The 60,948-nt window shown below is 43.6% G+C and overlaps 2 protein-coding genes across 3 annotated transcripts in view; one reads left to right on the top strand and one right to left on the bottom strand.

Moving 5' to 3' along the window:
• Positions 1–1,607: 1,607 nt before the first annotated feature.
• gc (GC vitamin D binding protein) lies at positions 1,608–29,404 on the top strand. The gene is made up of 12 exons (XM_062543288.1): positions 1,608–1,753; positions 2,067–2,136; positions 3,293–3,425; positions 4,278–4,492; positions 7,588–7,720; positions 10,261–10,349; positions 11,156–11,282; positions 12,192–12,391; positions 15,489–15,621; positions 18,756–18,850; positions 26,050–26,161; positions 28,902–29,404. The coding sequence occupies exons 1-12, from the start codon at positions 1,696–1,698 to the stop codon at positions 28,941–28,943; spliced, it is 1,407 nt and encodes a 468-aa protein (XP_062399272.1). The 5' UTR covers positions 1,608–1,695; the 3' UTR covers positions 28,944–29,404.
• Positions 29,405–31,737: 2,333 nt separating this feature from the next.
• Positions 31,738–60,948, bottom strand: part of slc4a4a (solute carrier family 4 member 4a) — a 58,472-nt gene continuing 29,261 nt past the window's right edge. For both annotated transcript variants that reach the window (XM_062543286.1, XM_062543287.1), the window contains exons 8-27: positions 58,794–58,870; positions 53,107–53,264; positions 52,668–52,755; positions 52,260–52,414; positions 51,090–51,203; positions 50,386–50,560; positions 49,057–49,190; positions 48,183–48,454; positions 44,867–44,937; positions 44,040–44,225; positions 42,940–43,053; positions 42,168–42,329; positions 40,314–40,492; positions 39,658–39,730; positions 39,378–39,446; positions 38,362–38,535; positions 37,684–37,842; positions 36,731–36,818; positions 35,420–35,499; positions 31,738–34,072 (exon numbers count right to left, since the gene is read on the bottom strand). In XM_062543286.1, the coding sequence (XP_062399270.1) occupies positions 35,456–35,499; positions 36,731–36,818; positions 37,684–37,842; positions 38,362–38,535; positions 39,378–39,446; positions 39,658–39,730; positions 40,314–40,492; positions 42,168–42,329; positions 42,940–43,053; positions 44,040–44,225; positions 44,867–44,937; positions 48,183–48,454; positions 49,057–49,190; positions 50,386–50,560; positions 51,090–51,203; positions 52,260–52,414; positions 52,668–52,755; positions 53,107–53,264; positions 58,794–58,870 (2,492 nt within the window). In that variant the 3' untranslated portion in view covers positions 31,738–34,072; positions 35,420–35,455. The remainder of the gene's footprint in view (positions 34,073–35,419; positions 35,500–36,730; positions 36,819–37,683; positions 37,843–38,361; positions 38,536–39,377; positions 39,447–39,657; positions 39,731–40,313; positions 40,493–42,167; positions 42,330–42,939; positions 43,054–44,039; positions 44,226–44,866; positions 44,938–48,182; positions 48,455–49,056; positions 49,191–50,385; positions 50,561–51,089; positions 51,204–52,259; positions 52,415–52,667; positions 52,756–53,106; positions 53,265–58,793; positions 58,871–60,948) is intronic.

Raw genomic sequence — 60,948 nt, 5'->3', positions numbered from 1 at the left:
ATACTGTATACAGTGGGTAGAATAAGTATTTGACCCCATGCTTAATTCTAAATTACCCTTCACTAAACCATAATAGGTCTGTAAAAGTTTGGGTAAGTATTCAAGATGAACTCCATCCTATTCTCTTTGTCGAGACAAAGGGTTAAATACGCTTTAGTTGAACTTTGCACTTTACACAACTCATCATTCGCAAATCATCAGTGGAAACTCAACAGTCATGGACGTCTTGCAGCATTTTAGGCCTGCAGAGCTCTTGCAAACTGATGCATATCAATTTCACTTGTATCTGACCCTTTCAAATATTGAAGTGTTGAGCAATAAACTAAATGCTGATGTGAATAGATACCAAAATTGTCAGGAGGCCCTGCATGTGATTTTCTATTTTTGTGATGCAGATGCTAAACATATTAATCCACAGGACAATTGCCTAAAAAGATCTACCCGCCCCCCAATAAATAAATAACTGTAATAAAAGTCACATGTGATTTTTTAAAATGACTGGTTTCGCTTTACAGGGTCAAAAACAAGAATAATAAAAAAAATAATCTTCCAATTTTCTTGTTTTTCTTCAGATGTTCGCAAGTTATGGATGGATTTCGATTAACTTTTCAGGGAAGGTCTGGAATGACCCAAGGAAGAAACTGTTACATTTTGGGAATGATCCGTATCACCGTCTAGATCCAGGAGGCGGTTATGTTTTCACTTGACAGAGGTCAGCGCTCTCTGAGTGTTTTTCGTTATTTCTGTTGTGTCTGTTTTCTTTCACTCGAAAGGTAAAATGTCTTTCATGCATGTCAGTTCTCCTTGGTGCTGGATGGAATAAAAGCCACACAAATATATATTTCCCTCATGATAATACACTATTGCCTTGCAACGCCACACCAAGTCGAGGAGATAGTGAGAGATTCAAACAGGGTGAATTAGGATCACTTGATCTCACACTGTCAGTTGTGTCTGCTTAGTTTGCATTCAGGTGCCTCGCTTGGCTGCGTGCTGTCAGTGACAGTGTGCTCCGGGGAGGCTTAGACACTTTTCCTTTGGCTTTGCACTTCCCTAAATCGCCCTGAGCACAGAACACAGAGAGATGCCCATGCACCCGCAATGCCAGGCTACACACCTCCCTTCCTGAGAATATATTTTTAAAAACGTGCCATCGAAGTTGTTTTCTGAGACACTGAGTAGGTGCCTTTTGTTTTTTTTACAGAGGTGCCTGTGTTTGCTCCTCTCTTGGATATTCATTGACATTAGCAGTGTTGAGCTGAGCAATAAGGGTGGATGTTTGCTCAGCTCATGTTAGGCCAGATAGTGAAAAGGTCTTTCAAAGATCAAAGATGTATTTGAAGGAGCAATGTCTACATTTACTATCTAGTAGTACTACAAATGTATAACAAATGTCCTGCTTACTCATGGCAAACACATAGTATTAATATATAGTATTATTTAACCAGTATAGTACATGAACATCATTTCATGCAGATATAAGTCTAAGAACAATGACACCAATGTCCCAAATTTGTACATGTTTTCAAAATGACTCATCTGTTTGGTTGAGGTTACACATATGTAAACACTTGCAACATCCTAGGCTTGTGTGGGCCTGAGGTTAATCTTTGACATGGTGCTGTCCACTGTTGTTCTGAAATCCCACTACAGTGACTGGATCAAGTGGGGAACTGCAGCAGTCCAGACTGAGAAATGAAAATCCTGTGTTTTATCCTAATATCCATCTCCGTAGGTTGGGCAGAGGACAGTGGTATGGCTTTTTCCAAATTGATACAGACATTTAACATTTTGTCTTGCAGGGTTCTGCTAAATTCTGACTATACACTGAATCTGAAACTAGTTGTTCTGTGACCCTTGATGATCTCTCAGGCCAGTCAGCTTTCGTTTTGGCCTGTGTGTGATTTCCAGTGGTATGACAAAAAAAAGGTGTTTAACAGAAATACTGCTGTGGCCGCCAGTTGGAAAGAATCTGCCATATCAAGTGAATTATAATCTGCGTTGCGGTTTTACATTTCCAACAACATTATTTTAGGATCTCTTTGTTATGTGTGCTCTATCTACAGGACTGAGATATGAAAAAGAAAAAGTTTGTGAACAGCTTCATGGCATGGGACAGCAGAAATTCAAAGGACTGTATGTATTTTTTTTATCAGAACAATGCATTAGTGTGTGTTTTGGTTTGTCTCGTTCTCTTGCTAAAGAAGCTGTAGTATCTCCCATCAGAGGCGGACATCCTGAGTTCAGAAAGTAAAAGTCCTGCCATGTATTAGATCCAATAATTTAGTAAACCAGCTCATCCTAGCCAGGTAGATCAGATAACTAGTGATGCCACCTGTGTTAATGTGCACATGTAGAGAGAACGTATTTTCTAGAACTGGGATGTCTGCCTCTGTCTCTCATGCTGTAGTATCTCCCATCAGAGGCGGACATCCTGAGTTCAGAAAGTAAAAGTCCTGCCATGTATTTGATCCAATCATTTAGTAAACCAGCTCATCCTAGCCAGGTAGATCAGATAACTAGTGATGCCACCTGTGTTAATGTGCACATGTAGAGAGAACGTATTTTCTAGAACTGGGATGTCTGCCTCTGTCTCCCATGAGTACTGTAGGTCTTGTGTGATTAACTCTGAATTCAAGTGGAAGTATGGAACTCAACTAAGTGATAAGGTATAATGTAGCAATCTGCATTCTTGAAATTCAACATACCCTTTTTAAAATACATATCATCCATTTCGTTCAGTTCATCTTTCATGTGTTGTTTTAGTCCATATTGACATGAATACATGCCGTCCCATGTTGCATAATAGAACACAACACAGGCTATTTAACTGGTCGTTCAAATTCTAAGAAGCAGTTTTTGATCACAACTTCTATGTGTTCCATTTTCAAACACCTGCTCGTAAATCCCACTCTGTTTGTGAGGAGCCAAGCAAACATGGCTTCAGGTTAAAGTATTTTTTTTTCCAGCCACAATCACAGTTTCAGTTTAGTGTTTTATTTCATGACTAGATGGAATCGCAGAGAGCATGCGTCCTGTTGTCATCAATTTCAAATACAAACATCCATGCGCTTTTCTCTCACTATATTTGGAAGAACAACTGATTTGCCAAGATATAGTCTAGTGTTCCAGAACCACGACCGGTTCACTTATCCCATACAGAGACTCGAACAAAGAAAAACTTTGCCTGCAATGTGGTGTTTGAAGAGAACTCTCAGTATGATGGTTTATTTATCTATTTCCCGGTTTGTTTGCTTGCTCGCGCTCTCACATTGCTTTCCCGCCTGTCTAGCTTCATAGCCGTTTACAGCCAGAAGTTCCCCAACAGCACCCTGGAGGAGGTGACATGCCTGGCAGACGAAATGCTGAAGCTGGGCGAGAGGTGTTGTGTGGAGGGGGCCAATGTAGACTGCTACGACAAAGGGGTGAGAGCTACCACCACAGCCACAAGTCTGGCACCCGCAGTCTGTCACCATGGCGCATGTGTTGTTTCAGTGGTCGTTGAAGAACATGGAGTGCCCAAATGTATATTTGTGTGTGTGCGTGTGTGTGTGCACTGTGCGTGTGTTTGTGTGTGTGTCACCTCCGTCAAAAATGACATAACGATGGTGATGTCTCATTATTTGGGGCTGAAATATGCCATAATTGTAGCCAAAAGTTCACATTCCTGCTAATTGAAATTGACTAATTGAGAATAAATCTGCCACAGTGGCCTACAGTACGTGTCATTACCCAATAATTAATTTGTGACAAACAAGTGAATGAAAATATGTTCCTTCATTCCTTGCTAAATGTATTGCTAAATGTCTTCAACATTGGCTGCATTGAATCTACAGCTGTATGTTTTACTTGAAGCAGCACAACCAGCCCTTAATGCAATCTTCTTTCTGCTATTTTGCTATTCGGCTATTTTTTTTTTTTTTTTCAAGCAGCACTTGAAAAGTAATTGCACCAGAACGCGGTGTCCCTGCCTCATTACTGTCACTCTTTCAGTGGACTCTGTGTTCTCAGCTTAAAGGGCAGCATTTGGCATTTGATTGGTGAAGTGAGGGACTTGAAAGAGTTTGAAACGGTAGTTGTGCTTGTGAGAAGAGTCCATGCTGAGACTGAGAATGTGATTGTGGCTTGAATGGATTGATTGATTGGCCGACAGACTGATTGATATTTAACTTTATCAAATAAGTAGGCTAATACATTACCAATGGTACATACAATCACTTAGTAATATAGGTTACTTAGTAATGTAAGTACTACTGTATATGTTTGCCTATGTCTAGGCAACAGCGATTTCGGACAAATCTTGCCAGGCCGACTCACCGTTTCCCAAGCACCCAGGCATCACCAGGTGCTGCGCCAAGAGAGATGTGCATGAGAGGAAGATGTGCCTGGCCTCCCTGCACTACTCCGCTGAGGAGCTGCCCTCCCTCCTGGACCCCACCAACGAGGAGATGTGCGAGCAGTACACGCAGGATCCGGCTGGCTACTCCCTCAGGTGAGCGACCCCGACCGTGCTGACGGGGAAGTGGCAGCGGAGTGGTCAAGGAGCTGGGCTAGCATGCAGTATCCTGAAAAGTTGTGGGTTTAATGCCTCCACCATTGTGCCCTTTAGCAAGGCACTTATTAACCCCAAGTTGCTCCGAAGACAATAGTAGAATTGACTAAGACGCTGTGGATAAAAACTGATGTAACATAAATGGTAGCCTACATTCTTAACAGCGTCTTATGTAGTTTCGGATTTCCGCTGGAGTCGGGAATTGCTTATATTTTAACGTGCTGTTGTGTTGTAAATACCTCTTTCGGCTTGAGCCCTTCTCTTCCTGAACTGGACTCATACATGTGCATGATTCTCGAGAGAGATCACCGGGGCACTGAAAGCCAAATTGCCAGGCTGGCTCTCCGTCTGCCGGGCACTGCCAGCTATGCTAGGCATGTGATTCTCTACAAATTTGAAAATCTGTTTGCCTACCAGGCTTGTGCAAAATTCAGAATTGAGAATGAAAATTCTAACTCAATTATTGTCTTTGACTGATGCCCATAGATTAATGCAGCATATACTTTGGTCAATTAATGCAGCATAGGCTACTGTATCTGACAAATGAGATTGGAGGAACCTGCCCTTGACTTTTTAAAGAATGCACTTATAATGTGGACTGTTCCTTGTAGACGTAATAGCATTATTCTACATCTGTGGTGGCAGAGGTTTACTACTGTATGTCTCGGATATAAAGGCACCGTTTTCTCCCGAGTATACACTATTACCTTCTAACAAACAACAGTGCTAGACTGTTGCTAATGGGACAAAAAGGTCATTGTGTTGCTAATTGGACAAAAAGGTCAAATGTAAACTGTTGCTACTGTAACTGGACGCAAAGGTCAAACGGTGCTAACACAGTTGGAATGTAAGTGGACCAATTTATGGCATAGAATGTACTGCTACTAGGCCACCAGCTATAATTCATTGAGGTCAAGGAGTGAATTGGACCATCTTTAGTCAAGTCAAGTCAAGTCATATTTTATTTATATAGCACATTTAAAAGCGATAGCATTGCACCAAAGTGCTTTACATAAAACAAATAAATTACAATAATAATTCAATTAATAATAATCATCATCATCAATAATAATAATAATACAGTGTTAGTAAAACTGTCTCTTTAACTGCTGTATATAATGTAAAAGCTGTCCATGCCTAAGACACATCCTGTCTACAGGGCCTCTCTTTAATGTTGAGTCCACTTGTTTGTCAGTGAGAGATCCCTGCTCATTTCAGTAGTCATTTAGTCGCTGGACAGTAATCCATATTGAATGGCCTGCATGCGTCACGAGGAAGGCAGCAGCACATGTTGCATCTCCTGTGCACACACGATAAGGCCATGATAGAACAGAGCCACATTGATCTGATTCAGTAGGCTACCCATTGAGGAGTACGCCAGTAAAGCAAGAGCCGGCCCACTGAAAGCCAAAAGGTCGGGAGGGAATGAGGACATCCCTCTAATCCCATCTTCTTCAATGACATTTCGCTCGAAAGCAAAACAAAGTCCGGTTGTGGAGGTGTGTGTGTGTGTGTGTGTGTGTGTGTGTGTGTGTGTGTGTGTGTGTGGGGGGGGTCATGTAGTTGTAGAGACAACATCCAATCTGTTGGCAAGCATGAGAGGATCCTGTAAGGCATGCTTGATGAACAGAACTGACGGTGAATGCCCTACATTGGTGTGATTGGATGCTTATTGCAGGAGAGCCCTTTGAAGCATCCTTCGTCAAAACAGTTGTCATTCTGATATGTAGAGGCAGTGACATTTCCAGCACTTAAAGGCTTTACTGGTCTCCACCAGCGGCTCAGGACAGTCCTGTAGCCCTCACCCCCCTTACTGGTTGTCTGTAAATGACACCTCAGTCAGACCCAATAAACTGTGTCTCTGAAAAGTGAGGAAAAACACACCATTAGCCATGCTCCTACTTTGCATTCTGGCATACACTTGGCACAAACTCCTCTTAGCTGGATCCTGGGCACCATTAGAAAGATTTCTGAGGTCAGCTAAAGAGCTCATTTGTTTGTTGATGTGCTTAAAATTACATTATGACTCTTGACATTATGATAATAGCCATGGCATTATGATGTGACGCAGACGATCTTGGTAAACAATGCAATTGACTCTGCGATTCATCCTGAGAATGCCAAGTGTCAGAAGTCAGTTTCCTAAAATAGAATAATTATGGTTGGTGGAGCAGGCATCAACAGAGAACAATACTTCAATGTCAATTATGCATTTTACTTAGTTATAGCAATTGCCTAGCCTAGAAATCTAGACGCCCCTAGCGGCAGCAAATGTAATTTGGGTGGCGGGGCAGTCTAGGCACGATCCATTGAGCCAGGAAGCTGAGAACCCCCAGCACCAGCGGCCCAATCACAGGGCTTAACATAATGGTGACTGACATGCGACCAGAAGTTGCGACGGTAACGCATCCTGTTATTTGAAAACAAGAAGATGATTTGTTTAGCGTTATCCTATTGCGTGGAGAGGGAAGGTTACGCATCCTGCTACTTGAAAACAAGAAGATGATTCGTTTAGCGTTATCCTATTGCGGGGAGGGAATTTGAAAGACAACTGTTTATCCCACCCCTCCGATTGAGCCCTGTCTACGGTGAGTGTCCAGACCCTACATCTTGATGTGGGTCTGGCTCGTCAGGCTAGCAATTGCCTGCATTGCAGTAAGTTATATACAGTATAGACTGCCCACAGACCACTGTCAACTTAACATGAGATTAATGGCTAATAGAGATATTAGGCAGTGGTTGAGTGGTTGAGCTTGTGTGTATAATACAACAATACTTCTACCACAGATGTGTTTACAGGGTTGGCATATTATGATATTCCAAGCAGAATTAATTGAGGGAGTTTTTAATTCATTTGATTTCTCCCCCAGTTCCAGCTCAGCCCACAGTAGTGGACAAAGCACACATCCTCTAAGCTCTCATTATGTCATGGTTTCTCTCTGTGAGGGAGTCCCACAGGGCACCGCTAATCCCCAATGACCTCTTTCACAGCACTACTGAGGTGACCCCTCCTGCTGTTTTGCCCCCTATGTCAGGTACATGTATGAGTTGGCCCGCCGGCACCGCAGTGCGCCCACGGGGCTCGTGCTCAACGCCACGGGCAGCCAACTGAGAATGCTCGAGAAATGCTGCAAGCCTGAGCCCTCCGCCATGTGCTTTTTCACTGAGGTAAGCCTGCTCCCGTCACCAATTGCTTTTTCACTGAGGTATAAAGATGGTGTCCTTTTAAGACTCTCATGCCAGCTTCAGATGGAATTCCAGAGAAAGATGCAGAGATGTCTTAATTGAAAGATGCGAGCAGGGGTGGGTAGTAACGCATCTACTTGTACTGCACATGAGTAAAAAAGTTGTTTTTTAGGAACGTGTACTGTTCCTTTTTAGAACTGTAGCCTACTTCTACTCATTACTAATTCTGAGCCAGTAATCTACTTTATACTCTTTACATTTTCCATATACGTACAACAACAACATTTTCCATATTGATATACCACAAATCAGCAGGGAGCCAGAAGCATAAGATATAGGTGCTAACTGCCTCGAAGAAAAAATAGGCTACCGCTTCTCATTAGACCACTTTCAGACAAGCAGGTTGATCGGAGAAACCTCATCATCAGCATTTTGCAGCATTCTAGGCTATCCATAACAAAACCTTGTTCTTGTTGACAATTTCTCTTAGATCAACATTGGCAAAGCATTTCATTGTCCTTTAAAGTTATATTCCATTCTGAGATAGAGACATGGAGAGAGATGTGTAGGAAGAGTAGGGGTAGATAGTGGGAGTAGCCTATATGCAATCATGTTTGATTGGCCCACTGAACATGCTTTACCTACTGTAATTTAAAAGATATATATATATATATATATATATATATATATATTTACCGGTATTAACTATACTACTCTCCAGCACAACATAACGCTTTTTAAAAAAAAAATGTAAAGTAGCTTGTACTTTTTTAACAACACACTTTTTTATGTACTTCTGCCAAGGAGGTATATGTTTTAATCGGGGACCAGCTGGCGTTTGTCTGTTTGTTAGCAAGATAACTCAAAAAGTAATAGATGGATTTCGATGAGATTTTCAGGGAAGGTCGGACATGACCCAAGGAAGACACAATTACATTTTGGGAGTGATCCGTAATTCCGTCGGGATTCCGTCTACGTTTATGTATTTATCTTAGTGGTGTAATGGCATGGTATGGCCACGTGGTGGCGATCTGAATAGTACTAGTTTAGGTTCAAATGTATGTCAACCTAGGAAGAACGGAGGCAGCTGCACTCTCTGATTGCTTTTCTAGTTTACTTCTACTTTACTTTTTACTTGAGTACATTTTTAAGGGAGTGATTCTACTTTTACTTGAGTGTAGATTTTCAATACTCTACCCACCACTGGATGTGAGTAGAGGCAATCCATGATGCCGTCTGTGGATAGTGGGGAAACCCAAATTCAGATTTTTCCAAAGCTAAAAGTATGCATATCCTGTACACGAATCTGAAACCTTTATTTGAAAATATATTCCTCATACTGTGCATCTGATATATTGTATCTGTTAGGCTATATCTGATATACATATTTTTGTTGAGATGTTTTAGATACTAGCACTCGATAGCGATTGTAGCCTACTAAATTTCAAGCTAATCATCTTTTTTGTCACATTCAGCAATCATTTCCTCACGATCTGATAGCTGCCCATTCCATGAGTTCACTGTAAAAAGTAAGCAGCCCAGGCGCCAAAAACTGTAGACAAACAAAGTCGGGGGAGCCAGAATAAAAGACACACTGTGTGGATTTCCTCTTGGCATACGAAGGGTCTCTGGTTTGTTTCGTTTGAGCAAAATTAGACGCACAAAGTGGACATAGCCTAGCCTGACATGGCCCCCCGTATAAGCGTCCGCTCAATTTTCATTTGACGAGGGTTTGGTACGACCGCTAGACAGAGCCAGGCCAATTAAAAGTGAATTGATGAATTATAGATAGATACATCAGAATGTAAACTGGTTGCATGTGATTGATTTATTGAAGTACGCCCATTCCAGAGGTTTTTTTTTACCTTGATGTAGCTTCTCTCTACCTATATCGCTGCCAAACTCAGGCCCTAGGTCAGCATTGACAGGCAATCCCTGTAATGCAGGTTGGTACGTTTGGCAGGTAAAATAAGCCTTTTCAGGGGTTGTATTCTGCTATTAGGATTAAGAAACTACTCTACATGCAGAGTAGAGAGTTGTCGCTGTCAATGAAGAAAGTACTGTCTGTTGCTCTGATTCTCAATCTCTCTCTCTCTTAATTTAAAAAGCCAAGGCTGTAAAGCATTAGAATTTAACACTGAATAGCCATGTGGATAGCAACATAAGGGTCTAATTGGACTGAATTCAGGGTTGCTACCCAAGGGGGTAAGCATGACTGTAGAATTTACATTTATTAGAGGGCACAATGATGTCAGGCTTCCTATGAGAAGCTACTGTAATTTAAACCTACACACATGCTGTGACATGAACTTTAATGAGAGGACTGACCTGATCCTTTTGTTTGAGAATGTAACACTTTTCAGGCATGTCTGCCCTTTGTCACCAAATTGTATAGAAATCTTATAGAATTGTGATATTATTTAAAATCATCTCTATAGCATGGTTATTGCTTTAGTTCCACAATCAATGGCTAACAATGAAGTATTGCCCTCCCTGCCTTCAAATTTTCCTCACTTTTACAGAGATTTCAAGGTAGAAATTTCAACATTTTTCTGAGGTTCACATCAAATGTCTGCCACAACAACATCAACCTGAAGTTATACAAAACTGGGTAAATATGTATCTCCATATCATTCTTTATTTAAGATAGAGTCCTTCCATGTCATTGTGATCTCTTTCAGTCAAATTCACTTGATTCACTTGTCATCAACCTGAAACAGCCTATATTCACCCGTGTGGGAATACGTGCCAGAAATATAGAAGGACTGTTGAATTGAATAATTTGCCACCTTTAAAACGCCTATTTATCAACGAGCAATGCTGGGAGGCTCATGGGGGAGATGACTGTACAGTGATCAGAGCTTTAGATCACTTGCAGCGGGACTGGAAAATTCCCTCTCCCCTGGAGGTGCTGAAGAATGGAAAGAAGGAAGACATTCTGCATGCAAATATCCCCCCCTACAGAGACGGGCGATTATAGGCTGGTTCTGGTCAATGACACCACCAAAGGTGGACTTACCATTGGTTAATGTCTTGTGTTCTCCTTCAGAGAACCGAGGTTTTATTTATAACCTTATGATCTATGTAGCAGGGGTTTGTGAGGATACTGCTGTTTGTACTACAGATTGCCCCTTGGTGACAACAAGGACATCCTTGATCCTTGATCAATGCCACTGAAGTCCTGTTCGCCAAACTGTCTGGCAAGATTGTATTGTAACATATTTTTTGAGGGAACCTCAATAGACACATAAATGTTTTATTTTTAGGAAAGAGGACATTGTGTGGTGTGGCCAGAGGCATTTATAGTTTGATGATAACATCTAATCATGAAAGCATTAGTTCACCACCTCCCTTCACCTTGAGGTGCACAAATGCGGGTGACAAATGTGAACATGGGCACAAATTTGCATTCAACAGATTGACGGCATATTTTGGATCCCTTCTAAAGATTCCATTTGAAAAAGCCCAGTCCATGGCCAAAGACTTCCAAGATGCTCTCTCAAAATGTTGTTTACAACCAAACCAAGAATGCATCATTCAAGAGGTAAGAAATCCAACAGTACTAAAGTTGGCAACTTTGCAATACAAAAAAAAGCCACATAGTTCTTGTCAGTGCTATCAAACTGTGGACATTGAATGTCAGGCTCAGCCTGGCCAGTGCCTACCATTTCTCAAATGAGACGCGGTCTGGCAACTAGACGTTCATATTCTTGTATTTGAAAAAATGCCCAGATCCATTCATTGGGCGCCACGTCTATCAAATGCGTCTGTGCATAGCTCATCATCATCATCTTGCTTTCCCCCCTTCTTCTGTGATTGGTCCTCTATCTCAGGCAGAAATTAGGACGGTAGTTTCCAGACTGCCTTAGCAGCGTGAATGAAATCACCGTGCAAGGCAGGATGGAAACACCCAGGCTTTGTCAGGCTAGCTACTGTATGTAGCAGAAGGAGGATGCCACACAGTGGAAAGTGGCCCTCTGGTGTGCCCAGTGCCCCTGAAGTGTGTTTGCTGAACAAAGTGCTGAAGGGTGGAGGGTCATGACTCCAGGGATGTGAGTGTGGGCTGCCGTAGAATGAGCAAACAAGAAACCGATATGTCAGGCAGAGAAAACAGAGGGAGAAGAACCATTCGGATTTATAAACGCCTACACGCCTAAAAAAAACGCCTTTAAAAAAATAAATAAATAAATAAAAATTACTGCTGGTGGATTGCAATACCAATTTGCTGCTGACAGTCGTGTTTGGCCTTGTTTGCATATAAAGGCAAATAGTTGTCTTATTCAGACAAACCCAGACAAACCTCACTCTTTGTATTATTAGTGGAATTAGTATGTAATGAAGCTAGCACTTATAATGTAGAGATTAAGGGGAATATGTATCATTCTATTGTTTCTTCTCTTATACCCTGGGAAATCACTGGTCCCTGACACATTTGTTTTTGTTTCTCTTTCAGTTCACCGGATTCCAGAAAAGCCTTTGCGACGAATCGATGCTGGGCACCATGTCGGAGGAGTTTCAGAAATGCTGTGGCAAGGCACCCATGGAGACGCTGACGTGCGTGGAGAACCTGAAGAGGCAGCCTCAGACGCTTCCAGACATCCAGCCCCTCTCAATGTCCCTCTGTCAGCCAGACGGCCCACAAGAAACCCAGAGGTACTGTATAAGCCTTTAGCACATGCAAAGAAGCACCTTGCTATAAAAACGCCAGTGAGAAAGTCGCATCTCCCAAGCACTAGGCATTTCACATGTTCATGTCTGTTGTTGACTTTAGATACATGCATAAAGATATTCATTGTTGACTTCAATGGCAGAGCTTGAACGTTTTGGAGAGTGCAGAGAATGATATCTTCGCTGCAAACAAACCGAGTGTGGAATTTGCTGTGGCTTGGAGCTCTTCTGTCAAAGAGCAAAGTGTGTACTGTATGTAAGACCATTTTTAGCATTGACAGAAGTGCCTGTCAGATGGACTTTGAACCATACAGTATGTGCAGCGACAATCTGTTGGAGCATTGTTACAACACACAGTGTTGTTAATAAGGCCAAGCTTCATATTTTTTTTACAGTTGCGGCAGTTGAACAAAATAAAAAAGGTGCAACATATTGAATAATAATGAACCAAACTATAAAGTAATTAGATTGCATCATAATTCCATAATTATAATTATTATATGATGTTATTCATATATAGTGTAAAATTTAATTGCACAATATAATATTGGCAAAAATACGCTGCCGCACAACAGTAACAGTACTGATTGTATAAAGGTTGCCAATGTTTTCCTGGAGGATGTGTCTTCTGGGGCGGGGAGGGCTTCAGTAAGCTGCCTGTTCTATATAGGGCCTATGTTTTCTTTTACGCTGACTGTAATTACATAGGGCTCAGGATGCATACCATAAAAATGGGTTTTCACATACCCTTTCATCTCTCTTATTTGCACTAGTAGTCCCATTATAATGCCTATGGTTTCATTGAAGGGATGCAATTACATGTACTGTAATGTCACACAAGTGAGGGTGGGATGGTAAAGGATGTCTCATCTGATGCTCTCTCTCTCTCGCTCTCTCTCTCTCTCTCTGGCTTTGAATGAATGGGAGATGCATTAATTAAATAGTGAATAAACATCACAAGAGCACTATGTTGCTAGATATACCCTTAGAAATCAGAGCGTACTGCATGTAAGAGATTCTGAAGAGGTCTGAGTCTGGCTGTGTGGGTTTTCACTCATTTCAAAAGTCATGGCATTTTGAAGTCCCAGCAGTCCATCTGTTTCAAACTTCCTTAGAGACTCTGTGTTTACAGGCCGGTGGTTTGATGTCATTCTTATTTGAAATTCAAACGTTAATCCTTCAGTCCCCTCTAGCTCTGACAAGGTGAGCATGTTATTGACTGAGCTGTCTTTGAAAATGATATATCTATCAGTACTGTAATCCATTGCTTAATAATACTGTGTGCTAACATCGCCTCCAGCAAAGTTGTCATTTTGAATTTGTAAATGAGCACATTGTTGAATACATGAGGTATTGCTTATACATTAATAAGGGTCAGCTCAAGATTATTGATGAAGGATGACCCATTTTTTAGATTTGTTGACCTCATTTATTAGCATTCTTTCTCCCTGTTAAATATACAGTAATTTATACAGTAAGGTTATAGTTTTATTCTCCACAGATCTGTTCTACTCCCTAACATAAATGCTAGTTTACATGTAGGGGGCTTTTTTCACAATGACTAAATCCATCAAATGACTGTAACATGTAGTAGATATATCATCTCATCATTACTTTAATCACGATCCCAGTCTTTGATCACACCAAAACCTGGTCAACCAAATTGCCCATGTGACCGGGACATTTGATCATGTGTTGATGAGGCCTAGAAGGCACAGGCTTAAGTAGGGTTCAGACCAAAGATTCCCGACGAGACGAGCTGCGACGTTCTAAAACCTTGCGACTGCGACTCAACGTGTTTAATGCATTGCGACGGCTTGCGACGGTTTGCAACTACGTGCAACTTAGTCTCGTCGCGTCGGGAATCTTTGGTGTGAATTGGGCTTTAAATGCATAGTGATCACGCACCTCAGGAGGTCAGTCGAGCTGTCACCTTAAGTGGCATGTGCATGCTGACCTCGGGCCGTATAGTCTTGAACTGTTGTTAGCTCATAAATGTCTTGCCATGTTTTGCAATCCTTAAACTGCCTGTTGTCTGCTTGAATTGAATGTTCATACTTTAAACACACCCGTAATTACTCCTGAGGTTGTGCAGTAACAACGAATTGCTTTTGTATGGAAATTCCTTTTAGCCTTGAGCATGGTTCACAAATTCTGATTCAGTTCTACATCCAGCATAACTGCTGTTGCACTAGTTAGCCCATTGGTATGATTGTTATGCTTGGGTGTAACATTAAGAGCATGTTTGGCTAGGTAGCTGGCCGTGGTCCTGGAATGCCTAGAGCAGAGATTGTGTTTAAAGCGATGGCTGCTTGCACCCCTGTGTAAGGAAGGAGGATGAGTAATTGGGCTATCAATGAAATGGAGGAGTAGGGGGAGGAGGAGGGATAATTTTGCTAGCACCTGGCTGGCTTCAATACCCTTGCAGCGGGAGGCGGGTGAGTTAATTGCTGTCAATCATCCCTAAAGGCTCCTCCCAAACTTTGTTTAAAAACATAATTTGCTGTAGGGGTTTCCTCCTTGAGGTAGTGCAATACAAGTTCTCTGACACGGTAAGATGACTGAAGAGCTCTATCTTCTAGAAGGATACTATGATATACATTTGGATCAGTAGATAAATGTGTGTGAGAGTTCCTACAGTCAATCTGACAGCCTGAAGCCTTCATTTTAGTTTCCAGTGGTTGACTGTTACTATGGTTTGAGCGAGTGCAACTCCACATGAAGTCTCTCATGCTCACAGTGGAATCCTGAAAGCTTTTACTTGAAGACTTCTCCCAAGTTGAATGTGTTTGAGGGAACCATCAAAGACTTAACTTGCCAAGAACCAAGTCAATAGACTGCAGCTCAGACAAGAGGATTGGGAGATGAAAACAACACCACTGTGAAATATTATATAAATGCCATGGGATTTGATCATGTAATTCATGAGTGCATTTATTTTAGAATATTTATAGGATATTAATCAAAATGATGATTAATGATGTGAAATGTGTATGCCATCCTGTCCACTGATGATGTTGGAAATGTTTCCGAATGAATGCATAAATCATGCAATTCCCTCTCTTTGATTGATTTCTTTCAGATATTTATTCCAGATTGGAGCCAGGCAACTCACCACCTCTGTACCAGTCATCACCACAGCTCTGAATCATGTGAAAGATACAATTGAAGCCTGCTGCTCCGACTCCGACATCCAGACCTGCATGAGTCAGAAGGTAAATATAATATCCACTCAATAGACATGCAAGCAGCCCTTAATTCCTATATTCCTGTACATACTTTATATGTATTGGTCTCTGTGGGTAAACGTCACACTGCCACTGTTGCCATGTAAAAGAAAGCAGACAAAATGCAATACTAGCCTTACATCCTTTATTTTCCTTCAGAATAGGCTAGTCATTAGCCTCGCTGAATTTTCACATTCCACTACCTCTGACTGGAGCCTTAATTAAACACATACTGTATTCCTGATGACTCACCATTTAGTTCAGCCAAGCCCTGTGGGTGTCATGTGCCTGGTATCTCCCTGTGAGTGTGTGTGATGATAAAGGGAAATGTAGCCTACGCCCTCTGCTCTCTTCATTAAAGTGTCTCCCAATTAGCATGAGACGCTTTCATCCAGCGCGGCCGGGCGGCTAGGCTATAGGGTAGCGGAGCGGGAGACTGAGAGGGATCCTGTTGGAGGGAGGCCAGAGCCAACAGCTCAGGGCCTCATTAGCAGCCACACCATCGGGGCTGTCCGTCCGTCTCACCGGATCTCTAATTAACGCTGACACACGTTGGGGCCGCAGCTACTCGTTTCTGAGTTACGGGACGAGGGGGGTGTGCGGAGCGAAGAGGCGAGATGGAGGGGTGGGTGGGGTTTATCTGATGCCATCTGTTCTCCTGCTCCCTCCCCTGGCAGCGATTGGACTGACGTCTTTATTAGTGCTCTGGTTGGGAGTGCTCCCGCGTTGCCCATAACAACTCTTCCTCATCCTCCTCCTCGCCTTCCTGAGTGTCAGAGATGGTCTTTCTCTGCCTGTCGAGGACGAGAGGCTTAGATCGTGAGAGTCATCCTGATACCATACAGAAGGAGTAAAGTCCACCGTTATCTTCTTTTGAGCTGCTTCCACATGCTCAGTGCTTTGCACTCTCCCCTGGTGTGGCCTAGTGACAACTGCTCCAAAATCCTGCAAAATCCTGAAGCCAGTTGGTGTGATGTGGCAGAATGGCATGGAATGGTGCAAGTCATCCACACTGACCACAAGTACAGTAGAGTTGAGTGGTATTGATAGCCAGCCGTTTGGTCCAAATTTTTCTCCAGAACGGAGGCCTATAGACTTAAAGTGTAAGTTTGGCGGAAATTGAAAATAAAGCTATTTTCTGAATGAAAATACATCAACTAAGCCGTGGAGGAAGTAATTTTCGCTCATCACGCAGTACAGAGCTAGCACGGGCAGGACCGACAGCCCAAAATCGCAAACAGTGGGTGTGGATGGGGATTGGAGCCACACGCTTTCAAAATCGCATTTTTAAACCACTAACAGTGCTCAAAACAGCGCCAAACCTCATCAGTAGCTTGATCTAGGTGTCTACACATAAAACGAAGCACCAATCAGTCTGTAAACTTTGGAATAGTCAGTATACACGTAGAATCAATTCGAGACCGCAACACCCCATCTGAAGCACAGACATGTCTCGCGAGATCTCACACGAGAGGTCGTGGACTTTCCTTCGTGAGGAGCTGGAAGGGGTTATATTCATAACAGTCTTCTTTTATAAACGTCGGGTTCATGAGCCAAGTTGTTGGTGCTTCGTTTTATGTGTAGACACCTAGAGCAAGCTTCTGACGAGGTTTGGCGCTGTTTTGAGCAATGTTAGTGGTTTAAAAATGCGATTTTGAAAGCGTGTGGCTCCAATCCCCATCCACACCCACTGTTTGCGATTTTGGGCTGTCGTTCCTGCCCGTGCTAGCTCTGTACTGCGTGATGAGCGAAAATTACTTCCTCCACGGCTTAGTTGATGTATTTTCATTCAGAAAATAGCTTTATTTTCAATTTCCGCCAAACTTACACTTTAAGCAGAGTTTGCCTTGACAGATGGCAACACGACGCTAGTTTCTGTTCTGTTGAGCACACTCTCCAATGCACACCAGTAGGCTTCACTCTTCCGGGTCATCTCTGGGTCATCTCTGGGCCAAACCATAATGAGTAGGATACTGACGTCAGTTCTTTCTGGCATTCATGATTTTTGTTGTTGTTGTTGTCACAACTGTCTTTATTCAAACATACATAACAAGCTAACATTTCTGTCTCTCAATGAAACTGCAGCTGTGATGCTCGAGGCGGTGTAGCTACTCTCTTGCCTCAGCATCGACTGTCTGCTTGTCTGTCATATTCTGTCAGAGTTTCCAAAGGTGTCAGAGACCATAATAGGCAGCCTGACAGCTTAGATAAGAAGCTTATTATTATATATTTTTGTATTTTGTGTTTTCTATGCCTTTTCCATGACATTCAGTTCTGGCAGCTGTGGTAACTTAAACAAGCTTATAGCAGGCATTGAGTTGAGTTCTATACAAAACCATACCACCCACAACAATGTTCAGCAATTAGCCATTATGGAGGCAAATTACATATCAGTCCTGGCAGACGCACCTCACAAAGACAGAATCACTGCTTAGTGTCTTCACGGCGGCAGCCATTAAATCTCAGACAGCATTCACGCTTAAAGGGAAGATGTGCTGTAAGCACAACCTACAGTATTTCTGGGTGACAGGGATTCAAAGTTGCATGTGCTACAAGCTATAAGCCATTTTGTTGCTAATGCAAACAATGGTTTTGGTCAGATTTCTTCCGACTGATTTTGCTCCGTAATTGTTCTCCTGTACGACGAAGCAAAGTTTGATCTCGTTATCATCCATAGGTTGTACAACAGTGAACCATCCCTTTGAGTCATCTCTGTCTGCAGGATGAATGCATGAGAAATCGCTTGTGGGAAAGAAATATGTGACACAATAATGTACTGTTTCCAAGTTCGCAACAGTAGTCAGGGGTGACTTCTTCCCCTCCATTACACTACTACACACTACACCTGTGAAGCTGACCAACCAACCACATGTTTCAGTTTAGATAAACCAGCAGCTCGACATAGTCAGTTGCTTCTCCAAGGATGAACAAGTCTATCCTCAGCAACCAAAGCCTCTGTTTTAGGACAAACAAAACAGTGAAATCATGCAGTATTTCCACTGAAATTTCTCACACCTCTGGGGATACATAATAATGTGATCATGAGTATCTAAATGTCAGTCTATTTGTGGCACAATATTTTATCTTTTTTTTTTGTCTGTCTCTGTTTGGTCACACCTTAGGATGGAGATGTTAAGAAAATCATAACACTGTTATCTAAGGCAGATGAAAAATGCACACAATACTTCAAACTCGGCATGCCAGCTTTCAAAGTCATGTAAGTCATTCGCCTCACACTAACACTCCACAGGACGGTAATGAATCAGGTCTAGCCCTCCGATAAGAGCCTACCAGAAAAAAAGGGAAGAAAAAAAATAACAGTTGGTGGATTTTGCAAGTTTAATTGATTTTACTTTTGTCCAGCGGGGTTTTTTAAGCAGCCCTAATGACCACAGGAACAGCCAGAGTCCTGCAGAGAGAAGTTTCACGATCAGAGCGTTTCAAATTAGCAGCCGCTTGTTTAATATTCAGTGACCCCAGTTACAGTTAGTGAGCGAGGGGGGTGTTGAACACCCACACTGCTGTAGGGAGAACAGAGAGAGAGAGAACCAGGGAGGGGGGTGTTGAACACCCACACTGCTGTAGGGAGAACAGAGAGAGAGAGAGAGAGACAGTGAGGGCCAGCAGGACTCCTTTCAGAGACCACCCACCTCCAGCACCTCAAGGACAGACTGGACATACTGCGTAATCCACATTTTGTTCTATTTCTGTTTTATTAGAGTGCATGCAAATGCACTCTACTGTTATCCGACATCTTCTTATTAGAGTGCATGAAAATGCACTCTACTGTTATCCGAATTATTACATTGCATGTCAATGCAATGTACTGTTATCACTGTTCTTCTTCTTTTTATTATTGTCTTCCGACCAAAATCAACGATCAAAGGCTCTAGAACCACTGAACCGTTTGACGTCATTCAAATACTCCTACACAGGTCTTGTAACGGAGATTTGTTCTATGTATTTTTTAAATGTGTGAACTTTATACTTTATGAGATATCTACGATAAAAGAAATTAAAATTCCCATAGAGTTTACATTGAGACCCTTTGGCGGCAAAGATTAATTGTTACGTCAGTGCGCAGCTGTCAGTAATCAAGGAGCTCTGATCCGAAGCCATGCCACCGCCGCTGCGCTGAACCAGGATAAACGTGAATGTTACGTTACGTCTACTCATTAAGCTGTAACAGCTGCAGCTGCTGTAAACCAGGACATTATCGTCTTGTCTCCTGTTAGGCTACTCCTTACTTGATTTGTTTATCGTGACAGTACAGTAGCCTAACCGGTTTGCTCTCGGTAACGTTATCAACAGCTAAAGACAATCTAACCTAACGTCAACGTAAACACTGTAGCTAACGACAACCAAACTTGCTCCAGGCGTTTAACGTCGGGGTAGGCTGCAAGGCGAACAGGGCTTTTAGCCATCTCGACAGTCCAGCGTTTTAGGTGAAGTCCAACCTGATAGACAGGCCTACGAGTTGCACCATGGTTCAAGCCTTCTTCTCAGTCGCTTATTGTACATTCCTATTAGGACAATCACACTCACACATTTGGAAACGGTTTCGAAGAACAGCTCACCCTGTAATATGTGTAGCCTACATAAAATATCCTACTGTAAGCTAACGTTACATTTGCTAGATAGGCTATCCTACCTGCTGCATTATCGTTGATTGGCGTTGTTTGAGATTGTATTCCGTATTCCAATGGTGTCTATAGCCTACTTTTAACCTGCATTAGTGTAGATATGAAGGCTATGTAAGCTATCCTACCAGTCGTTTCACTGTAGGCTAGTAAAGTCAGCTCTTGCAACTCGTTTGAAGTTGGCAACTTCATTCAGTCTTTTACATTCTAATAAATGAAGAGTTATTTTCCAAAATAGCATATATCCACAATTTTGATGCATTTTCATCAATCACTTTTTAAATGTGACTTTCCAAGTTGAAATTGTAATTGGGTAGGCCTAATTGTTATTTATCTATTCTTCAGTTTAGCCTAGTTTTCTTTTTAACTATAGGCCTAATATGTTTTACACAGCTAACAACCTTTTTGCATTTACATGCAATGGTAATTCCTTCCATGGAATTACATTTTCTAGTTACAGTGCATGAAAATGCACTGTACTGTTCTTCCTAGGTTTCTTATTATTCCAACTTCTTCTAACGCTCGCAATTCAGCTTGAACCGTTTAACGTAGAAACTTGATTCAAACTTTGTTACGTAGGTCTTACTAAGGAGACCTGTGCAATATATTTTTCAACTTTGTAACTTTTATACTTTTTGAACTGTAAATTAAAAACTATTAAACATTTCCCCATAGACTTAACATTGCTCATTATGACATCACGGCAGCAATTAGAATGTTACGCCAGGTGGCCAGTCCAGGTGCAGCAGCTCTCTCTCTCTCTCAGGCTTTAAACTGGCTCTCTTGAGACTACACTTTCTGTTCCCCTGTATCAACGGTATCAACATAAGTCTTCCTAATTCCATCCAACTTTCTATCCATTCATCTTCTTCAAACCATTCACTCATCCACCCATTCTAAACAGTCTGCCTATCAACATCAATTAGACGATCTACATTCAACTTTGAAACAATCTACTCTGTCTCAGGCCTGGCTCTCTTAAGACTAGCCAGTTAAATTGATTACACCTGTATCTGTATCCACTACTCTCTCAGTAGAGAGCTGTGTCTCTCCATTCTACAAGAATATAAGGCACATTCCATCCAACTTTCTATCCATTCATCTTCTTCAGACCATTCACTCATCCACCCATTAAACTGTTTATCAACATCCATTAAACTCTCTGTCTATCAACATTAATTAGACTAGCTACATTCAACTTTTAAATGATTTACTCTGTCTCAGGCTTTAAGCGTACACTCTGGCTCTCTTAAGACTAGCCAGTTAAATTGATTACACCTGTATCAACAACTCTCAGAGAGCTGTATCAGTGTCTCTCTTAACAAGAATATAAGGCACATTCCATCCAACCTTCTATCCATTCATCTTCTTCAGACCATTCACTCATCCACCCATTAAACTGTCAATCAATATCTATTAAACAATCTGCCTATCAACATCCATTAAACATTCTATCTATCAACATTAATTAGACTATCTACATACAACTTTTAAAGTATTTACTGTGGGTGCCTCTCAAGCAGCGTTTATATGCCCTCCCTCGCTCCTCGATCCTCAATGATCTACATAAAGAAAGATCAGTGAGGATCGAGGAGCGAGAGAGGACGCGTAAACACTATATGAGAGGCACCTTCTGTCTCAGGCTTTAAGTATACAATCTCATTAAGACTACAGATCCTGTTTCACTACTTCCTTTGTCCACAACTGTTTCAAAATAAAGGTCCTCACTGCAATAATACACTATTAAATCATTTAACCATTGTAACTACTCAACTATTTAACTGTTCAACCATTCCAACTGTCAGTTATCAACTAGAACTATGCCTCCAGTCAACTACACGAAAACTCCATGTACCTAGCAACCAATATATCAACCATTAAAATTAAGTGTTTATGACCGTTTCCATAGCAACCAACATGATTATACTGCAGTAACTTCTTGTTTCCTGATAGTGGCCACCATGGATACCCTAGCAACAAATGTTTCAAAATAAAAGTCCTCACTAGCAAGTTAGCATGGTTAGCATAGTTAACATAGTTAGCATTTTTAGCATAACTGCAAAAAACATCAACTAAGTTAGCTAATCAACATGGTTAGCATTGTTAGCAATTTTAGCATTGTTAGCATTTTTAGCATTATTGCTAGAAATCATCAGTTAAGTTAGCTAATCAACCTGGTTAGCATTGTTAGTTTAAGTTAGCATTGTTACCATAGTTAGCATTGCTAGCATAGTTAGCATGTTTAGCATAACTGCTAGAAATCATTAGCTAAGTTAGCTAATCAACCTGGTTAACACTGTGAGCATAGTTAGCATAGTTAACATTTTTACCATTACTGCATGAAATCAGTAGCTAAGTTAACCAATCAACCTGGTTATCATTGTTACCATAGTTAACATTTTAACATGAATAGTAATCATTAGTTAAGTTAGAACTGGGAATGTTTCAGCTTTAAACTGTACCTTCACACTATCAACTCTCTGTAAACTATGCAACCACCATGTTTACCCTAGCTACACCTTAGTAACCATATCTACATTATCTATCTATTTTTGCATTTTCATGCACTGGTAATTCCTTGGAATTGCATTTCTAGTTCTTATTATTTATCATGGGTATTATTCTTCTAACGCTTTTTGTGCGTGCAATTCAGCTTCAACCGTTTAACGTAGAAACTTCATTCAAACTGCGCTGCGTAGGTCTTACTTGGGTGACTTCAGCTATGTATTTTTCAACTTTGTAACTGTTATACTTTTTGAACTATTAAATAAAAACTATTAAAATTTCCCCATAGACTTAACATTACATTATGACATCATAATAGGGCAATTAGAATCTTATGCCAGGTGGCCAGTCCAGGTGCAGCAGCTCTCTCTCTCTCTCAGGCTTTAAGCATACAATCTCATTAAGACTACAGATCCTGTTTCATACTTCCTCTGTCCACAACTGTTTCAAAATAAAAGTCCTCACTGCAATAATACACTATTAAATCATTTAACCATTGAAAATACTCAACTATTTAACTGTTCAACCATTCCAACTGTCAGTTATCATCAACTATGCCTCCAGTCAACTACATGAAACCTCCAGCTACCTAGCAACCAACATAGCAACCATTAAATTAAGCTTTTATGACAGTTTCCATAGCAACCAACATGATTATACTACAGTAACTTCTTTATTTCCGATAGTGGCCTTCATGGATACCCTAGCAACAAATGTTTCAAAATAAAAGTCCTCATTAGCAAGTTAGCATGGTTAGCATTGTTAGCATAGTTAGCATTTTTAGCAGAACTGCTAGAAATCATTAGCTAAGTTAGCTAATCAACCTGGTTAGCATTGTTAGCATAGTTAGCATTGTTAGCATAGTTAGCATTTTTAGCATAACTGCTAGAAATCATCAACTAAATTAGCTAATCAACCTCTGTAGCATAGCAAGCATGGTTAGCATTGTTAGCATTTTTGCAGAACTGCTTAAAATCATTAGCCAGGTTAGCTAATCTGGTAATCAGGTTAGCTAATTAAATGTTAAACTGTCTATCTTCGCACCATCAACTTTCAAAAACTTTGAAACCACCATGTCTACCCTAGCAACACCTTAGTAACCATATCTACATGATTTATCTGTACATTTTTGCATTTTCATGCACTCGTAATTTCCTTGGAATTACATTCTCTAGTTATCGATATTATTATTCTTCTTCTAACGCTTTTTGTGCGTTCAATTCAGCTTCAACCGTTCGACGTAGAAACTTCATTCAAACTGCGCTGCGTAGGTCTTACTTAGGTGACTTCAGCTATGTAATTTTCAACTTTGTAACTTTTATACTTTTTGAACTATTAAATAAAAACTATTAAAATTTCGCCATAGACTTAACATTGGATTATGACATCATAATAGGGCAATTAGAATGTTATGCCAGGTGGCCAGCCCCACCTGCAGCAGCTCTGTCTCTCTCAGGCTTTAAGCATACAATCTCTCTGTGAAGACTACATATCCTGTACACTGTTTCCTCTGTCCACAACTGTTTCAAAATAAAAGTCCTCACTGCAATAATACACTATTAAATTATTTAACCATTGAAACTACTCAACTATTTAACTGTTCAACCATTCAAACTGTCAGTTATCATCAACTATGCCTCCAGTCAACTATATGAAACCTCCATGTACCTAGCAACCAACATAGCAACCATTAAAATTAAGCGTTTATGACCGTTTCCATAGCAACCAACCTGATTTTACTACAGTAACTTCTTTATTCCTGATAGTGGCCACCATAGATACCCTATCAACAAATGTTTCAAAATAAAAGTCTTCACTAGCAAGTTAGATAGTTAGCATGGTTAGCATTGTTAGCATTTTTAGCATAACTGCTAGAAATGATTAGCTAAGTTAGCTAATCAACCTGGTTAGCATTGTAAGCATAGTTATCATTGTTAGCATTTTTAGCATAACTGCTAGAAATCATTAGTTCAGTTAGAACTGTAATGTTTAAGCTTTAAACTGTCTACCTTCACACTATCAGCTTTCTTTAAACTATGCAACCACCATGTTTACCCTAGCTACACCTTAGTAACTATATCTACATTATCTACTGTATCTATACATTTTTGCATTTTCATGCACTCGTAATTTCCCTGGAATTACATTCTCTAGTTCTTTATTTGTCATCCGGTTAATGGCACTATGAGAGAAAGAGAGAGAGAGAGAGGGAGAAAGAGAGGGAGAAGAAAAGAGCTACTTGTTGCTTTCCTATCCTAATTATGTTTTTATTCCATTTTGTATTTATGTTGTTATTCCATTCTATATTTACCTGACAGCGTGATACTTTTGATTGATTTTTATTCCATTCATTTACCTGGTAGTAACTGTTTGGAGTCTACGTCTCTGTACGTCAGATTGTGTCCAGTGAGTGGGTTATGTATATCTGTAGGTCTTGTGTTTTCATGTTTAAATGGCTGCTGGAACGCTGTTATCTTCCTTCTAAAATGAGGAACGGATGTATAATCTATAATGTAATCTGACCTAAAAGCATTCCCATAGCAATGACCTTTTGCAAATGATAACCAGAGCTATACAAAATAATAAAGAAAATAGAGTGAGTGACGGAAAACAATTGTAAAGACAACAATGTTAGAGGAGCCATGCCTTTTCCATTGCTAATTCAGAATATGTAAGCACAAGGATTACAAAGGTACAGCATGGCAGACACACTTGCATCTGAGTCTATTCAGGCTTGTGTGTTATGTATCCATATGTTTGTATATATGTATATGTGTGTGGACAGTATGTCCTTGCAGTGTGTTTGTGTGTGTGTGTGTGTGTGTGTGTGTGTGTATTCATATGTTATTGTCTGTGTCATGTATATATACAGTTTGTGTGTGTGTGTGCATATGTATTCATATGTTAATGTACTGTATGTGTCATGTATACAGTATGTACGGTTTGTGTGTATGTGTGTGTGTGTATGTCTTTTGCCTCACTTATGCCCATCTCCCCACCCCCATCCCCAAACACACACTCTCTCTCTCTCTCATTCTCTCCCTCTCTCTCCCTCTCTACCTCTCCCCCTCTCTCTCTCTCCCTCTCCCTCTCGCTCCCTCTCTCTCTCTCCCTCTCTCTCTCCCTCTCCCTCTCCCTCTCCCTCTCCCTCTCTCTCTCCCTCTCGCTCCCTCTCTCTCTCTCTCTCTCTCTCCCCCTCTCTCTCCCTCTCTCTCTCTCCCCCTCTCTCTCTCTCTCTCTCTCTCTCTCTCTCTCTCTGATGGTGGTGCAGGGTTGAGGCGGAGGTTCAGGGCGACCAGGCGGCTGCAAAGGCGGAGACCCTGGTGGACTTGAGCTCGGCCTGCTGCTCCCAGTACTCGCCAGCGCTGCGCTGCCAGGCACGGGTAAGAACCTGAGGACTCCGCTCCCCTCTTAGACCAGACACTGCCGAGAGGTGCCCAACTCTGAGTGGGCGCTTGATAGCGCTTGAAAGATAAGGGCCATCTAGCCTGGCACGCCCTCCCAGTGACGTAACACCTTCGGCTTTTGCTGTCGCTGGTCTGGTCAACTGCTAATCGGGAAGGATTTCTGAGTTCCCGAAATCTGCGGAACTGCCCCCTTTGGTCGAGAACTAATCAACTTTGAGCAGCTCCAACGGCTCTGAGTAGAGGCGTGTTCAAGGCAGAGGAAAGAGTGTTGTTATTGGTTTAAACTCGGCAAACCGCTTTCTGTCATCGACCAGTAGCAAATCGAGGCACTTAAAGCGTAAGTTTGGCGGAAATTGAAAATAAAGCTATTTTCAGAATGAAAATACATCAAGTAAGCCGTGGAGGAAGTAATTTTCGCTCATCACGCAGTACAGAGCTAGCACGGGCAGGAGCGCCAGCCCAAAATCGCAAACAGTGGGTGTGGATGGGGATTAGAGCCACACGCTTTCAAAATCGCATTTTTAAACCACTAACAGTGCTCAAAACAGCGCCAAACCTCATCAGTAGCTTGCTCTAGGTGTCTACACATAAAACGAAGCACCAAACAGTCTGTAAACTTTGGAATAGTCCGTATATACGTAGAATCAATTCGAGACCGCAACTCCATCTGAAGCACCGAAATGTCTCGCGAGATCTCACACGGAAGCACGGGAGCTATTCTTACGGGTAGTCAAAATCGCATTTTTAAACCACTAACATTGCTCAAAACAGCGCCAAACCTCGTCAGAAGCTTGCTCTAGGTGTCTACACATAAAACGAAGCACCAACAACTTGGCTCATGAACCCGACGTTTATAAAAGAAGACTGTTATGAACACTAACTCCTTCCAGCTCCTCACTAAGGAAAGTCCACGACGTCTCGTGTGAGACCTCGCGAGACATTTCTCTGCTTCAGATGGGGTGTTGCGGTCTCAAATTGATTCTATGTGTATACTGACTATTCCAAAGTTTACAGACTGATTGGTGCTTCGTTTTATGTGTAGACACCTAGAGCAAGCTACTGATGAGGTTTGGCGCTGTTTTGAGCACTGTTAGTGGTTTAAAAATGCGATTTTGAAAGCGTGTGGCTCTAATCCCCATCCACAACCACTGTTTGCGATTTTGGGCTGGCGCTCCTGCCCGTGCTAGCTCTGTACTGCCTGATGAGCGAAAATTACTTCCTCCACGGCTTAGTTGATGTATTTTCATTCAGAAAATAGCTTTATTTTCAATTTCCGCCAAACTTACACTTTAAAGAGACCCTATGCAACTTTCTGCAGGAGACGATCGCTCATTGTTTACATCTGGAAGTCTGAGACGAAGAACCACGCTTGCAATTTATATATTTAAATATAGCCTATACATGTATAAATATACACGCTAAAGCTGTCGGGGAAGCTCTGCAGAGAAAAGGCAAGCATAAAACGAGCGAAAACGACAAACGAAACCGAAACCAGAGATGAAATCGCCAATCCTGCATAGTTCCTCTTTAAAGGAGGCGGGTCAACCAGCGCTTGGAGAAACCGTGTTAGCACATGCTCTTGGTCAGACTAAAGTCTCGCAGAGCCTTTGAAAGTCGATGGTAATCAGGCTAAGGGCCATCAGGGTCTCTTGACAAAACTGTAAAAAAAAAATCAAATGTTAGGACAGAAAAAGCTGTGGCAACATGTCTTATTTCCGGAGCACATTTCAAGATGATCAAAGCAAGTGTGGTAACAAACTAAAATGATGTGTGTAGTGTTTGAAATCTCTCAAAAGTGGTTGGGGTGCCCTTGATGTCTATTAGTCAGAATGAAACATTATGACTACGGCTTCTTTATGAGGTACACATGTTAAATGGCCCAAACTCCCATTGCCAGTCCCATGACACCAACTCAATGCATGCAGTCAGATATGGTCAAAACGATCTAGTGAAGTTTCAAACTCAGCATCAGAATGGGGAGGAAATGTGGCGCAAAATAGAGAAAATGTCCAGTGAGTGGCTCTGGGCAACATGCTGTTTGATGCCAGAGGTCAGAGGAGAATGGCCGGAGCTGATGGGAAGGCAGCAGAATTACTTCTAATAAGCCCTTAGAATGGAGGTGTGCAGAGGAGCATCTCTGAGTGCACAACACTTGAACCTTGAAGCAGATGGGCTACAGCAGCCCAAGACCAGACCAGACCAGACCGGACCGGGTGCCAGATGATCTGACAACTAAGAACAGGAAACTGAATTTGCACAGGACAAGAATGGTCACCAGATTTCAATCTAGAGCACCTTTGGGATGTGCTATCACATCAATATGAGGCAAAATCTCTGACGAATGTTTGAATCTATTGCAGGAATAACTAAAGGAATAATTTGGCATAAAACAACCTACAGTAGGGTCTATTAATGGATGATAATGACTTCAAACTCTTGTTTTTGAGCGAGTATGCTAATTGGAACAGCTTTGAGCTCTAGGGCTCCGACTCCCACTCTTCCATAAATATAGATATTGGAAATATATTGTCACACTTGAAATATATTTCAATATTCATTTTTTTCTGCATGAGCTGAAGTCAAAAGTGGGTCCAACCCTTTACTACCAACCCTATTTACTCTTTTAGCTAATGATTCTCTCTCTCTCTCTCTCTCTCTCTCTCTCTCTCTCTCTCTCTTTCTCACCCCCCCTCTCTTTCTCACTCACCCCTGACAGATGGAAAAACTAATTTCATATGAGAAAGGAGCAGCTGTCTAAACCTTGACCATCATCCCAAGGTGTTTCTGCTGCTGAGTATGTGAAACAGTGAACGGTTCAATGACTCATATAGGCTCTCATTGTTGTTAAATTCATGCACCTATGTTTGATTTACCAGATAATTGCTAGGAGCAATATTTACATGAGATCATCTGTTGCATGGGGCTACATCGGGCTACAAGGGTCTCTTGAGGATCAGGTCATTACACAGCCTCTGGAGCATAATAGACGACACCTTCCAACAGTAACAATAAGGGCCTATGCCTATCAATGAATCATTGATAGGCACAGGCCCATATTGTTACTGTTGGAAGGTGACGTCTATCCTTTCTGCGTGCACAATACGTTTCTGATCTCTTAATGCTTATAGCTTCTATATATATATATACATGTGTATTATATCACCTTCTGCTTTTAAGACACTGTTCAAACGGAGAATTAAATATTCAATCTGAAGTGCATTGCTGCCCTCTTGTGGTTGTTTTTTGTTCAGAAAGTTTCACTATGTCTGTGGGCTGTATGGGCTGTTTTGTTTGTTTGGCTTGGTTTCAAAAATTGTGCTCTTGGTTGTGTGTGTGTGTGTGTTTGAGAGAGAGAGAGAGAGAGAGAGAGTTTGTGTGTGTGTGTGTGTGTGTGTGTGTGTGGTTTATTTTGGAAGAGACAGATAGAACATTGAGTACACAGAACACTCATCTTAGGGAAGTAGGCATCAGTGAGCTCCACTGGGTGCCCTTAGCCACGCGCACCACCCTTAAAGCCCGGTGCCCACCAGAAGCGGCGTTGGGCTTGCCGCGCAGGATTTTAGAATAGTTTTCTATCTCTGTGCGGCTGCTGTGCGGCAGACGTTTCCAGTTGAAAACAATGGAATTCTATTTTTTTTCGTGGCGCGGTGCGCCGCGTACGCTTCTGCTGGGCGTTTGCCTTAAGTCACTAGCGCTCGCCTAGGAAAGGATCGCTGGGTCTGCTCCCATTTACTTCAATTCTCTGATACAGACTTGATCAACTCTGATAAAGACCGACTCTGATCACAACATATCCATTGGCCACCGCGTTCCTCCCAGGAGCATCATCCTGTCCTACCCACATGGCAATCTCTAGACTATTCTCATGTGTTCTATTCTCATTTGTTCTCTGATGGTGGAATGAGCTACATAGTGCTATACCAGAGCAGGGACATCCTTCTCTATCCCCTGAAGATTAAACTCTTCCAAGAGTTGCTCCTCTCCTGACATACACTGCCTGGCCAAAAAAAAAAGTTACCACCTGGATTAAACTACTAAGCAAATAGGGAAGAGCCTCTCTGGGGGCAGTGCTGTGATCTGAGGTTTGCTGCAGTTGGTCAGGTTTAGGTTCAGCAATGTTATGTATGTGCCAAAAGAATGAGGTCAACTATCTGACTACACCGAATGATCAGGTCATTCCATTAGTGGATTTTTTTCTTCTCTGATGGCACGGGCATATTCCAAAATCACAATGCTAGGATTCATGGGGCTCAAATTGTGAAAGAGTGGTTCGGGGAGCACGAGACATCCTTTTCACACTTCGATTGGCCACTACAGAGGCCTGAACTGAGCCCCTTCGAGAGTCTTAGGGATGTGTTTGAGAAGACTGCGCTGTGGTCCGAATCTCCCATCACCAAGAAAAATATAATTATACAGTATATACTTTTTTGATCCTGTGAGAGAAATTTGGTCTCTGCATTTATCCCAATTCATGAATTGGTGAACACACAGCACACAGTGAATAGGCTACACAGTGAGGTGAAGCACACACTGAATGAATGTGGTAAGTTGATTATGTAAACGTGTGCTCTGTGTATTTACATGTGTAAGAAATTGAATAGCCTAGATCAATTTGAAAAGATGGTTTCTGTCCGTGTCAAGTGCAAGTAACCACTAGGTGGGGCTGTGGTAAAATGAATAGATACTTACCTCTGATATGGAAATGCACTTCTCCAGCTTTTTTCATGTTGATGTCCCAACAGTCTTAAACATAAAGCTTTGTATCACATCAATTACATATTCAAATGTTTTATGTTTTATGCACCTGTTGACAGACTAAAAGACAAAAAATCCCCCTAAAAAATGCCAACACCCTGATTTATAGTTACAACTTCAAATGACTAAATCAAAACAATCCAATCCTGTTAGTTGCACGCATGCACAGAATGGTTGTTGCACGAGTCAATTAATATACTCACTGTGATGACTTAATTACACATTTCATTAAATGTAAAATCATTACAGTTCATGCATGCATAAAGCATCCTCTGTATATGAAAGGCAATCTCTCTCTCTCTCTCTCTCTCTGTGCTTCTTCCTCTCTGCTCGGTATGTTTATGTAAATTCAAGTACAAGCATTCAAATGAATAAATCACATGAGTGATACTGTATGTGTTACATCAATACAGTAACTACTGTACTGCCTTAGGACACTCGGCTGCTCCATATGCAGAGTTCATACACTACAGCATGTCACTTCCAGACCCATTTGTTAGGTCAGTGTTATGCATTCCATGGACATCTGTGTCACAGTATGCATACACACACAACCCATGCACCCACAAACCTACAAACACACACACAGTCTCTCTCTCCCATCCTGTTTCTACCTCTCCTTCACACAGGTACTGTATGTACTGTATCTCTCTCTCTGTCTGTCTGTCTGTCTGACACACACACACACACACACACACACACACACACACACACACACACAGAGAGAGAGAGAGGGAGAGTCAGTGCACCCTTTTCACACATCATACACACTCAATGATTTGAAGAGACTAATGAAGTAGACATTGAATAAATTCTGTTTATTTTTTAATATTCATTTCATTTGAAAAATATAAATTCTAGAATAATCACCACTGTGTGTTTGTTCTATAAAGTCACAAAATGTGATTAAAAAGGTTTTTAAACACACTAGAATTAATACTGTCATGGTTAAATATGCTAGAATTTATCTTCCATGCATTAATGCTGTAGATATCTCGATTAAATCAGCTATCCCCAAGAATATACCCCAAATATAAGTTAAAAATTCATTCATATACTTACAAGGTTAAAAGTTGATTTTGAAAAAAAAAAAAAATACATCAGCTATTATAACAACATTTGTACAGAACTACTGATTTTTGAACGACAGAAAAAAAGACAAAGAAAATATTGAAGCACATGAACAGTCATGGGGAAAAAAGACATTTGAAGGACCAAGATGGACGCACAGGACAAAATAAAACTCAAGGCTCAAAAACTTCAGGCCATCTGGCTTAACACATGCACACTTCTCCCCAGTGCCTTGTTCTTCACTTAAAACGTGCTCTTGTGGCTGATATCAAACTAAAAAAACATATTTTCATTTTGTTTTCTTTTTGTTAAAAAAGGGATATTCTTTCAAACGATAACATGAGTCTTTTGCAAGTGCTTTACAGCATGAAAAAAATAACTGAAAATCTACACCATTGTTTTTTCTTCTACGGGTCTCTTTCCCATTCTATTAATGCACAATGTTGTGAGACGTTTGAGTTATGCCACGGAACAACAACTCGGTGTTCTTGCAGTTCGTGTTCATTTAAGCCACTTAGGTACATCGTTGTTTGTGCAGTACAAGCAGTTCTAGTATTGTGAGTAAACATGACATTGTTCACTTTATCGTCTACAGAAGTCAAGAGTGCCTATGGCCTACAGCATGTTTGCAATAATCAACAGACACAAATGGGAATAAATGTCACTTTTGTGCAAAATGTATCATATTTAAATGACAAATTTCCACAGCCAAATCCTTTAAAAATATATATACTGTATCTATATATTTCCCCCTCAGAATCATGTTTACACCAAAGAAATATCAGGACCTTTCATTGTTAAGGGACAAATCACCTGTTACAATATATTCCACTTGTGAGGCATTGGTAAGAGATACGAAACCAGCAGCAATGCCATATACATTTCATTTTCAAATATTAATTGATCCGTTAAAAGCACATTACTATCTCTGTCACAGGTATTTGTTCATCACTCAAACCTCTTCCACTGTTCCAGAGGTGCTCTACAGTATACAGAAAGAATATTAACATTATTACCATCCCATGCTTTTGTAAATATCAAAAGAAAAAAAAAACATTTATAATTATTTTCTTTACAGAATGCCTGCCACCTAAAATAAGAGGTAGAGCTACAATATGTATATTTATATACTGTATGTATAGATATTATTTTTCCTCCAATCGGAAAAAGACATAATTACAGTAGTTCCTCATGTGAAAATGAGGGGAGAGGAATTGAAAAGAAGATATTGGATTGACAAATCATGATGAAAAACATATAAAAAGATGAAGAATTGGACCGTGTGGTGAGTATCATAGGGACTCAGAGAGGTCATCTCTAGAAAACAGCAGAAATGAACAAGCTGGATTTGCATAGTAGTTAGGAGTTACATACATCTGAGATGTAGAGTGCTTAAGTAAGTGGAAGACAAGTACTCTTCTCTCTCTCTCTATCTCTCTCTCCCCCTCCTCTCTCTCTCTCTCTCTCTCTCCCTCTCTCTCTCCAATTGTTGCTCTCAATGCCAGCTTCAAGTGCATCGCACAGTGATCACAACATGCCCCTGGGCAGGAGACAAAAGACAGGGAGGTGCTCTACCTTTGTCTGGTCCCCTCAAAAAAAAAATACACAATGAACACACAAACACCTACACATACACAGACAGACAGGCCCCCAATACACACACACACACACACACACACACACACAGACACACACAGAAACACACACACGCACACACAAATAATTATTCCATCAGTGTATCATTCCGAGTTCGTTTGTTGTTTTCACTGAAAGGTGGTCAGTGAGGTTTGGTCCACTGGTTGGCAGGGGTGTATCTCCACAACGGAAGGGATAGGTGTTGTGGAGCTAAAAGGGACATCTCCGAGCCCCTGCTTGTCTCGAAGACTCCGTCGTCATCCGTAGTGTCACACGCAGGGGCGTCTTCACGGCAGCAGGGTGGTAGTGGGGGGGGGGGGGGGCTAAAGGGACGTCTCAGAGCCCCTGCTTTTCCAGAAGTATCCGTTGTCATCCGGGTCCATGTCTATTCTAATTTGAGGCACATTTAATGGAAGTCTTTCAGGACTGCGGAGCAGAGAAACAAAGTAAAGACATTAGAAACAAAAGAGACAAGAAGACAAAAGAGCACTGTTTAAAAAGCTCGGTACTATCCCTTACAGTTTATTCAATGGAACTAGGCATGTGTCATTTCAATGCAAGTGTCTTGAAAGCAAGGAAAAAGGACATTTCTACCAAATTACATTATGGAAACTGTTTTATAAAACCAAGTATTTGAAATGTCAGATGGTATGATCCATAAGAGTTGTTAGTAAGACACCGTTTTGTTAGCTTTGAAACGCTGATTTTCTACAGAAACTTCCTGTAATAGGCTGGCAAAGGGACACTAATGTTCAAAGGAGTCTGGTTGAGAGACTATGGAATTCTGTCCAAGCACCACTCTGGGGATGGCTCAGAAATAGTCAACGCCTTCTTGGACACGTTGGTCTCTTTCTGTCCTTTGATCCCTCAAGGTAAGATTACAGACGTCTGATGAACACAACGTAGGACAATTACCAGATGAGAAAGTGCTTCAAAGGGAACATGCCATATCTGGGGAGCCTTTTGATCTAATCTTTTTTGATTCATTCTCTACACCTCCACTTGCATCACCTAAATGACCTTAACGTTGGGCCTCTGTCCCATATCATTTCTCTACCTGTCTGTGCAGTGTGACGACACACTCATCCATCTGTGCAGGGAGTGTATGTAGCAGGCTGTAGTGTATGTAGCAGGCTGTAGTTTGCTGTCTGGGAATGTTTGTGGTAACTGAGAGTGGCTGTGTGTGCTGGGAATAGGCCCTCTCCAAGCCCCAGTCTGTCTGTTTGACCTTTGACCTACAAACCAGGCCTGAGGCATCAGCCTCCACTGACATCCACATCTTAGCGTGGTCTTACATACGTACTTACATACGTACAGTATATACATACTTAAATACCCATGAGTACTGCACACATACACTCACTCACTCACACATATACATGCACTCACTCACACACATACATACACTCACTCACTCATACACATACAGTACACTCACTCACTCACTCACACACACACACACACACACATACACTCACTCAAAAAATGCAAACATACACACATGTTCACATACGGACAAAGACACATTATGGTCATGCCTGGATGGCCATTTTCTCTAAAGAATGCACATGAAAAGAATACTGTGCACACAAGCACATACAGTATCACTGTACAAATGTGCATTTGACTCACACCTATACAGACAGACAGACACACACACACACACACACACACACACACACACACACACACACACACACACACACACACACACACACACACACACAGATGCATCCATACAACAAAAGAACCATACTGTTGAATTGGCAATACCTTGACATTGAGTTGGCCTGGTAGTAGTATTTCCTCTCAGCAGGAGGTGTGCCGATCAAGGAAGGAAGTGGGCTTTTCTCCTGTGGAACAGAAGCAGGCACAGGACCTCAGATTACCCCACGCACGAGCACACCTGCAGCCCCACAGACTCACCACACCTTTCGTCCATAAATGAAGGTTGTGGCAGCATCCCAAAGTGAGATCAGCTCCAACAACATGCTCATGGGATGCACATCAATAGACAAAGGTGTTGGCGAACCAAACGCCTCTTATCCCACTGCCTAGGCATGTCTTTTCTCTTTTGCTCACATACCATCAACAGAGAATGAACAAGATCTATCCATTTACAGCACCACACAATATCACATACAGTAATATGATTAAGTGCAAAATAATAATGTGATAGTATTTACAACAACAGAATGGAACAATATAAAAGTAGAACGGTGGTTATTTGATTATCCCAAGTGCACCTTATTAATTCTCAGTTGATGTGCTAATATATACAAAGCAAAGAGAGAAATGGCAGTGATTGCATTTGCATAAATGATTAGTAATCAATTATTAACAACAGCAAGCAGATGTTTCAATTTTACTGTCTGTTAGATAGAAGCATGGTATCTAACAGTTATACTTTTGTTTCCTAACAAGCATGTAATGCTTACTGTAACATATTACATGCATGTTACTGCAAAACACAGAAGCATCAACAGTGATCCATTGCAGTCTAGACCACAGACACAGACACAGACAAAGCCCATAAAAGCGAAGAAGATGACGAGACGTTCCATCTCAGACGTGGAAATGGAGAGAGAGAGAGGGGGGAAAAACTGTTAGAGTTAAGGGATGCAGAAACCAGCCAAGCAAGATAAGAGTCGATGCCAAAAATAAAGAGGAGAACGAAATGAAAAAAAGTGCTCCATCACTCCGTCATCCACTCATCACAAACTTAAAAAGGAGAGAAAGAGTGAGTGAGTGAGTGAGTAAGTAAGTGAGTGAGAGAAAGAGAGAGAGAGAGAGAGAGAGAGTGAGTGAGTGAGTGAGTGAGTGAGAGAGAGTGAGAGACAGACAGAGAGAGAGAGAGAGAGAGAGACAGAGAGAGAGAAAGGAAGAGAGGGGTCAGTTAGTGCCATGCTGTGAGAACAGAGCCAGCTGAAGAACAGAAGCGGGCGGAAGAAGCAGACAGACAGAGGTGCTGTCCACATGTCCCACAGGCGACGGCGCCAGACCCAGGACGGTGAGCGAGGAGGAACACGCGAGAGCCCGCTGCGAGCCCGCTGAGAGTGGGGCCGGCCGGGTCGGTCTACTCACTGTCTTTATCACCTAAGAAGGGCTCCTGCTCCATCATGTCCATGGGGATTTTAATGCTGGGAACATTCTCATTGAAGGGGTAGTCGGACTGCACAAGAGGAAAACATGGTCATAAGATCTAAGGTCGCTTTGATGATAAAAAATAAAAGATAATACAATATGTATTTAATGTTTATAATAAAATATATGGATATATAAAAACAATGAGTTGTAATTATGTATATTAAATGATGATTGGTACTAGCTCCAATGTCAGACTGATTGGTTATTACATCGATACAGTCTGCTGTTTTGGAACTGTGGGTAACCATTAAGTACCAGGGAAAACTTTTAGGACTGTTATTTTTTCTGACTTAATGTGTCTCCTGATTCAGTGTGACAGTTATGCTGGGTAATGCTGATCGCAGCGCTCTCTCTCCCTCTCCCTGAACTCTGCTGAGAAGAGCTGCTAAATTATGAGAAACAGCCAGACGAAAAGAGAGAGCGAGAGAGAGAGAGAGAGAGAGAGAGAGAGAGAGAGAGAGGCCCTGGAATGACACAGTCAAAGAGAGTGTGACTGCTAGTGCCAGGTAGCGCCAGAGGCCACTTTTCACTGTCACGACGGGACCTTGATTACAACCATGTTGTACCCTGAGTAGAGGTATTTCAAGGGGGAACCACATAGAATCCTACATTCCAACAGCATTGATCCTTCATTCAGGATCAATACAACATCTACAGCATCTATATGCCTATCTCTACATACATTCATATGGGATATACATTATGGTAAAACTGGAACAACTTGTAACAAGTGGAAACTCCATGATACTGTATATTGTTGTGATCCTTTCATCAACAATATACTGTAACCTCTTCATCCTGTTTAGGAAACGTCAGTAAACTAATATGGCTCAATAGGGTTCAACATGCAAGAATAATGAAGGAGGACAGATTTCTTCAGATGAACTTACATCCTCAACATCACTGTCTATGCTTCCCCTCTTTTTCTTCTTCTTCTCGTCCTCCTTCTTCTTCTTGTCCTTCTCGGGAATGACGTCGTCCAGGAAGCTGAGTTCTTGTTGTGAGAAGAGATAGTCCATGGCTTTCCTCACGGCCACCAGGGCCAGAATCTGGAGGCGGACACGACAGGCACCCTTAGATATCACCTCGGCATGGTCAGAGCGCCACCTAATTGCCATGGCTACTGTCTAGAGTACTGCCGCGTTTCCCAGACTCGTGCCAAGAACTTCTTAGGAGCGCTCTAATAACTTCTTAGGAGCGTTCTAAGAACGTTCTAAGAACGCTCCAAAGAAGTTCTTAGCACTTAAGAGAATCTGGGAAATCCGGCCCAGTACCATGTATCGATCTATGCAGCAATTCTTTCCTGGCAGTACATATGAATATATTTCAAGACGTGGATGTTAAGTACAAGATCATGCAGAAAGCCCAGCAGACATATTATTGTATGTTAAAAGTACGTATCTGGCATATGGATACTGTGCAATGGTTTAGATTAATCACTCAACAGGCTAACAAATGTACACGCTAACAAACAATATTGAAATCACAATATCGACTATAGCAATATCAATATAAATTGAATAAAGCCACTATGTGGAACCTTAGCTGACCGCCATGTAGCAACTCACCATGACGGGGAAGATTATGGCTGCCACCGTGGACTTTAGGATCCAGAGGGCAGCCAGGCAGAGCACCTGGAGGAAGGTGAAGAGGTGCACCTTGCGCAGCGGCACATGGCGCAGGTAGACGAGGTCCGGCTGGTGCTTGGCTGGCATGAGGAGCAGCTTGAGACGGTCCATGAACTAAACAGCAACACAGACAAAAGACAGGACCTCAGAGGCACGACCCAGGTTGTCATACATCATATAGAGAAAGGCTTCTCCAAACATAGCAGTTGTGTATGTTCTTTTTTTTTTTTTTAAGTATATTTTTTGGGCTTTTTGCCTTTATTTGTATAGGACAGTGGAGAGAGACAGGAAGCAAGTGGGAGAGAGAGATAGGGTGGGATTGGGAAATGACTGCAGGCCGGACTCGAACCTGGGTCCCCATGGGTGCTTGGACCCGTACATGGAATGAGCGCTGTAGCCTGTTGCGCCACAGCGTCCCCAGTTGTGTATGTTCTAATGTGACATTTGAGACATCTGCATAGCCTGTTTACTTTCTTTTTTTCTTTTCCTGATACTTGTGGTTGGTAAAGTGCTAATTAGCATATCTGTTATCAAAGGACAAAGTTTCAAATATCAGATTGTCTCTGTTCCTGGTCACGAACAGTGTGTTAAAGATGGACGACCACAGCCTGGCCACACCCCAGGTGGAAAAGCATCTATGGGCCACCGAAGCTGCTTTGAGCTGATCTGGAATCAGATCAAAGCTGTAAGACAACAACAGGAGGATTTGACCAGGTGGAGAATCAGCTGGTGTCGAGTACCTTCACTGAGAAAGGTATTTTCCTCTCTCTTTTCTTCATCACTATCCTCACTGCCTTTTTCCCACAGGCAGACAGGTTTGTAGGGAGGAGGGAGTGTTTGGGGACAGAACGCCGAGTCCTTGTTCTTTGGCCGTAACCGGAGAGCAGGGTGATGTCTGTGTGTGTGTGTGTGTGCGCGCGCGCACAGTGATGGGTCGTCAGAAACAAAAGACCCACCTGTACTCCGTTGAGAGAAGCCACGCCCATGTAGAGGAAGACTCCGTACAGCACGGGCATGGGGATGAACTGCAGGCCACAGAGAGACAATAAAGCTGCCGTGAACAACAACTCCCAAACAGGTCTCCTTCAAAGTCAACAAGTGCATACTTTGAATTGTAACTAAATCTCTGATGTGACATTAGAGGAGCAGCATTTGCCTACTGTAAATGTAGCAGATACGGAAGTTGCTGTTTCAGTCTATATCTGTAAGACGAGCTACCATGAGAGAGGCCATTACCTTAAGGATGGGGGACATCAGAACAGACAGGCCAGTGAGGATGAAGACACATACGCCCGTGACACGCTGCTCCCTGTCATACAAAAAAAACAAACAAAAAAAACACTTTGGAGACTTCACAGTTTCACACACAGATGCGTGAAAGAAGTGAGCACTTGACAGTAAACCAGAAAGGAGCCTCACATGCAGTACACATGGTTAGTGGATTTATGCTTCTCATCTAACATCTCAGCCACGTGGGACCAATCACTACGTGTGAGTGCCGAAGGAGTTTTGAGAAAAGGGCCTGCGCTCCGAGTGTTTGTGTTGATCCAGCTTACAGCTGCATCAATACGGGGCCACCTGCTGTTAACCAAACAAGCCGTGTTTGGAGCACAAACCTCCCAGTGTGCCACCCAGCCAATAACATCACCACTTAAGAGCCATCTATACTCGGCAAAATAGTGGTGCGCATACCCATGTTTTTATATGGAAGAAAAAATATACAGCATGAAAACCCTCCTTCGAATGGGGCATTTGTGCCAATGTTGTGCTGAAAGGGGACTAGCGCATGTGAGTTTGGGTCCTACGTCAGTAACCTGCTCAGTCAGCTTTTTCTCCGTACGATGACTGGGGCCTACAGTATGAACCGAGCTACCATGCTACCACTCCGTTACCTGACTCCCAGGAACTTGGGCTGCTCTCCCGGGGCCGAGGTCTCGGTCTCCATCTTCAAGCTGTCGATGTGGGCGATAGAGATGACGGTGGCGGCCACGTACCAGGGCAGACCCATGAAGGAGCACACGATCATGAGTATGGCCACCCAGAACAGGTCCAGGTGATAACCTGCTCCTTTCTGCACAGAGGAAGGAGGTCTGCGTTTGAGTGGAACATCACTTCCAGGCTCCAGACATTCATAACAGATGTGTATAAATTACATAATGTGCTGGGATGAGTAACAGCATGTGAAACGCTTGAAAGAGCCAGTATGCATTTAAAGTGCCCTCATATACAGTAGGCATATTTTACATTCACAATACTCACAAACACAAGAAACATTACAATGCTTGTGTGTGATAGCTTATTATGTAAAGTGTACTACACTTTCCCTCTGTGAAGTATTGCTGTTATGCATGAATTTCATTTATAAAATGTTATGCCATTTGAACCTTTCTCTATTAATAATAATAATAATAATAATTAATTAATTAATTAATACAGTATCATACCGGTGGATAAATGATTGTAGTAAGCAGTATTACCAATGTAGGCTATCTGTCTTGACACATACTGTATATCTCGTGACTCAAATACAAATCTGAAACAGAGTTTCTGTGTGTTTTCTGTGTGTTTTCTGTGTGCTGACGGAGGTACACAAGACCGACTGGATGCTATTTCAGTCTAAAGACACTGACATTGTCCGAGATTATTCTTAGCCTCTCATGCCTGAGGGACAGTGACAGGGTCAGTTCTGTCTCGCCTGTCTGTGCGAGCCCATTGTGTTTCTCCCTACACGGCCCATCGATACCGAGACCACATCAGGAGACACAGCGGAGGCACACGGGCGGATGAGTCTCCTGAAGGCGTCCTAAAGCCAGATTTATTGGGACGTAGTCCTCGTGACGCTGGGACACTGAACAGCCAAAAGGAGGGGGGGGGAGAGGGAGTCACTGTGACATCTTAAAACTTCTTCCTGACAGTGCACGGTCCTTTCGTTCCACTGCTGCTGCTGGTGCTAGAGTGATACTGACTTCTTGAAATGTGACATGCTAATTGACACACTTTATTTGTCGTCATGACATCTAATAAAAAACGTGCTGAAATCATAAAGTGTGATTCAGTCAGTCATCCAACATGCTGTTTCATCACAGCCAGCAGTCCATGACTTTTACCCATGTGATGTAATAAAACACAGTGTGATACAATGAAAAGCTATTTCTGTTTTTTAAGCTGGCAGCTTCAGTCACTTCCTGCTGGCTGTGAGGTAAATAGCCCCCTTTTTCCCCTCCCTCCCTCTCTCTCCCTCTCTTTCTCCCTCCTCTCTCTCTCCCTCTCTCTCTCTCTCTCTCTCTATCTCTCTCTTCCCTGGGACACAGACTGGCTATAAATATCCATTTCGCCTGGTGAGGAGAGTGCAGCCCTCTTCCCCGCCGGCCGTCGTGTCTTTCCTGTGCCCCCTGAGTGCTTCTAACCGAGCATCGCTAAAGACATCCGGGGCATCAGTGCCAAGCGCTGTGCCAGCCCCATGCCAGCCTCGACACCGGCAGCACCACACACACACACACACACACACACACACACACACACACACACACACACACACACTACACACACACACACACACACACACACACACACACACACACACACACACACACACTACACACACACACACACACACACACACACACACACACACACACACACACACACACACACACACACGCACACACTTCCTACTCCATTTATCCACTCTCGACCACCATGCCATGCCATGCAGAGTTGTGGTGTCAGTGTGGTGCGGTGCCCACCTTCAACTTATGCTCCTTGCGGTTGACGATGACGGCGGTGATCTGCTGGTCCATGAAGAGGAGGATGGTGACCAGGAGGGCAGGTAGGGCCGACGCCACGTACACCCAGACGGGGTTGCCCCCAAACGGAGGCACGAACCAGCCACGCTTGGAACTGGTGGGCTGCACAGGGAGGATTGGCAGAGTGGAGGGGGTGGATTAAACAGCGGGAAGAGGAAGAGGCTGAGCAAACACACACACACCCACACACACCCACACATGCACACATGCAGGCACACACAAACACACACACATACACACACATACACACACACATACACACTGATGGAGACACACAGAATACTGATAGTACTGATGCATACGTACTGTCTATACACATCCTATAGAGATCAGCAATATCTAAGGTTCTGATAACTAAGTCTGCTAATGCATTCTCCTTAAGAATTGTAGTGTTTCCTGAATCACATAGAATAGATTGACCAATCAGAAAATGGGAGTTAGAGTTAGAACTCTGATAATCTGCATTTACCAAGACAATAATGTCAGTGCCCAATTTGGCCGATGTCCACTATGGCTTTGAAGTACACAACCTCGTGGAGAGTGGCCTCAGAAAATGTTAGCAACTGTTCTCTATTATTGATGAGTTCATGAAACATTGAGAGGAGTGTATCAAGTGGACTTTCAAACCAAAATGGAAGAGGAATAAACTATGCAAATGCAGGGGGGTGGAGGACAGGGGGGAGGGTGGAGGTGCTGGAGGATGGAGGCTTACCTTGAATTCAGTAGGCACAATGAGCTTGGGCGTGTCCACTCCCACCAGTATGTCCACACCACAGAAGATCAGGATGGCCAGGATGATGGCAAAGTCACTGATCAGCTTCCTCACCTGACGAGGGCATATGGGTCATTGGAAAATGTATATGGTACTTACAACACTGAAGTCTAAATAGCATGTTGTGATTGACCACACTAAAATCAATATTTGGTCTGCTATAGTGCCTGGCATGTTGATAACTACTGAATTTAAGCATAGTCTTCAGGCAACAGTGTAGGTGAGCCTACAGTTTAATTCATAACTCATAACTTCAATTCATTGGATCCTTTACCCAAACAAACATGTGTGAGGGGAGACGATTGTGTACAATACTGTGTGAGAAAAACAACAAATCTCCTCATATACGAGCATAAGAAACCCCGTGGCCACTTCTCACTTCCTGTATTGACCTTTTTCATCCTGTATTGACCTTTTTTTAACTCTTCATTTTCTCTAGGCATTATCAGACAGCACATATCTCTGTGAATCTCCAGGGCTGTGCTTCCCATCCCATCCTACTGGTTCAAAACAACCTACACTTAGACAGTCACTGCATCTTGAACTAATTAATTCAGTTAGAGGGATGGGTGAAATAGACATATACATTCTGTATGTGTAATGTAGTTGATCTATAATGAATGTAACCTTAATGTAAACCACTATACTTGACAACGAAGCTTGACTCTTGAACTATTCATCTAAAAGTCCATCAAGACTCATAGCGCTCTCTAACTCCTACAAGACAATGAAGTTTGACTCTGGAACTATTTAGCTGATGAGCCAGCCAGGCTGATAGACAAGGGCCTGTATTCACAAAGCATTTTATCTTACCACTAAGAGGACTCCTAAATCGCACTAAAAGATTTTAGCTGTCCTAGAGCTACTTTTAGGCTTAAAATGCTTCGGGAATTACTTATAGTGAAAAAAATGAGGAGTACTAAGGAGTGACACTTCCATTATTTTTAAGAGTTTCTCCTAAATTGGCCAGTTAGGAGCTACTTTTAGCCTTAAAATTCTTTGTGAATACGGGTCCAGTAGACCAGGGGGCTGTGACTCACAGTGGTGGGGAAGAAGGGGCTGAACTTGAACTTCTTGAGCCCCATGGAGCAGGTGTAGGTGCCGAAGAACAGGATGAAGGACATGAGCGTGACGTCGGGCACAAAGCCGCAGGCCTGGCCCACCAGCTCACCCTTGTACTCCAGACACTGGGAGCGCGTCAGGGACGACCACGTGGCATTCATGGGCTAGGGGAGAGAGGGAAAACACACATACACACACACACACACACACACAAAATAAAAAATCACAAGTAAATACAGTATCAAAAACAGCAGACAGATGTGCTCTTTATTGATCATTTGTTCACATTCTGAGTCCACCACAGCGGTGAACTCCGACCCCTCAACCATGCTGGACTCTGGAGTTGGAGCACAAGCGCTTCCTTTCAGAGGAAAAAAATGGGCAAGACGCTGGCGTGGGATTGTGTTTGGGCATTACGTTTCAGCGAACCTGAACTGAAGATGGGACGAGGCTGGAGATGAATGAGTCCATTGTCGCTGTGACCTTTTTTCCAGGCGGTCAGCTCGGCGCGTTATTTTCTGCGGACAAACCCCTGGCATCGCTGGGGTTTTAGTGGTGGTGCCCAGAGGGCCAGGGAACAGGGATGGGCCTCAGACAAAACAACCTGTGCGCGGGAGACTAATGTTTCACCGACAAAGAAAAGGCCAGCGACGTCGTTCTGTTGGATTACCGAACTGAGACGGCGCGTCTCGCTGAACAAGAGGTCTGTTTTCAAAATTCACCATTGAAGGTTTCACACAGACATTTAAAAAACATTTGTATCTGTTATATCACATGATTGTTGTGGGGCTGCGCAGACACCTACCATGTCGGTGATGTTGTAGAAAAACAGGTCATTTCCGTCCATCCCGTCCGGCACTAGTCCTGTGCTGTTATCTAAAGACAACAACACACAAACACAAACACAAACACGCACGATGACTCATTTGAAATCTTGATGCAGTCTTCCTGTATGGATGCTTTATTTTTACCATGAGTCATAATTAGCAGAGCTTTACACTAGTGTCCCTGACCCCCCCAGCTTATTTCCATCCAGCTTTGGAGAAAATGATCCCATTAAGGTAGCCCATCTCATGCTGTGACGGCGTGAGTGTGTATCCTGGAGTGTCTGACTGTCCGTGTGCATGTCTGTGTGTGTGTGTGTGTGTATGTGTGTGTGTGTGTGTGTGTGTGTGTGTGTGTTGCATGTCTCTTGGCACGAGAGATAGCCCAGAGCTCTTCAAGCCTATCGACCTGATGACTTCCTCTACCGGGCAGTAATCCTTAAAGAGCCTTATGGTGGTGGTGGTGGTGGGCGGTGGGTGGTGGGGTCAGGTGGGGTGGGGTGTGGATGGGGTGACAGGGACTAATTTGCCCTCAGCAGTCTCCATCTGCGCCACACTCACTGGTGGCTAAGGGGCAGTCGTGGGGGGTCAGATGGGTGGGGGGCAATGGGGGCCATCATGTGTGCTGGTGAAAGGTCTCTCATTCTTTTGCCTATAATAGGCCATAAACCTACACACAATGTACTGTAGGATACCTCGCCCCCTAAACACACACGAGCAGGGAGCGAGAGAGAGAGATGGGGGGGGAGGGGGGGGGGGGCACCATGAAACCCATACCCCTTAGTACTGTAATACTGAACACACACACACACACACACACACACACACACACCATGACCCTACCTCCTCCTGTCATCTCTGCTGCCTGACATCCTCACTTCCTCAGGTCCTGCTAAGTCACCCCCTCCACTAACACCCCTGGAGGGAAACCCTCATGACCCTGTGGTGTGCATGTGTGTGTGCATGTGTGCATGTGTGTGTGTGTGTGTGTGTGTGTGTGTGTGTGTGTGTGTGTGTGTGTGTGTGTGTTTGTGTGTGTGTGTGTGTGTGTGTGTGTGTGTGTGTGTGTGTGTGTGTGTGTGTGTGTGTGTGTGTGTGTGAGTGAGTGAGTGGTGGGGGCAGGTGAACACAGTCAGACAGAGTTGCACGGGAACCATACCCATGGTGATAACAACACATAATTAAAAACATCCCATCTAATATAATTATATTATATATAATATAATTATAATAATTATATAATATATAATGTATTTAATGCAATCTAATGTTTCATAGTGAAATTGCTGTACACTTAACTCCCCACTGGACCTTTTGAGCTTTTCTCTGGATGCAGTGTGATGCACTAAGTGGATTGAGTGGCAGCATCATTACATAGCAAAGAGGCATATTGGCGTAGCCTAAAATGGCCTGATGTTACAGTAGCAGGTGAAATAGAAGGGCTGTGTGTGAGTGCTGTGCAGCTGACATGGTGAATGCACCAAAAACCTGGGGCCCCTCTGGCCTGTGTTTTTGTCATCTGAGATTTGATGGATCCTGGCTTGTTGTGAGCACATGCTGACATGGGGTCGGGTGTGTCCGGAATCAAAAGTGCTGCGGCTGCACACACACACACACACACAAGGACATAAGCTGTCCGAGGAAAGAGAGTGTCACTCAGCCCGTTGCCTGGAGTCTGCCCTCCTGCTTCATAGTGCAGAAGCCAAAGAGGACAAAGGGAAAACCACAGAGGAGGGATTCTGCTCCAAAACAGCAATGCCATACCATACAAAACCATACGACTCTAACCATACCATGATGACCGCACATTACCATACTATACCATACCATACAATACCATATCAAAACCATGCCATTACTCTAACAATAGGATAACGACTGCACCATACCATACCATACTGTATGATACTATACCATACCATACCATACCATACCATTGTAACCAAACCATACCATAACAAAACAATGCCATTACTCTAGCCATAGCATAACGACCGACTGCTCCATACCATAACCATACCATTCCATATAATACAGTACCCTATCATAAACCATACAATACCATAGTACAACACTGTCCAGTACTTAACCATTCACTTGTTTGACTCCTGGGCTTAGGCTATGAGTAGCCAATTACTCAATTACTAATGGTGGAAACTTAATGAGGGTTTCTATCAAAAACGACAAAACGCTCCAACATTAATAACTCTTCTACTCTGCGGTGAAAAGTGTTTGTCCATGTTGAGAAAACCTGTTCATTGAGGAGGGGTGCACATGGGGATGAGAGAGCCGTCTCAAAATAGCCCCCTGTACTCTAGGGTCAGAGCCTCCGTGAAGTATCAACATTTAATGTGGACACCATTCATTATTGACCAGCTGTAAAACTGAACGTCACAACGCCTCCCACATGTCAGCCAGAATGTGACATCTAAAATGAATCTGACAAGGTATGAAGAAAAAAAACGACAGATATTATTTACAAAACAAAATCACATTTTGCTCAACAGAAGACAGAATCAAATTAAGCTAGTTCTCTGAAAACAACAAAAAAGCTCACTGACCGCCCAATTGTGATGACATGACCTTCAAACATCACCACAGCCTCCTCCTCATCATCTATATTTAGAGCCAATAATGGACACCAACAGGGGGGGCGGACACCAACACAATTCACTTTTAATGTCAGCAGACAGCAGCAGGCGTCCCTACAGTATCTGCATCATCCATCCTCATCATTCCTCGACATCCCCAATGCATTGGGGCTAAGGTTTCAGTGCAATTACAACTGACCCTGACAGTCAAGCTAATGTTTGCCCTGAATGTAGCCCCTTTTCAAGCATTCATGTCCGATCATGGCGTGTTGCATTTCATGTGTCATTGCATCTGCAGCACCAGTTGGGGTGGCAGGGACAGATCTCACACTCGGTGCACTTCAGTGAGCACGGCAGGGTCATCCCGCCACCCCGACACACACACACACACACACACACACACACACACACACAGTGCATTTTGCCAGCTCGGCAACTTTCCGTTGACCACAGAAGGTCCAGGGTACAATATGTAAGGCAGGTTAAGCCATGCATGAGAAGCACTGAGTGTGTGAGTGACACACACACACACACACACACACACACACACACACACACACACACACACACACACACACAAACACACACACACACACACACACACACACACACACACACACACACACACACACACACACACACATAATAATATATACGAATATCGCGTGACACTGTGACGAGGACAAAAAAAGACGCTCTAACTCACCTATAGTGGGCGCCATACACATGCAGTCGTACTGAGTGACCAGGTCCGCCCTGTAGTCGGCGTCGATGGGGTAGTGGTGGGCCAGCTTGAGCATCTTCTTGAAGGCGTCGTAGATGAAGATGAAGCTGATGAGCGACGAGAAGCCTTCCTCGGTGAAGCGGGTGAAGTACTGCACCAGGAAGCTGGCGTCCGTCACCACCAGGACCAGGCAGAAGAAGGCCGACCACAAGCCGATCCACAGCCGGAACTCCAGATAGTCGAACTGATTATCACTGTGCAGGGGAAAGGAGATATTTAATAGACCTTTAATAGAGTTAAATAAATTAATACATTATCAATATCGATATAACAAAACCCTTTATTACCATGAGACATGTTGTATCCTAAAAGTGCAGTGATATGTTTTGATATATTTCATTGATGTCCATATCAGGTATCCAATGACCTCATTCAGGACATAATTAATATTGATCAATGATTCATAATGAAGACAACAATGCAAAATGATAACAGCGGAGGCACATAGTAAAGCAGAGTTTACTAATGCCAATACTCTATGCTCTGAGATTGATAACAACTGATAAAAGATAAGCGGACATGTCCCCGGTAAGCGGAGATAAACATTACATGTCCATGTAATCACTTAGCTGACGCGCTTTTATCCAAAGCAACTTGCAGAATGAGGAATAACATTCAAACTAAAATGTGGAGGAGACCTTAGCTAGGGACTACTACTGCATCAGTCAGTGCTATTACTAAGTGATGAGACGTTATAACCGCTAGTCAAAGTGCGATAGGAGGAGAGAGTGGTAGAAGAAGGAAGTGGAGGAGGGAGGAGGCAAAACATGAAGACAAACTGGTGAGAGAGTCTGACCGGCTGAAATTGTAGAGAAGCCTTTCGAAGACCAGCACGGGGCCAGTACTGCTGAGGATGGTGAGGGGTTGACCGGCCAGCAGGCAGAAGACCGCTCCAGAGACTGCAGTGCCCAGGAAGCTCTCCAGCACGCCCTGCCAAACAAGACCCCCCATCCCATGCATGAGCAAGCCATATACACACATCCACATGAGCATGTGTTTAGTTAGTATACACGCACAAATACAGACACATAGAAAAGAAGACATAAAGACATAGAGTAAATACTGTGTACTACAGGATACAGTACAGTATATGCAGTGTACACTTCATTGTAGTCAGCAGTAGTGCTACCCCATCCCACCCCTTCCCTCCCTTCTCTCTCTCTCTCTCTCCCTCCCTCCCTCCATCCCAGCAGGCAGTCACCAGCAGGGGAGACCCCGCAGCAGGGGCAGGTGGCTTCCTGCCCCACAGGAAGTGAGGCGGCACGGGCATCTGCTCCCTCAGCTGACGCCCTGCTGCCGCTCAGCCGGCGCCGCTGCCAGCCACTGCCCGTCATGCCACATGCTGCCCCAGTTGCAGAGAGGACAACACACACTCTCTCTCATACACACACTCTCTCTCACACACACACACTCTCTCTCACACACACTCTCTCTCACATACACACCCTCTCATACACACACTCTCTCTCATACACACACTCTGTCATACACACACTCTCTCATACACACACTCTCATACACACTCTCTCTCATACACACTCTCTCTCATACACACTCTCTCTCATACACACACTCTCTCTCATACACACACTCTGTCATACAGTACACACACTCTCTCATACACACACTCTCTCTCACACACACTCTCTCTCATACACACTCTCTCTCATACACACACTCTCTCTCATACACACACTCTCTCTCACGCACACTCTCTAGGCGTTGCTTTTTTGGAAAAGGCCAGGGTCTCTTCGGCACTTTTCACTGTCTTCATGCGTCATTGCTTTTTTTTTACACATACAGTATAACCTCTGATAACACACATAACTGTAAGCAATAAGTATCATGTACTAAATATGTCATTAATGCGTCATGGTAATAAATGCACTTCAAAACTCAGTCAGTGATGATACTTTAGCTTTGTTTTTATCCTGGTTGGAGGCACAATGCGGGTGAAAGGAAATAAATAAATAACACCACAGACAAAAAACTCAACCACTAACAAACGCACGTGTTGTATACGGGGTGGGGGTGGGGTGGATGGCAGCGGTGCTAACCACACACTGTTTGCACAGGAAACATTGACAGCGCTGACGTCAAAGGGCTCCCGCAGCCGCTGACCCACCTGCATGTTGTCGGTGGCGTCCCCCAGCAGACCGCCGAACGTGATGGCGTTGGTCACGGTCCCCAGGTAAATGAATAAAATGGCCGACAGAGACTGGATGTTCAGCGCGTCGTAGAAGTCACTGGCGAAGAATGGCGCTTTGCGCTTGATGTCGAGTATAAGGCCACCGCAAAACCTGAGGGGTGGGTGGGGGGGTGACACATTAAGTGCACAGACACGGCTGACAAGCGAGGACAAACAGTTTGGACACACTGGCGCAGTTAAAGGAACGTGGCCACGTGCACGTGTGGTTATGGATGTTGATTGAGATTTAACAGTGTGGACACTACATCCAGGACAAACCGCAATGTTTGTTTATAAGACAAGAAAAAAGTTGCTGCCCAAACAGAGATAGAGAGAGAGAGGAAGAGAGAGAGAGAGAGAGAGAGAGATGAGATACAGATAGAGATAGATATTAGATATAGGGATAGAGAGAGAGAGAGAGAGAGAGAGAGAGAGAGAGAGAGAGAGAGAGAGAGAGAGAGAGTCGTTGCTGTTATAGTTTGAAGCAACATGATTTGAGGTGCAGGCTAAGGTGGATGTGGCTTCAAGCTTACAGACTGGTTCAGGTGTAAGTGCCAATAAGGGACTGTAATGTATTCTTTGGGCGTGTGAGGGGGGGTTGGGTTGGGGGGGTGTGTGAGGGGGGAGTGGGAGTGTCTTACTTTCCAGTCCTCTTCAGTTCATCGCCCACTGCATGCCCCCCTCCGCCATGGCCCCCTTCATGGGGCGTGTCTCCGTTCATCTGCGAGTTGTCTCCTCCAGAGTACATGTTCTTCCTGAGCACACACACACACACACACACACACACACACACACACATAGCTGTCAGTACACTGTAAACATCACACACAGTGGGTGCATTAGCATTTAAGGGAACATGCTATGTACTGCATAAATACAGTCAATAAAGGGCTCCTAGGGACAAGTGTTCGCAATAGAGTGCTGTTTTGAGTCAGTGGAATCTTAAGAGGCCAAGTCAACAGACCAGACGGCGTGAACTACCAAATACGTGGAGGAAAGAGCACTGACACTAGGTGCTATGAGAGAGAGAGAGAGAGAGAGAGAGAGAGGGGGAGAGACCTTTGTCACAAAAACACTTCAGCTCTCTTGGCCTCATCTGCATCTTTATATTCAATCTAGCCATCACACAGAATGTGTGTTGAATATAGAGGGACTAAAGTAGATTCTCCCGCTCCTCCTCATCAGAAACCCTGGAGGGGCAGGATTAAGTGTGTGTGTGTGGGGGGGGGCAAAGTGCACTGTCAAAGGACGGGTGAGGCAGCGAAAGAGCGTGATGGTAGTGATTGTAAATGTGTGAGTGTGAACGAGAGAGAGAGAAAGAGTGAGTGTGAGAGGGTGTGTGTGTGTGTGGGGGGGGGGGGGCTACTACTAAAGTGCCTGCAGTCCACTCACTGATTGACTGGCATGCTGATGCGACAGCCTGCTGTCAGTTCACCTGAAGCCAAAAACCCTTGACATGGCTCATCTAATTAAGTGCTACCCTTCAACTCTCTCTCTCTCTCTCCATCTCTATCACCTCCTCCTCCCTCTCTCTCTCCCTCTATCCCTCTCTGTCCCTCTCTCTCTCCTTCCGCTTCAACCAGCCCAGTTACATCAGGGGTGCACTGGCCTCGCACGCATCTCCTGGGCCACTTGGAGTAAGACTAACTTGAACTCTGAGCCTTACCATCAGGCCAGCCGCCGAATAAACACAGATAAACCTTCTAACTAAAGTTAAGATACAGTGGACTGAGCCTAATTTCAAATTAATGTTACAAAAATCAATGCTATAAGTACTATAACAGACGCACAGTATTATGCTTTGTTCAAACCTTTTGTCTGAAGAAGGCAAAGACTTTGGAGGTTCTATCCTGATGGTAGGGTCCCATTCTCCAGGCGGGAGGACAATGACCTCATCGAGGAACTCGTCAATGCCAGCCAACAGATCCTGCCTGTCCTTGGCTTTATACGCAATGTCGTGGAAGACCTTGATAAATCAATGAATAAATCAATGAATCAATTCATTTATTGTTAAAGTGCAGTATCACTATGCAACATGGTCTCAATACACTGTCCACAAACAAATGAAAAAATAATGGAGGGGGGTTGTGAAGTGAAAACAAGATGTCGGATGTAGCGGCGTAATTGCCAGCGTACCCCTGACACCAAGACATACAAGACAGAGAGAGAGAAAGAGAGGGAGGGAGGGAGAAAGAGAGAAAATATCTTTTCAAACGCACCTCATCAGACATGAGAGTGGCAATGGCTCTCCCAATTTCATGGTACGACCTCGCTTTGCCTTTGGGACCGAGGAGGATGAACAAGAATCTGCTCAGGACACAGAAGACAACAGATGTGACACGCTGATGCATTACTGCCCATGTGCAATAAGTCCTGTTTGAACCCTCCCTTACTATAAGAATCCTAAGCAACTGTTTATCTTAATAACTTCCTGTCACATCCTTTCTCATCCTGTCACTGTGACAACTGGGACTCACATCTACATTTTCAAACAATTAAATGTGCTCTGCCAATCAACATAATGGGTGGTTTATATAGTGACAAAAAGTTCTTTATGCCTACATGTAAACACACTCGCAATACAATTACAGTCATCAAGGAATTTTAGGGCACTAAGGAGACCACCTGCATTTATTTTGAAAGCATGACTTTGTTCACCTTGTGGGGACAGGGACTTCAGTGAGGGCTCCCAGCATGACGGCCTGCTGCAGACGCACGAAGGCCACGAACGGAGCGTCCAGGAAGTCCACCTCTCCCACCAGCACGTTGGAGGCCTCTGCGTCTCTGGGCAACTTCTTCATGAACTTGTTCTTCAGCTGAAGCCACGCAAATGTGGAACACACATAGAGGCACACATACACGCACACACGCACACACACGCACGCACGCACGCACGCACGCACACACACACACACACACACACACACACACACACACACACACACACACACACACACACACAGACACACACACACACACACACAGGAGGACAAAAGAGAAAGGCTCTGTAAATCTGCCCAGAGTGAATAGCATGAAAGGTAAAGCAGAAGGTGTGAACAGTGCATAAGTGGACGACCCCTGAAGCAAGCGGCGGCCCAGTCTAGACTGCCTACTGTAGGAGTTCACAACGCAGCCTGTCTGTCTGGGGAACATGGCTCGGCACTTTCATACATGGGGCCCACCTGCATCCCGGGGCATCTGTGTGAAAGCATGACCGCCGTGGTCTCAGCATAACTCACTCACTTAAAGGGCAAAGCCCTGGGCAACCGAGCCGGGGCACCCTTCCCCTGGGCGTCTCGGGGCAGGCGAGTGTTTCTTTTTATCTCCGCCGCGCCGCTTGATTCAAGGCCAGACTGCCAAGGAGATGGCATTAACCTACCTGCTGGAATGGACTCCCTCCGACTCAAAGTCCACATATAAAGTTTATAGACGCGCAACAATTGCCTCTAATCATTTATCGCCGTTTTAATGCTGTAAATGGAAGTCCGATAACGCTTGACGTTGGGTTCGTTTTGAGCAGTACAACATTCATTTCCACTTAGCCATGTTCGAGAGATAGCGTTAAGCTAAAAAGTTATATGGCAGATAGTACTTCATTTCCACTAATTAAAGACCGAAAACACAAGTTTGGTGTAAGAAACCAGTGTGTGTCAAACCCTGTATTCTTAGTGATTTGTGAGGAGATCTAATAAGCTGAACTACTGGTTTTACTGGTTCAGGTATACTGGTTATGAGCCTCCCTACTGGAGATGACAGTGGCTCAGAGGGGAGAGGGGAGTTGAACAGTGAATTCACTTTATTTGATCACAACATGAAAGAGGCCAGCCTTAACGACCATATCATGAATAATAACAAACATAAACAAGCAAAAAAAATAAATAAATAAAAATAAAAAGCGCACATCAAAGTGTGGCTGCCCGGCCCATAAAGATGGCGTCGTAAACGAGCGAGAGAGGTGGAGCAGTAACGCGGCGGCGCTCTGTTACTCATTAACGGCCCCGAGGGTCACTCCACCCGGCCCCGGCCGGCAGTGGAAAACATTCACCCCGCGGAGGCCAAGGACATTGTCCGCCCCCCCAGGACAACCACTACAGCTGTCCATGGCCCGGACCACCTGGCCTTCCTCTTCCTTCAAGCACAGGCTCGGGGGTCGGGGTTAGGAGGTCACTCGGTCAAAAGGGGGCGGAAGTGGAGCGGAGACTCTGCCTACACGCTCGCTCGCTTTGCGCGGTCGGTTAGGAGAGCGAGGCAGGTGTGATAACATAGAACTGCCCGGAGGCTGAGCCGGGACTATGGAAGACAAAACTCCACAAAGTCCATCTGATAAGCCTTGACATTAACGCTTCTGAGATATGACTTTAGTTGTGACAGAGCTATTGATTTGGTCCTTGTAGAGTGCTTATTTAGTGTGCATTGTAACATTAATGATTAATATGCAACGCTACATTTTAACCAGTGTTTGCGGCACATACCAGTTGTAGTAGTAACTGATGACTGTTGCTGCCATGACACGGAGAAATGACCAGGGACTTCCTTAGCGAAGTCTCTGTGTAAGGGGGCATGGCTTTCTCAGATGTACCTTGTCGTTCTAAGAAGTCCTAAGTGTTGGGGGGGTGGATTTAACATGAAAACCATGCTGTCCTTATATGGAGCAAAATAATAACTTAGTCTTAGTTGGAGTGTCATGCATGACTACCCTGACTCTGGTTTAACACTTGACACGTTCATTGCCAATCAATTCATCTTTGAACATTCAAAATGTTTAGTATATTCAAAGTAACTTCCCTTTTCCACTTGTCAACACAGATGGTGCTGGGAGATAGCACATGTTACAGTGAGTTTCAGTGGTTATTTTGTAATAGTAATGTCACTAAATCTCATAGTCTCTAGGCTTTGCCTGAAATGAGAACATGCAGTCGCGTCCACTTTCAGTCAAAATCACGGCGACGCACAATATGGCGGACGACACGAACCAGCGGAGCGCCGGGGGCTGGAATTACGGCGGCGTCCTCCTCGTCCGCAGTCAGCGGAAACAAGCCGAGGCAGAGGGGCCAAATGAAATTTCTGAATGGCATTAGAGTCAGATTATGGGCCGAGATCAGCAGCATACGAGCGAGGGAGGGAGTTGATTAAGGTCTTAGGCCGGGGAACTCACACAACCCCTGGGTGCTGTTGATGCCGCGGTGGCCAGACGAAGACGCAAGCACACTGACGCTGACGTCAGAGGGGGGGGGGGGGGTTGGTGTGGTGGTGTTGGGGGGGGCTGATTGGAAAACACAAACACGCATGGACACAACTATGCTGGCATGCGAAACCCAAAACACACGACGGCAGAGGCACGAGAAGGACACATATCAGCATATCATCCTCTCTCACTCGCTGGATTTGGGTTGGGCACGTACAGTACAAAGCATCTCGCTCTCTAAAGTAGTAGTACTGTCTCTCCAGTGGACAGAGAGTGCCGTCAACATCCGTGACCTCCTGACCTATCAGCTCACCTGACACACACCTACCACTTTCCATTACTGTCAAACCTGGCAGGGCCTGGCCTGGCTGGTCAGCCACTCCTGGCATCCTGCGACATTGAGAGGCTCACAGTCGAGCTGTCTGCTCCTCAGGGCGCTAATCCTTATCACCTAGCATCCGTACTACGCTCAACTGACACAGTTTGCCAGCCAGATTACACCCACCAAAACACTTTAAGTGGAGTCAAATCCCTTCCCGTAATCTACAGTGCATGGCTTCCAACATAAGGAGCATTACGGTAAGGATTGGTTCAAAATGTATTGTTGTTTTGTTCCTGAATGAGCTTGCTAGTTGCAACCTATGGAATGTTGGGGAAATAGGGCATTAACAGAAATATAAATGGCTATAACAACAGCATTCATTTTCTTCTTGACTGCATTTCAGATTTTCTTGTTTCTTTACTTCACTTCACACATTCACCTTCTGGGGGCAGTGTCTTGTGAGAGTAGCTGAAGGAGGCTTTCTGTAATGTTTTTTTTCTTCTTATTTTCCTGAAAGTCATTTCTAACTCTCAACGAAAGTGTACTCACACAGCAGTCGAGAAAAGCTTAGCTTGGACGAATGGCACTGTGCCTCGCTCTAATGTTGCGATCCATTTAAACACACACACACACACACACACACAGAGAGAGAGACACAGACAAAATGTACAGCAGCCCAAAAGTGCACAGAGGGGTAGAGGAGTTGTTGAGCTGTGAGACGAGTGGTGAGTGGAGTTGTATTTGACAGTGCAGAGAGAGCACACTGGCCCAGAGCTCCCTGAGGACAAACTCTCAGCCCACTGCGTTGCGCTCCTGTCCCTAATCAGAGCCAAGGAGAGATACTGTGACATTCTGATTCATGGGTGTCTCTGAGGGACTCGCGGAGTTAAAAAGTAACTCACTGACAATGAAAGAAAGTCACATATTGACCAAAGAAATCAATAAATCTGTGGGAGACAAGTAGATCTCAGGAGGCCAAAATTTCCACGAAAGCATCAATCGTATCAGGAATGAAGGTTTTTCTTGTGAATCATTCCATATTACGCAACCATCTTACGATAAAGTCGCAGGATGACGGAGTACGACATCATGATTGTGCGTATATCAATCAAATTTGACACCCAGTAATTTCCCAGTGTTCTAGTAAGTCTCACAGTTTGGTAAATATTGTGTTCCAGGATTTCCTGTTTTCTAATTCTTCAATTTGACAGGTAATGACATTTAAAATAAATATTTGTGTGTCTTCTTGCTACACTACATCTCATCATGAAATATGCTTATCATTCACTAACAAAATTGGTGTCCCCCAGCAACACCACCACACACACACACACACACACACACACACACACACACACACACCACTCACACACTGCAATGACATCATCAGCTCAGTAGATGAGAGAGTGGTGTGCGATGGGGGAAATGCATCGACAGCCACACATATCATCCCACAGGGGTTTGACGCAAAAGGGCTCTCCTCTGTCAGAGCCCAATCTGTCCGGCTCTCCCGGGCCACCTGACCCAATTCCAGCCGACCCTTCGCGGGGAGACGAGGGGGCAAAGAGGAAGTTCCGCTGGGGCAAACAAACGGCAGCTGTCAATCCCGACATCATCAATGCTGGCTCAAGCCGAGCGCTTGTGAATAAAATAGGCCATCGCCCGTCATCATCAGAACTACGGCGCACAAATGCACCAGCGCTCTGATATCAATGCTAAAGGTCTGCTGGACTGGTTTTGTGTCCTCCATCAGACTCGGATTACACTCTGTGTGTTCAAAATGCCAATGCCATCCTGTTTACAAAGGAACTCTGCAACAATAACCCACACAACGATTGTGTCCGTGGACTACCTAGGATTTCTCTAAGTGACTCACCGTTTCCTGCTAAGATATGTGCTATCAGCAAATGTGCCGTGTGCCACTTTCTGCTCATTGTTTATTTGTTCTTATGCTATTCGTCATACGTTTTTTTCTTCTCTGGTGTGCAAAGTGCAGCCCAGCTACATGTTCAGCCGGTTGTGAGTTTGATCAGTTATCTCTTTCTCACGGCTGATAACTGGTCTCGTCGACCGTCAGATATCCTGCCAGTGGAAAATCAGGGGGCAATATGCAAGTGCAAAGACGACCCTGAAGGAAAATAGACCAAGGACCCGACTGACCCAGCACATGGCATGTGCCACCCTGACCCGTGCTGGCGTAGGATGGGTCACACTGGCGCAGGCTGACTGGGCTGTGTACCTTGGACAGGTTCACTCAGCCAGAGAGCTTAGGGGTTGGTGGTGGCGATGGCGGTGCAGAGTCGTTCCAGGAACTTTAAACCAGATTGAGCCACTCCGCTTTGTTCTGCTCCGCAAGGTGTCAATGGCCTGTTCTTTACACCTTACGAGTCGACACACGAGGCTAGTGTATCATTACCCTGCAAGGAGTGACCTTGTCATCCACCTTCAAGGCCTTCTGAAACCAACACACTAAAACCTCAGCTGCCTGTTTAGCGATTACGCCTCTAGTCAAATGTCAGACGTAACTCACGTCATGTAATGTCGTGTACAGAAATGAAATTACGAACAAATGCTAAATGTACACTAAGTACTAAGTATTCAACCACTGTACCGGTTCACTACTGATTTACTGGTGTACCTGCAGAGCAAATTAGCATTTCAAAATATGGCTGGTGCCAATGCAACAGTAGACCATGGAACGACACTCCATAGGGGAAAGTAGGAACTAGGAAGATGAGTAAAGATGAGTTTCTTTTCCATCTTCCTTTGTCTGGGAGAATTGCTGTCATTCTAGAAGGAGGCAAGGGTTACAAGTGTAGACGCCGTGAAGAGACTCACCTGATCCTTCTCGGGTTTGTCAGAGATGTCATTCATACTGCTGGACGATATATTCCTGTGCGTGGTGGCAGGGCTACCTGAGAAAGCAAGCAGCCAAGCATGGTTAACCGGCTGTGAAACAATCAACCCTCCCTTAAGAAAACCCACCCCAGGGACAGAGAGAGCAAAGACAGAGGAACCCAAGAGGAGGACAGTGGCCCATTTCACTCCAGATGCAGCCATTAAGTAAACGAGAGGAACAGCTGGCCAAACAAGAGCGCTAAGAAACAGACACCTTGCCCACCATGACCTGGAAATCTATTTAGCTGATCTATTCAGCTCTTTAACTAATGTGTCTATTTACATCAAACCATCACCATTTACATCAAACGATCTAATCTACTGTGATGGATGACACGCTTACTAAGCTATGCTTTAATCCATTAGCCATTATTCTGTTTTTCCAATACAGTTGCTGCACTACTCAAAAGCACTCATCTTCCTCATAGTCACATCATAATAACCTTTCTGATATTTACTCTCGTCAGCTTGTGTCTTGGCCACTATTGCGTTGACACAGTCCTCCAACACCTACTTCCCTCACAAGATGTCAAACGTTCACAGCTCTACAGGGAGAACCGTGGCCCCGAGGGACATGCTGTCATTTTCAAAGCCCCTTCCTCCCTGGAGCCTAAGGGGAGAGAGCCAGTGCAATTAACGGGGCCGACGGCAGGCAAGGTGGTCCTCACAGCAGGGGCGACTGTATTAAAGCACCTGAACCAGAAAGGGTCATGCTGCAGAGGATACGTTTCAGCGGGCAGCGAGAGCCCAGAGTACAAACAGAAGAAGGCCAAGAGTGAATCAAGGTGCCGTTGTGCCAACATGCTGCTAGGATCTGGTGCCACTTGTCTCCAGACAGGTTTATGGATGGACATGGTTTTGGATGTCAGTTTGATGCAGTTGTTTGGTATATCAAAAAATCTTCTACTACGTGAATGTTTCCGAAAAAGTTTAATAAAAAGGAAAAAAAGATAGGCGTACGGGACGGTTGCTACTGCTAGTGATGGGAGAGAGAAAAAAGATAATTCTTGCTATTTTGAGAACATAGGCCTACATAAATTAATTCTCTAAGATTTCTTGGAAATGTACCAGTGCTGAGCTGAAACTAATGGGGTGGGACAGTCTCATTGATCTTGTCCAATCATTTACAAACAGGGGGGCCTTGCAAACACTAACTTTAAGATGTGATAACCTACAGTAATCGATGGGGGGGAAAATCGATGGGGATACTCCAATTATGTAACAGTGAATTGAGGAAGAAAAAATGCTAAATCTCCTGGAGCACAATAGGGAGAACTGGATTACTGTACTGATGGAGGGACGTGATCGGTTGATCCTGACACACACACACACACACACACACACACACACACACACGAACAAACAAACATAAACACAAACACACACAATCACACACCCTAACATACACCACTATGGAGATGTTATGTCTATGGGACACACAGATGGCAGAGAGGTTGGCTAACTGGAGGTCCAGTGAACTTACTAAGCCATCCCATGCTCGGACTCCTCTGGACTGGCCTCCCCTCCGCAGGGGCGTGAGCCGTGAGACAGGGCACAGAGTTTTCGAGAGGACTACGGGCTTTTGAGTTTTAGTGGCAGAAGCGCAGAGCAGGTCAGTCACGATGTGAAAAGCCGGACAAATGAAGAGAGAGAAAAACGAGGGAAGGAGGGAATGGAAGGCAGGTTGGAGGGAGGGAAGGAAGAAGGAGAGAAAGTGTTGACAGGGAGCCTCAAAGCCAAAGCCAAAGTTAGACAAATGTAATTAAAAGTGCATGTTACAGAAGCTGCAAGTGAGGAATCAAATCACACAAGTGCTAAGTCAAGTGACCTGATTGACTGGCTAATCTTAAAAAAAATAACTTAAATAATTAGACTGATTAATTTAGAGCTTTATTGTGTTTGGTTCTTTACTGAGCAACGTTGATATAATAATATTACATTATGTGTCTGCTCTAGATAATGGCTAACTTTTATGAGTGTCATAGAATGTATCAACTGAATGGTCTATTATTCCAGTAGTCAATAAATCATAACTGTATCTTGCTCATACGAGAAGGACCTTGCTTCCAAGGTTCTGTCCTATTAGCCAATTAGC

The sequence above is a fragment of the Sardina pilchardus genome, chromosome 8 (assembly GCF_963854185.1).
Source record: "Sardina pilchardus chromosome 8, fSarPil1.1, whole genome shotgun sequence".
NCBI classification, from domain to species: domain Eukaryota; kingdom Metazoa; phylum Chordata; class Actinopteri; order Clupeiformes; family Clupeidae; genus Sardina; species Sardina pilchardus.
Note: the sequence above shows the minus strand (reverse complement) of the source record. Positions and strands in the feature narration are given on the sequence as shown.

Bases quoted from the DNA above. Each gene is read 5' to 3' on its own strand.
- gc (XM_062543288.1), top strand. From the start codon at position 1,696: ATGAAAATCCTGTGTTTTATCCTAATATCCATCTCCGTAGGTTGGGCA. The intron at 3,426-4,277 runs GTGAGAGCTACC...GCCTATGTCTAG, and splicing joins TAGACTGCTACGACAAAGGG to GCAACAGCGATTTCGGACAA. The intron at 11,283-12,191 runs GTAAGAAATCCA...TTTCTCTTTCAG, and splicing joins AAGAATGCATCATTCAAGAG to TTCACCGGATTCCAGAAAAG.